General features: G+C 40.6%; 1 protein-coding gene across 2 annotated transcripts; it reads left to right on the top strand.

The window, feature by feature from the left end:
- Positions 1-20,986: 20,986 nt before the first annotated feature.
- LOC119799203 (myocyte-specific enhancer factor 2C-like) lies at positions 20,987-66,418 on the top strand. 2 transcript variants are annotated; one of them, XM_038309003.1, is made up of 11 exons: positions 20,987-21,205; positions 24,528-24,671; positions 36,178-36,354; positions 38,906-39,109; positions 58,013-58,156; positions 58,231-58,408; positions 60,098-60,142; positions 60,240-60,403; positions 61,709-61,811; positions 61,901-62,024; positions 62,314-66,418. In XM_038309003.1, exons 3-11 carry the CDS (start codon positions 36,301-36,303, stop codon positions 62,663-62,665), a joined length of 1,368 nt encoding a protein of 455 aa, XP_038164931.1. In that variant the 5' UTR covers positions 20,987-21,205; positions 24,528-24,671; positions 36,178-36,300; the 3' UTR covers positions 62,666-66,418. The 2 variants fall into 2 exon arrangements, with proteins under 2 accessions (XP_038164931.1, XP_038164933.1); XM_038309005.1 differs by having other exon boundaries at positions 20,988-21,205; positions 58,234-58,408.
- Positions 66,419-72,089: the final 5,671 nt, after the last annotated feature.

The following is a 72,089-nucleotide window of genomic DNA, read 5'->3' as shown; positions in this document are numbered from 1 at the left end:
TGACTGAGACACCCGGACAGGATGCGTGTTACTGCCAGCTTTAGTTTGATCTCTACAGGAAACTATTTTGAAATTCACAGAAAACATTAAGAAAAGAAAATTAAAAGGGTTCAGACCAAAAGTTTGGCCACATTGTTACATAAATTAACAACTCTTCAAGAGAATTAGAGCAGTTAAACAAACTCTGTCTTTTCACTTTGAATTAATCATAAAAGTACAAAATTGAAAGTGAATTAAATCTGAATCACAAAATTACTTCAATATACTATTCTTCTCATAAATATACCGGAAAAAGTATACAATATAAAATAATAATTCAAGTTATACACTTTAAGGTCCAAATTGCAAACATATATAGAAACCCAAAACAAAACCTTATATCTTATTTTCTTGCTTAGTGTTGTGATAGTGAGTCACAAACAAGTCAAAAACCACAACTGAAGTTCAACCCGAATTATTATTACTCCTGGCAGATTCAGATGTAAAAGTAGTAATCACTTCAATTTAATTTAATGAGGTTTGTTTCAAAGCAGTTTATTTATATAGCACCAATTCATGTCATCTCCAGTTACATTACAGAGACAACTAGTCAGATTGGTTCAACATTTTTTGTCTAAAGAAAACTAGCTGAGTGCAGAGATTGAAATTTTGTCAAAATATTTCTTCTAACCAGTCTTTTGTCTTATCACAGACCAGACTAGCTAGACTCCTTTCTTGAGGCCAAGAAATCCATAGCAGGAGCTAAAAAATTAGGGTGATGGCATGGAAGTCTTCTGACTCACCTCTGTAGATTAATCATCCAAACAGTTCAGAGGCATAGACCCTCCAGCCTTCCACGAGGCCTCCTCCCAATAGGACAAGCCTGGAAAACCTCCTGAGGGAAAAGATCCGCAGCAGATGCCCGAGTCACCTCAGCTGGCTCTGTTTTACGTGGAGATCCTGAGATACTGGAAATCCTCCATATGAGACAAGGACTCTCCACCGACCTGAAGAGGGGAGTCCCCCTTTCTCAGATTTGTATTGTTTGTGTTTTTGTCTTTTCACCTATTTTTAATAATCTGGTTTGTCTTATTTACATCACTATAACCAATGAAATATAAAGAAATTATGCATCAAACAGTAGAGAAGGCACCATAAACGCAGAGTTAGAAAACAATATCTAAGCCTTTGCTATTAAGAAAACAGAACAAGGTTATAAAAATGTATGACCTTTTTACTGTTTTATTATTATATTCACACAGAGACAAGCCTCTATAGTCTTACAGACTTTAAACCGTTTGTTTGTGAATCAGTCTTCAGGAATTTCAGTCACCTCATTATATTGCTGATCAGTTACAAACCACGTTACTTTGTCAGAGTGTTTTTGTCAGGTGTCAGCTGGATGTGTGTGTGACACCAGTGTGCAGGTAAGTGCTCTGACCTATGACCACTCCTGTTGGAATGACCTCACACTGCATGACCTACGTGAGTTAAATCCCTCTGTGACATGACTGGCATTCCAAGCAGTTCAGCACAGTTGTCTCCTGTCAGTGAATATCTGAAGTACTGGTCTCGCTCTGTTTTGTCCCATGTTTCTCTGTTGTTCCCTTTGGCTGAAACTACACAGTAGCATATAGAAGTTAAATGATAACTGCTCTCACTCCAACAGAAAAGATGAAAACCTTGGGATGGAGAATGCAAACTGCTGGCTGGACATTCTTCAAGAAACTCATGTATGAGAGCCAAATTCATGGTTCTAATAATTACTGTAAGAAAAGTCCTCCAGGCACTAAAACAAAAAATGAGCCCTATATTACTGCAGTACTGCCTTCTTTAAAAAAAGAAAATACTGCCCCTTTTTCTACCAAAAGTCATGAACTGGCCACCTTTCAAACATCACTCTATTATAGTCATGATACAGAACATTTTCTGAAAGCTATCTGTGGATCATCATCGTATTTTTGGTGAATGTGTAACAGCCTGTTGCATTATTATTGATCAGCAGTGATTTTTGTGATCCAACGCTGTCCTTGAGTATGATAAAGCTTACAATAGGAGTGGTTCAGGTTATTCTGAGCTATGTCTATTGTGATGCTGCTATAACTATAGCTTAGGCTGCTGGAGGACATAGGGACCAATTTTCATGATTCTGATTTATTCTACCTCTATTTTCCCATTTTGCACAATTTGTTAGTTCAACCCCTAACTTTAGGTTCTCTGCTTTTTTCTCATCATAGTAGCCTAGTCTTATGCTCTGATTTTGTTTGGCTATAACACTATCCTCAATTAAGCATACGCTGGAGTGCTACCAAATTTAATTATAGATGATGGAGCTGGGTCTTTTTCTCCTCAAGATATAGCTCTGGGGTCAGCTATACTATGACTATGCTGGTAAAGATTTTAAGTCATCCAGGTCATATTGATTCCAAAACACGCAAAAAAAAACAAGCCACTGGATTTTTTTTCCAAGTTTGTAGACATTTCGCTTCCCATCCTGAAAACTTTCTCAATTCAAAATGTCTGGAGTAGTGTTGAGTTCCAGGCTTAAGTAGTAGCCCAAACAAAAGCCTTCTTATGGAATATTCACATTCAGGACAAAGAAGACAGCTATTTATGTTAAGAGATAAAAATCAACCTTCAACAGAGGGGGTGGAGTCATGTTTCAGGCCTCGAAAACCTATAATGCAGGGTTAGAGTTGATTCCTTCCCGTTATCATCTCAATTTTCATTGCCATGCAAGGGATCAAAACATCTTGTCTGTTTAGCCAGGCCAACAACGAGCGGTGGACCTGTTTTTTGGTTCCAAGCCATAAGAGGGCTTCTGTCTGGGCTACTATATAAGCCTGGAACTCAGAACTACACCAGACATGTTGAATTGAGAAAGCTTTCTGGATGGGAAGTGAAATATCTTCAAACTTGGAAAACAAGTCCAGTGTTTTGTTCTTTTTACTTTTTGGGATATACTAAGACTAACTGTATGTGCTCTCTTTTATCACATTTGGCATAAAACTGGCTCAGAGCTCATCTGCTTGACTGTTTTTTTTTTCTGTGTTTTTGACTGTTTTTTTTTTTATATACAAAGCCACCTATGGAGCAAGTGTTTTGTCACCTTTCCCAGCATAGAAAGTATTTATGGATCAGTGCTTCTATGTTCGTTTGTCTGCTTAAGCCTCCTTGAATCCCCACTTGACCTCATATCGAGCCTGGTTCTGCTGGAGGTTTCTTCCTGTTAATACAGCGTTATTCCTCTCCACTGTTGCTGCATCAGTACTCAGTGTGGGGGATTGTTGTAGAGTCGATGACAAAATGCAAGTCAATTTCTACTGTCTCTGCATGCCAACCATAGGGACCGAGTCCTGCAAAGTCAACGGATGGATGCAGTTAGCTGTTTCTTAGATAAAACAATTTTAACTGTATGACTCAATTGAATAGTGTCATAATTTGTTTAAGCGATCTGACCCGCATGCAGAGAACCACTCAGAGACCAAGAAAAAAAGTTTACCAGGTTTATTGAATAATGATGAAACACAGAAGTAGGAGCTGGAACACAGGGGACTGGTGAACCAGAAAGTGTTTGAGGGGGCTCTTGTTAATCCTTGAATCCAGTTTGTGGAGAATTAATCCAGTGGAGAGGGAAGTCGTTGGAGAGCGGACAGGTAGACATACGTTGGACCCAGAGGTGTAAAGGAGAGGACTCTCACTTGGTTTTTCGATGAGGACTTGAACGGATCATGTGGAGGTTTACCCCTGCTTAGTGTGTACTCAGAATCCTTCCAGGGGTAGAAGGTCCAGGTTATCCAGTGTTGTGCAAAAATAATGTCCTGCAGATAATGAATAGATGGTTAACTAGAACTGGAGTTATAGTTATTTATTATCCTATTCAACATCGAAGGCCAAAATCAATTTAGTGTTCTTAGGTGGATAATTATAGCCCTGAGTTATCTACTTACCGGTTGTTGATCCACAACTGGAGGGTTCCGGGACCGGCTGTTAAAATCCAGGTATCCACCAGTCTAGTGGCCCCGGTTAAGTTATCAGCAAAGCTATTAAATTATCAATAAAGAACCTTCTATCTCTGTTTATTCGCACTATTACCAAAGGAATCGAGTTACTCTGAGTGATTAACCCTCCGTTATATGAACGACCAAAACCACTACAGATTAACCAATGATGTCTTTATTCTAATAATTCAGGATTACAGAAATCTAACATCTATGCAAACACTGCACACTACTAGAAAAATAAACACGAGGTAGATTAAATGACTAGTTCAAAAGAAAAATAAAAGAAAAATCGAAGATAAGGAATTAAACGAGATACAACGAAATAACTATTACTGGCGTCTGAAATTGTCCAAAATATGCCAGATATTAATACATTCATTAATGTCCGCTAGCAGCAGGTATCGTGCAATTGATCAGTGTAAACTAATACATCCAACTTAAAATCAGCAAATGACTAAATGCATTAACAAGCAGCAGGTGTAATGATAACAGTGCAATCGATCATGAACATTAATACATCCAGCTTCGTATTGGTAAATTATTGAACATGTATTAACAATAGCAACGTTCAGCAAAAACCCCCTTTTGCCTGGCAATGTAGTGATGTGTGTGAATGGTTGTGGCTAAATGGGGACCACCCCCCTTTGCTCTCCACGCGGTGAGGGGAACAAAGAGAAATGGGGGGGGGGGCGACCTGTGATCAAGATGGCGGCGACCACGGGACCCCACGTGGCTGAATGTGATAACTTTATCTCTATCTCAAAGCAGAAACAACAGAGACGACAGGAAAGCCAAGAAAGAAAGAAAAAGCACACACTTATTTTAACCAAATAAACAAACCCTTAATCAGCACAGATAAAAAAAAGAACATCAGCATTAATTAAAAACCCTAAACTGCCTTTCTCTCGCCTGAGCACAGCAATTCTGATGCATCAAAGAAAAGTAAATTGATTTTACTGTGAGATGCGTCGTCCGAGGGAGGTTGGCGTTTCCACGGCAACCGCAGCTTGGTTTCTGTCGGGCAGAGGTTCTCTGCCCCCGGTCCGCCCCTCGGGAAAGTTCAGTCAGCTCGGGCCGCAGCAGAGGGGTTGATCTGCTCACGAGTTGGAAAGGAGGGATTTCAGGAGGTGATCTTAGGAGGTGATCTTAGGAGGTGATCTTAGGAGGTGATCGGCAAGAAAGCGTCCTCTCAGCCAATTCGTCCAAGGAAGGGGAGAACGAAACTCCGCGGTCAGCTTCAAAGGCTTTCTATCTCCCAGTCAGCGCGGTTGCTATGCACGATGGAACACTGCGATCCGTGACTTTCGATGCAGGAAAATGAAAGCTACTTCCAGTCAGCTTTCTTCTGATATTTCACGTGAAATAGGCCTCTCCTGACGGGCTGCAAACCCATGGAAAAAGAGAAAGAGAAAATGTCTGCTTCTGGCTTTTAAACCATGTGTGACACGGGAGCACTTCCTGTGAAAGTATCGGCTGATTGGTCTGTGCCATGAGTGACATGGGGGAACTTCCTGTTGGAGTATTCGGTTGATTGGTCCATTTGAGGTGGCCGCCTCCCACAGTGGGCCAGGTCTTCTTTGTTCTTGTTTTGGAGGGAATCCTTTGTTCTCCCTTGTGGAAAAGAGAAGGGGGATGGGTTCCAGGTGGCTAACAAAGGGGGATGGCTTCAGATGGATCACCCAACTGATTTAGCTCCATTTTGGCAATATATCCCAACATATTCCCCCCTTTTAGCTTTGAAGATTGGGTATCCGTCTCAGTCTTTAAAGCTAACCAGGTTCATTAATCCATATTGCCAACAAGGTTGCGTTTAGGTGTCCAATGTGCAGTTGGCAGTTCGTTAGAGGTGGGTGCTGGCTCAGGGAGAGGAGGCAGGCGCTCGGCGAGTTTATTTCTAGCTAGCTAACTAACCTCATTGCAATGTTACCAAACATTGAGACACAGACATCTGTTGTACATTTTTCACACTTCTAGCATTCTGGGTTCAGCGTTTATGCTTAAACAAGAGAAGAAAGGAAAGAAGCATGCAAAGAGGACAGAGATAGGTGAAAAATGCTAACTATGATTCATAGCTCTTTCTTTCAGGGGTTCTGAATCTGTGGCGCTATGAATCCAGGGGAAAAGGGTGAAGGTGTCTAGTTTCTAGTTCTTATTCCCTAGCACGCTGTGTGTGCCATCGCCGTTGTGATGATCCTGGTAATAAGAACCATGGAATGGACATTGCATAGCATCTGTGCGGTCATTTCTATGCATTAGATTGAGCTTGTGATCGATGTCAATATAGGCTAATATTGAGGAGGTTCAGGTGGACATGGGTTTATCTTTCAAAACTCATGTTTAACGTGGAATAAGCCTATACGCATTAGCTCTCTGAATGATAGGGAGATTTAGCATGAATCCAATTTCTAAGCTATCAGAGTTTACAAAAACTGGAACGACTAAGTCATAAGCCAGGTGAATTTGCAGGTGTTGCAGACATTAGAGACCATTCAACTTTAAATCTTTACCAAAACTAGAAAGGGAATCAGATGCGTGTGATCACTCCTTTTAGCAAGCTGGTTCCAGATGAGTCGTCTAACCTGCATACATTTCTGACAACTTCAGAGGATATCATGTCAAATTTTACCACTTCCGTTGGATCTATCCAGTGCATTATGCTCAAAAAATGGTTTATGGATATTATGACCTTGTAGTCCTTCCTTTAAGAAGGAGGCTAGTTCAAAAGCTGTGAAATTTTGAAATGTGGAAATGAAACCTTATGAGATCAGTGCATGTTTTCCTGTGTGTTAACATACACTCAATCTGACTGGTACTATGCACATGTGTTCTTAAGAATGGAGGTGCACTCCATTCCACGGGCGGAAGTGGATTCTGGGTTGCATTTCATTCTGTCTACCTGCTCTATGGAGAAGAATGCTACAAATGCAAGATGTTGAGTACGTTCTATTGGGATGAGAACTGGTCCGATCCAGTTGATCTGTAAATTGGGCCAAATGGATGTAACCCCCCTTTGCTTAGGAGGAGTTAGTTCCAAAAGGGCTGATGATTGGAGCTGACAACAGGTGGAATGTTCTGAGGAACACCCCTGTTTGTTGTCAAATGATGGAGACGATTGATGGGTCACCTGCTGGGGAGTGTGTCGGGTTGCTTTGCAGCCTCCCTGGACCTCTGCAGGTGAGCCATGGGCAGCAGCTGACCTGAACAGGCCAGAACCGGTTCTACAGTCTAAGTAAGATCCATTTCCTGATCTTACATCCTGACAAATGTTACTGACTTCCTGGTAGGGATGTTTTTCTGAGTGGGGATTGGTCTTCTCTGAAAAGAGGTGGACCAAAATAAAGGTTCTTCCTGAGGAGATCTGAGGGGATTCTGGGGGCTCACCACCTGGACCTTCCTTTTCCACTAAGTGTAATAAGGAAGCTGTGGAAGGTAAGTCCCCGCCTTGTCATGCTGATGGAGGCTTCGGGTCGGTTTTCCTGGAGGATTTTCATGTCCAACTGGGTCTTGAGAGGTGTTGTTGATCTGACGAACCATTTCTGTTAACAACCTACGGAGGTTAGCTTCCATCTCCTTCATGGCTGACTGCTCTAGCTTCTCATCCTGATCTCTTCCTTCATACTCCTTCTTAAGCTTCCTCTGGTCAGGCTGTCTGTCATATCGGCTCATCTCTGATCTGTACCTCGTTTGGAACCCACTGTCCTCTCTATTCTGTGAACTCCTCCAATCCTGGAAAGCTCTCCTTTCTTGTGGGCCGGGATCACGGTTGCGTGATCCCTTCTTAAGTCTGGCTTTGGAAGGAGGAACCTCTTGTCCCTCCAACTCTAACTTTCTCCCTGATTCTGCCTGAACCTGTAGGACCCTGTGTTCGCTATCTGTACCCTTGCTGGTGCGGACGCGCGTTTCCCATGCAATCTGTGCATATTTCCTTATTTCTTGCATGGTGAGGGTTTTGGTTCGGCAGTACATGGTGACATCATATCTTATGCTGTCATGAAGATTGTGGAGGAAAAGATATTTCAGCGAGTGGTCTTCCTCCAGCCCAGGGGCGCTGCGCCCCTGAAAATATGCGGCTCGCAACCGACGGTAATAATCTCTCGGCGATTCATTTCTTTTCTGTTGGATGCCGAGGGCACTGAACATCGCAGAGCCCGGATCAGTGTGCACTGAATATTCCTCTCTCAGTGCTTGACAAAGAGAGGAATAGCGGTCTCGAACAGAGGGCTGGGGGCTCTCTATGAACACATGCACGCTTCTCGAAGTAGTTTTCCAGATTAATTTTAACTTCTCCCGGGCGGAGGGATGGGGTAAGTCTAAAAGACAACGTTCTACCTCTCTAAGGTAGTCTTCGATGGTGGATTCCGTGTTGCTGGGGTCAAAACGTTCTATGTCGTGGGCGAGGGATTCGAGTTGTCGCATCCGTAATCCCTGTTCTGGGACTGGGGCTGGACCATCTGAATCCTCATCTGAGAGCTCTAGCCAGCTACGGTCGCGGTAGGGTGGAAAGCTCTGCTCTGACCTCCTTGGAGGCGGGTGAGACCGCTCATGGTACACTGGTGGGCCTGTTGCTCCATAGCCGCTAGGCCATGGCCGCGGCTCAGTGCGGGGTCGCTCATCAGTGTCCCATGGTTGGTCGTACAGCTGCCTTTGTGGCAAGGGTGTGTCATAGCAGATCGTGCTTCGCGTTTGGTCTGACCTGCTTGTCGCTCTATAACTAGGACCTGGCATGCCGCTCAGGTCCGGCATCCTCTGCGGTCTAAAGCTGTTCTTCTCTGTGGAACTACGCACTACACAACCGAACCTTCCCTGTTCTCTCATGCTAGCTCTCTGCTCTGTGGAACTACGCACTACACTACCGAACCTTCCCTGCTCCCTCATGCTAGCTCTCTGCTCTGTGGCTGCCAGAGGAGGATCTCCCCTGGTACCCCATTTATCCAACGTATCTAAAGCAGGGATGGGTTAACTTTCTTCTCTCTTACGAGAACCTTCTGTTCTTTCTTCTGATCTTTCGTCTGACTCTTCGTCTGACCCCTCGTCTGACCCTTCATCCTGTGGGCAGGGAGCAACCCCCCTTTGCCGTTCTTCCAGGAAGTTAGAGGTCACCATCCTATCCTCTTCTGCTCTTCTTGCCCTTCCTTCAGCTTCCACACGCATTTCTTAAGCTTCTGCACGCATTTCTTCAGCTTCTGCACGCAGTTTTTCGGCCTTCACGCGCAGTTCTGTTTCTAACTGGGACTTCCTCTGATACAGCAACGCAAGTTGACCAAGCACGTTTGAAATAAGCATCTCTTTCCCTGGCTTCTTAGTTGACTCCATTAGCTTCTCAATCTCGCTTTCACAAGCCTCTAGATCCAAACTACCAAGGGCTCTGTGTTCGTCTTCTGACAACGAAATCAATGAGCTTATTAAGTTCTGGGCGTCCATTTCGATGGAGCCGCAGAAGCTCCCACTGCTTGCTGATCCTGATCCCTATCCATTTGATTCGCTAGGGGGGGGGACACAAGCAGGAAACGCAGCGCACTGGCTACAAATCGCTAACCGTGTTAGCACTACACGCACTAAACAAACACGCTCCGTTTACTATAGGTTCGTTTCCTATACGGCAGGTGTAGAACGTGCGGATAAAACAATACGCAGGTTGCTTTCAACGTGCGACCTCCTCTTTAATTTGACAGGTTGCCGATTTGCTTTTAAATCTGTGGGTTTCTAATGGTTTGATTCACTCACCTTTCAGTAAGTAAGATTTTCAAACTGTTGTTGCAATAACACGCTTACGCCACCAGATGGCGCCAAAGACAGCACTACACGATTTGGGTCTCAAACACTGGAACCAGCTGAGTAATTGTAATTACATAAGCTACCACTAGGGGGAGATGACAATCTCTGCCAACGTGGCCTACACTGACCCAGTCGCTGTGACTTTAAAAACCCTTTTGTGCTGCACCAATCCACAATTTGATCTCACGGCTTCAGAATAGCAGCAACCAACAAACAACGCAGCTGAAGTCCCAAATCACCAATTCTCTATTGGATTATAAGTCTGAGATTCAATTAACTGGCCGTTAAATCTACTCAAACCCGCTGGACTCTGTCACTGCAACACCACAAATACACCCGGTCTATTTTAGCAGTAGTAGCGCTTTTAGCTGTTTTTAATTTCTGGATGATTTATCTGTTATTCATATAACGGAAGTTTCAATCTCAAGCCCACCCAGGGACGCCAATATGTTGTGCAAAAATAATGTCCTGCAGATAATGAATAGATGGTTAACTAGAACTGGAGTTATAGTTAATTATTATCCTATTCAACATCGAAGGCCAAAATCAATTTAGTGTTCTTAGGTGGATAATTATAGCCCTGAGTTATCTACTTACCGGTTGTTGATCCACAACTGGAGGGTTCCGGGACCGGCTGTTAAAATCCAGGTATCCACCAGTCTAGTGGCCCCGGTTAAGTTATCAGCAAAGCTATTAAATTATCAATAAAGAACCTTCTATCTCTGTTTATTCGCACTATTACCAAAGGAATCGAGTTACTCTGAGTGATTAACCCTCCGTTATATGAACGACCAAAACCACTACAGATTAACCAATGATGTCTTTATTCTAATAATTCAGGATTACAGAAATCTAACATCTATGCAAACACTACACACTACTAGAAAAATAAACACGAGGTAGATTAAATGACTAGTTCAAAAGAAAAATAAAAGAAAAATCGAAGATAAGGAATTAAACGAGATACAACGAAATAACTATTACTGGCGTCTGAAATTGTCCAAAATATGCCAGATATTAATACATTCATTAATGTCCGCTAGCAGCAGGTATCGTGCAATTGATCAGTGTAAACTAATACATCCAACTTAAAATCAGCAAATGATTAAATGCATTAACAAGCAGCAGGTGTAATGATAACAGTGCAATCGATCATGAACATTAATGCATCCAGCTTCTTATTGGTAAATTATTGAACATGTATTAACAATAGCAACGTTCAGCAAAAACCCCCTTTTGCCTGGCAATGTAGTGATTTGTGTGAATGGTTGTGGCTAAATGGGGACCACCCCCCTTTGCTCTCCACGCGGTGAGGGGAACAAAGAGAAATGGGGGGGGGGCGACCTGTGATCAAGATGGCGGCGACCACGGGACCCCACGTGGCTGAATGTGATAACTTTATCTCTATCTCAAAGCAGAAACAACGGAGACGACAGGAAAGCCAAGAAAGAAAGAAAAAGCACACACTTATTTTAACCAAATAAACAAACCCTTAATCAGCACAGATAAAAAAAAGAACATCAGCATTAATTAAAAACCCTAAACTGCCTTTCTCTCGCCTGAGCACAGCAATTCTGATGCATCAAAGAAAAGTAAATCGATTTTACTGTGAGATGCGTCGTCCGAGGGAGGTTGGCGTTTCCACGGCAACCGCAGCTTGGTTTCTGTCGGGCAGAGGTTCTCTGCCCCCGGTCCGCCCCTCGGGAAAGTTCAGTCAGCTCGGGCCGCAGCAGAGGGGTTGATCTGCTCACGAGTTGGAAAGGAGGGATTTCAGGAGGTGATCTTAGGAGGTGATCTTAGGAGGTGATCTTAGGAGGTGATCGGCAAGAGAGCGTCCTCTCAGCCAATTCGTCCAAGGAAGGGGAGAACGAAACTCCGCGGTCAGCTTCAAAGGCTTTCTATCTCCCAGTCAGCGCGGTTGCTATGCACGATGGAACACTGCGATCCGTGACTTTCGATGCAGGAAAATGAAAGCTACTTCCAGTCAGCTTTCTTCTGATATTTCACGTGAAATGGGCCTCTCCTGACGGGCTGCAAACCCATGGAAAAGAGAAAGAGAAAATGTCTGCTTCTGGCTTTTAAACCATGTGTGACACGGGAGCACTTCCTGTGAAAGTATCGGCTGATTGGTCTGTGCCATGAGTGACATGGGGGAACTTCCTGTTGGAGTATTCGGTTGATTGGTCCATTTGAGGTGGCCGCCTCCCACAGTGGGCCAGGTCTTCTTTGTTCTTGTTTTGGAGGGAATCCTTTGTTCTCCCTTGTGGAAAAGAGAAGGGGGATGGGTTCCAGGTGGCTAACAAAGGGGGATGGCTTCAGATGGATCACCCAACTGATTTAGCTCCATTTTGGCAATATATCCCAACACCAGTTACACAGGAAAGGCTTCCTGCCGAAGAGCAAAGAAAAAAACAAGATTAGACTCAGAGAAACAAAGCTTCGGTTAGACTCTGCTAATCTCAGCTTGGCTAGAGTACCCAAAACCTGCAAACACTCTGGCGTCGAGGTAGTGACAGCCCGCTGCTCAAATACTCCTCTGGTAATGATGAGTGCAGGGAGGCCCCACGAGGAACAGGGCACCACCTGGTGGTGGAGAGAGAAAAACACAAAAACAACCCACACAAACTGGATTCCTAACAAATAGTCTCTGTAAAGTGCCTAAAATGTAAACCTCTTGTGAATTTGTGCTATACGAATAAACTGAAGTGAATTAAACAGAATTTTTACCCTGCCTGCATCTGATTTTTTGAATCCTAAACATTAACTTATGCAAATAAACCTGAAGTGCTTTGCATGTTGTTCTGGTTTCTCTTGTGACTTCCTTGAAGAGTCATTCATGTGCTGTTAATCAAATAGGATGGTCACACCGGGGAAGATTCATCATGGTTTTAGTGCTAACACAAAACATAAAATAAACTAATGTTCATACTCAATTTAAAAACTGTGGTTTTTAAATTGAGCAGAGAGCACTGATTATCCATGCATGTAACATGAAATTGTCCCAACTGTGTTTGGACCAAGACATCCTTGCAGATTATTGTGACTACATGGCTTCTGTATAAAGTTATATCAAGGCATACTACGGTTACATGTGAGGCCATTTGTTCGACAGCTGAAGCATGGTCAAAATAACATCCCGCTAGACAAGACAATGAAGCCAAATTTAGCAGCAAATCTGCCAGAGAAAAATAAGAAAGATTAGAAGGTATTTGCAGTGACTCAGCACAATCAAAAAGCCAGCTATCATGAGGCGTAGCATACCCAGAAATGTTACCTTTTGGGATTGTGGTTAAACCTCCATAAAAATCAATGAAATACATACATTTTATTTTATTTTTTTAAACTATTTACCTGAATCTAATGAACATCTAACGTTTATGGAGAGCACGCCCAGACGGTCTGTAAGGCGAGCAGATGGACATGGAGAGGAAATGCCTTGAGACATGCGCTGGATTGTTGAATATCCCAGGCAGTTGGGTGAGGCAGGATTAGTTTACACTCGCTCATGGCTTTCACAGTAACTCTATCTCTTGGATATGCAGGCTTCAACCAGCCTGCACTATAAAGTACTGGACCCTCTTAGTGAATACAAAAACTTTCCTTTACAAACTTTGGTCCTTCTATTATGATATTGTAATAAATCACGTTATTTAAAATAAACTGTCAATATTTTCATTTACAGTGCAGAGAAAAAAAACAGACAAATCTGTCGCAAACCGTGTTTTTTTCTGTTTTGCTTGTTTTCGGTCACCGACCCATTCTAAATGTCAGACAAAACAGTTATCAGATAGTAATTTCATTAAATAAGGGAACAAGCTTTTCAGAACTTATAGAGTAACTGCCCTCAAACCTTGTTTATAAATTAACTGTGAACAGCTTCTTTTACATCGCTAACAGGGGCGGATAACCAGGCCCAGGGTAGAGGGGGACCCTGAATCAGCCCCCTACGTCTTTTGCTGCAAATATTATTGTTTTTAAAAGATGTTTGCAAGTAAATTGGAGCTTTATTTTACACGTTACATAAAACCTTTTGCTATTATTACTTCATTTCGATTATCCACTACAGTATTGGGAAGTACTAGTACTCGGGTTAAGGGGGGGGATGAGGGGGGATGGCATCCCCCTTCTTAAAAAAAACTTTAAAATCATCCCCCCTTCTTAAATGATCATGCCCCCATACCATCCCCATTTTATTACTCAGTGTGTACAATTTCTACTATATATTAACAGTAATGGCACTAATATTGCCTTTTCAACATTTGGCTGGCTGTGGGCTTATGAGTAGCCTGAGCAAAATAAATAAAATCAAAGAAGTGGCCCACCATGACTATGAAGCTGATCCCAGTGGAAAATGAGTCCTTTACTATGTAGGGACAGTGATCGCCATGCTAACTACGTAGGCGCAGTGATAGCTATGCTAACTATGTAGGGGCAGTGATAGCCATGCTAACTCTGTAGGGGCAGTGATAGCCATGCTAACTCTGTAGGGACAGTGATCGCCATGCTAACTATGTAGGGACAGTGATAGCCATGCTAATTTTATAGGAACAGTGATCGCCAAGCTAACTCTGTAGGGGCAGTGATAGCCATGCTAACTCTGTAGGGGCAGTGATAGCCATGCTAACTCTGTAGGGACAGTGATCGCCATGCTAACTATGTAGGGGCAGTGATAGCCTTGCTAACTCTGTAGGGGCAGTGATAGCCATGCTAACTCTGTAGGAGCAGTGATAGCCATGCTAACTCTGTAGGGGAAGTGATAGCCATGCTAACTCTGTAGGGACAGTGATCGCCATGCTAACTATGTAGGGACAGTGATAGCCATGCTAACTATGTAGGGACAGTGATAGCCATGCTAACTATATAGGGACAGTAGAGACTGACACGGGAGTGGATTTTCACTCCTCTCCCGTCCCACTCCCACAGAAAAAAATTGTGTCCCATCCCGATCCCGGGCCAGAGTAGAAATCTAAATCCTGTCCCGTCCCACTCCTGGTAAAATTACTCCCATTCCCATCCCGCTCCCATTCAGAATGACTTCCACTCCTGCACCACTCCCATTCTTGTTTTTGAGCGCGGGTGAAAACACTGTTAGTTTTTGGGTGGTGTAGTTTTTTTGACTGGCGTTATAGTGTAGACTTCAAGGAAAAAAACTACAAAATGGCGGCACCAGTACTGGATTTTTTTCTTTCTATTTTATCTTATTTTTTGGCATCAATCCTAGTTTTTTTTAGTTACTATTGGTTTGCTCCCGCTCCTGTCTGCTCCCGTTAATGTTTAATCCTGTTCTGTCCCAATCACGTAATCGTTACTAATACTAATTCCCATCCCACGGGAATCCCACGGGAATCCCGTGACCCGTGGGATTCCCGAAAAAATGTCAGTCTCTAAGGGACAGTGATCGCCATGCTAACTATGTAGGGGCAGTGATAGCCATGCTAACTATGTAGGGGCAGTGATAGCCATGCTAACTCTGTAGGGGCAGTGATAGCCATGCTAACTATGTAGGGGCAGTGATAGCCATGCAAGTCCAGGAACTGATTGCAGTTCTACTGTAAGGCGCGCGCCTTGGTCAAGGTCAATGACTGGCATACCTAACATGTATCAGCAATACCATGCATATTGCTTTAGGTTAATAGACTATATTCATTAGGCTATGTATGCTTCCAAAAAAAAATTCCACCACCCCCCTTTTTATTTTTTTTTACAAATAGACTACTGGGAAGTATCCCCACCAGCCATTCCTTCTAACTGGTTATGCCCCTGACACCATTTCTCCGAAGTTGGTCAAGCTCCTATCCATAAGGCTGGCTGCGCTGCAGGTGGAGACAGGAAAATACAGAACCTAAAACTTCCCCTCCGTACCCGGTCAGGCAGCGGCTCCATCACTTTAACGTGAAGAGTAGAGCCGCTCTCACCTGAAGAAGCCGCCCCTCAACTGGAGGAACAGCTTTAGATCGAACATAACTTTACATCGCCCTCTCCTGCAAAAGGCGATCATGGCTAAAAGCGCTTTGATGGAGCAAATAACAGCAGTTTCTGTCAAGGGTTTTTTCTCTATCTTTGCTAGATGAAGTTATGGTTAACACTGGACCAGTGGGTATAGTTAACAGGTTAAGAAGTTTTAAATTTCACTGACAAGACTGCATCGTTGCAACAGTGCTGTGGTGGAAGTGAATAAATAGAAGATCCTACTGAACAGCCTTAAAGGAGAATTCCGGTTTTTAACACTTTTAGCCCATTTTCTGTAGTGTCCAGGATGAAATCAAATGATCAACACCAAAATTTTGACAATTGGTCCTGTCTCTGCTTTTTGGCTCATGCAGAATCCCCCCCTGGCTGCTTCAGAATGGCTTCCATTGTGCATGTCCGATAATGTCCTTAAAACAACCTTAAACGTTCTTTTTTTTTAAATATGCTACTCACCGGGTCGTCAGCGCTGTTCAATGACGTTCCAAAAAAAGATTCGTAAAGAAAAAACGTTCCTGTAGTGTTTTATTTAGCATTTTGTAAATCCCATTGAGTTCTGTTGGAATAGTCAATTTCCCTCCGCCACCGTAAACGGAAATGGGGCCTGTTTACACTTAGTTGTAGTCTTTTCGCAAGGCCCAAGTGTTTTTGCTTCACTCTGTGTACTCCGACGTCGAGGTGCTAACGTCTCTGTTAAACACTTTAAAAAACTCTGAAAATGGAATACAAAAGGTGGATTCTTGAGGAGGACATATTGGACTTTGAGTTTGACGGTAGAGGATACCGTCGCCAACTAGTGGTCTGGAGTGTGCAACGCTTCAGATTCGAACGGGAAGCGGAAGTTTATAAGCGGTTGTGATGTATCGGAAAAAATAGTTCTGGGATTTACAAAATGCTAAATAAAACAAGACAGGAACGGTTTTTCTTCACGAAACTTTTTTTGGAACGTCATTGAACAGCGCTGACGACCCGGTGAGTAGCATATTTTAAAAAAAGAAAGTTTAAGGTTGTTTTAAGGACATTATCGGACATGCACAATGGAAGCCATTCTGAAGCAGCCAGGGGGGGATTCTGCATGAGCCAAAAAGCAGAGACAGGATCAATTGTCAAAATTTTGGTGTCGATCATTCGATTTCATCCTGGACACTACAGAAAATGGGCTAAAAGTGTTAAAAACCGGAATTCTCCTTTAACTGCTTAAGCAAGATTTCGACCAGAACATCTTGTGGTCAAAATCTTGTAGAAATCACACAAGTGAAAATCTTTAAATGGGATCAAATGTGACTGGAACAGGAATGGATAGCCAAATGTGCCGCATATTTCATGAAATAAAAACTGAAAAGATCTCTATTTGTAAATATAAACTTTTAAATGTTATCTGAGATGCTTGCATAAATTTTTTTTTATCCTCAATAAATACATATTAATTTAGTTTAACTAAATTAAATCAATATAATATATTAATTTATATATCATTTTTATACATAAATTTTACATACATGTTCAACCTATTATAAGATCCCTATTAAAAAATTAATCAATCAAGACTTTATTTCTCTCTCTCGCTCTCATTCTATACACATGCCTATTCTATACACACCTGGTTAAAAGAAAAGCTCGACAATAAAAAAAAAAGCAAACAATTAAATAGAACCTGTTTAACAATATAAGGTCGGCTGACAGAACACTTTATTTAAATAAGTGCAGATCAGAAGCACAGCTACCCATCAGACTAGAAAAGTCATTTATATAAGTAATTTATACCTCTTTGGAACTCCAGTGAACCATAGCGGGAAACATGATCCATAAATTAAGAAAACATACACCTGGAGAATTTAATTCAAATCAGTTTATCTAAAGAGCGCCAATTCACAGCACTTTATCTCAATACATTCTATAGACATTGTTGCAGGATGAGGACACACAAAGGGTGGTATGCGATGTCCCTTTTTGGTGGTAGCTTAACATTTGCATCACCAGTCTAGTCTGTGGTGAGTATCCAGCTATTTATGCTCCTCCAACATATTTACTTCTTCTTCCATGATGGTAAAGGTGTTGGATCTATACCTGTTTCCTTACAAATCTACCATCATCTCACTGGTTTTAAAAGGGGATGATTGTTTACACATCATGCCACAAAGACTTCCACCAGCTCTCGGTACTCAGCTCCTTCTCAATCTCTGATGCACCCAAGGACTGCTGCCAGGAAGTCATCCAATATTTTTGCAAATGACAGAATTGGAAGTGCACATTCGCTGTGCTGCTGACTACCGCCTTTAGTCACTAAAGTCATCAGTTACAAAAACTTTGGTCTTTTTGTCACGTTGTTTTTTTAACCCTGGTGACTGATGTTGCCGACAGATCAGTACTTTGAATAAGCAAACTACAGAGGGTCCTGAGAGCCTCCTGTTTGCTGGCTCAGTTGGACAAACAAGAGACTCCAGAGGACCTTCATGATGTTTGATGTCAGGGCAACAGTTCTATAGTCAATTAGGACTGATGGCTGAGCTATCTGCAATACAAGATCAATTCAATTCAGTTTATTTACATAGTGCTTATTTACAACACATGCCATTTCAAGGCTCTTTAAAGAGACAATTCGACCAGATCATACAGCCAAATTGAATCAAAGTTTTCCGTTTGAGGAAAACCACATTATTGCATCGACTCATTGACTCGAATGCAGTCCTCACACGAAGCATGCTTGTAGCGACAGTGGAGAGGAAAGACTCCCTTTTAACAGGAACAAATCTCCAGCAGAACCAGGCTCAGTGTGAGCGGCCATCTGCTGAGGCCGACTGGAGACAGAAGCAGACATACAGACAGAAGCAGAGATACAAAGGAACTTATCAGCCAGCTTCACAGGCAGGCTGATCCAGGAAACACACAGCCAGGCAGACGAGCTAAGAGCCAGCTCCAAAGTCAGAGGATGAATAGAGCACATCCAGCCAATCACAGTCAGAGAAACAGGACTACACTTAAAAATAGGCTGAGCTCAAACATCTATACACAAAGGTGATGATGGCAGCAACACAGCTGATATTTCTCTCCAGGATGGTGTAACAGCCAAACAGGAACAGACCAGATGAATCTACTAACTACTCTTCAACAACATTGGAACCGTCCTCTGGGTCAAAATAATAAAAAGATGCCATAGAATCTACACAGGCCTTCAGAACACCGTCTAAACCTGCAGCCTCGTGGAATGCATGAACTGAATTGGAATCAGTTCGATCCACCCAGCTGCCTCTTCACCTAACTTCTAGAAGCAAACCTAACTTCTAGAAGCAAACAGGTGAAAGGAGGAGGCAAAAGGAGCAGGATCGTTTTCTGGTTGAGTTAGAGCAAACATACAGAAGCAGGAGGGTCCATGGACAAGTTCGTGATGAATATTTATGGTTTATGGAAACTTTGAAAGCTTTGAATACAGTAAGTAATTTACAGTAAGCTTTGAAGAATGTTCTTTATGCTTTCTGTTCCTGCCCACATTTCATCTAGATAAACAGGGTCCTTGTCCAGATAGAAGCCATTTGGGGACAAATTAGCAGTGGTGGCTGCTGGTCTCTGAAACGGGAGGCTCAATGGTGCTGATTTAACCCACATGTCACGTATTGCATTAACAAATGTTGAAACACATAAATCAAATTACTACAAAGGGTGAAAATAGCTCTTGTGAAGTGCTCTGAAATAATAAGGTCCTGAAACCACAGCAGGAGTTCAGCACAAGATTTTTGGTCTTTTCACATTCAGTCTTCTGGTGAAGATCCGGCAGTGACGTCACAGTGCGGTAAGCCTAGCGCCATTCTCCCCGCTTTACAAGCAAAATCAATGGGAACTACTAGACACATCTGCAATCAACAACAATTATTGAAGATTTCCAGAGGACTTCACCATTGAAATTCACCAGAGCTATAGTGAAACTGACAATGCCACAGTGTTTGACAGTTGGAGGTTGGAATACATCTGGTAAAAGTGAAAAATAATAGTTATTTCACCTTTCTGACTCCTGATCCTCCACGGACGGGTTCGTTGTTGGATTGCCAACTTGAAGAGGGAGGATTTGCCATCAAACTTCTAGCCAGAAAAAAAAAAAAACATAATATGTAATATGTAGCCAACATTTGGAAGAAGAATGTTTTCAAGATGACTTGGATAATAGCGCGTTGTGACAAACACCAGATACAGCACTGGGACTTGATCAACAACCGATACCGCACCGTGACGTCACTAACCAGTAGGTGGCAGTACGGTTCTTTGACAAACATGGATGCCTCCGGTAAAGCACATTCAAATGAAAATTACTCTTAATTAAAAAAACACGTATCGTTTATTGAAAAGTAAGAAATAATTTCATACTTAAAGTAATTCAGGAATTTTGAGTGCTGAATATGACTGGACTTCTCCTTTAACACAAATAAAACAGCATTTAGTCTATATTTGCTCCAGGGGGAATCAATTAAATACATTTTACTCATCTTTAGCAGGATTAGATTAATTTGTACACTACAAAAAAATTATATTTAAATAAAATTTTTTTTTTTGCTTAAAATAGGTTAATATTTCTTGAACTGAGGAGGTAAGTGAAACACTTTGTCAATGGAGCAAGGGAATGTATTTAAAATTAATTTGCATTTTCTGATTTCAAGTGCATATTATCTAATTATCTTATTTTAAAAAATACTTATTTCATTGGCAGATAATGGTATTTACCTACTCATATTAAGGATAAATACACCTAATTTAAGAAATCTCCTGGAATCAGATCATCAGAGTAAACCAATTCCACTGACTGCCTTTTTCTTTCCGTCTGCCTCGGCCTGACAGGAGCGGACAGCTGAGCATAATCCTCCGCCAAGCAGATGCTCGGAGTGCGGATATCTCAGACATGCAGGCAGGTTTGATCTGTGTGTGTGTTTGTGTGTAACCTGTAGAAGCGTCGGCCATTGGGGCAGTAATTCTGGGCTCTCGCACCAAGACCACAGAGGGCCTCTGAGTGTCAGCAACACATTTTTCTATCCTGCATACACACATGCATCCCACCACCACCACCTACACACACACACTGCATCAGTGACACCTCACAGCTAAATATACTGCAAGTGACAGCAACAGGTGACCGTGCTCTTCCACAGACATGCACTTAGCTTGGACGCAGGAGGTCACAGGGTGTGTGAATGTGTGTGTGTGTGGAAAGGACAGAAAGGGGACATGCACGCGTGTGTGTGTGTTGGGGGCGTTGGATTGTGGACTACCTCAGCTGCTCACTTTGCAAAAAACCCAGATCTAAACGCTGCCCAGCTCGGGCTGCCTCGCTTTAGAAAGCCAGCTGGTCTGGCTTAAATGTTACTTTTATTCAAGTTTTGTTTTTGTTTTTTTTATTAATCTTGGTTCATCTTGTTTGATACAAGGAACTGACTGAACAAACCCACAGCTGGAGCTGCTGGGAATCCTTCCAGGTGAAGACAGAACAGAAAGCACTGGTAAGTGAGCTGATGTCTGAGAAAAGAGTTTGATGAAGAACAGGGGTGCAAACTTTAGAGGAATCAGAGATTAGATGGAGAGAACATTTTGGAGACTGATAAAAACATTCGTCCCTGAACTGGACTGATGTTGAAAAGTTAATGGTTTTATTTTAATTGTTTAAATAAAGTGTGAGCAAAACTCTGGTCTTTATCTAAAACAGGAAGTAGAAATGGAGTCAAGTTTATAATTTGATTACTTTTCTGTACTTTGAAAAGAGTTTTTGAATATTTTTATCGACCAGAACCTCTTCCACTGCTACCTGCCCTACTAGCCACCTAAAGTTCTGCTGAAATACCTGAAGTTTTCCAACATCTGAACAACAAACAAGCAAGGTTTACATCCCTTTTGCTTGGTTGTGTTCTTAAGATTTCTTAAAAATAGCTTGGATTTGTATTCCCAATATTTTGAAACAGACTTTGAACAGATTAGAAAGAGACCAGTGGAGAATACATAAATAAATGTCAGAAATATGACTAAAAGAACCGTAATAGAGTAAAAAAAAAGAATCTGTAGGTACGGATGTAAGAAGAATATGGTCAATGACTCAGGAGCTGTTGTATCCTCTGCTAAACTGTCAGTTTGCTTTCATTGCTCTTTAGATGTTTCAGATTAATATGGTTTTCCATGTTGAAGAGGCTTAATTATTTGTCTTAGCAGCTAAAAAAGCAAAATGGATTAATAAAAAAGAATTACATAGTAATAATAATAATGAAAAAAAATTCAAACAAGGAAAAAAATTTTACTAGAGAAAAAAACCCAAAAAACTGAGATAAAGAAAATAATCATTAATACATATGAAAACAAGCAAATATATATAAACCAAAAAAAAAGATTTTTAACTTGATAAATCTGAAAAAAACAAGTTTTCTCATTTATGAATGTAAATTAGGTCTTTCTCAAAATGTAACCGCAGACAATCAGGGCTTAAACAAGCTTCTAATTTAAGACAAGCAGAGAAGACAGAGTTGAAGTCAGAGCATTGAATTTGTGGAGGAGCTGATCTTCAATGTTTTCCCACTTGAGCTCATCCTGGCTTTTGGTCGTCTATGATTTGTTTATGACAAATCTGATAATAAGTCTGAATTTTTAATGTGATAAAAATTACCAATAAAGTGAGCAGTGTTTTATAATGCAGCTATCAGAACAAGCTTCTGGGTGCTCTCTGCTGGTCACACTGCGTTATCATACTGTACATGCTTTGGAACAGATAATTCAATTCAATTCAGTTTATTTCTATAGCGCCAATTCACAACACATGTCATCTCAAGGCAGTTTACAGTTCATCAGATCATACAGTCAGACTGATTCAAAGTTTTCTATCCAAGGAAAACCAGTTGATTGCATCGACTCATTGACTGGAAGGCAGTCGCTTTACACTAACCATGCTTGTAGCGACAGTGGAGAGGAAATACCTCCAGCAGAAAAAGGCGCAGTGTGAGCGGCCATCTGCTGAGGCCGACTGGGGTTCAAGGAGACAGAAGCAGAGATACAAAAGGCAACTGTAAAAGGCGGCCCCATCCAGGAAACACACAGCCAGGCAGACGAGCTCCGAGCCAGCTCCCATCTCCCATATGATCTGGTGAACTGTAAAGTGCCATGAGATGACATGTGTTGTGAATAGGCGCTACATAAATAAACTGAATTGAATTGAATGTCAGAGGATGAAGAGAGCACAACCAGCCAGTCACAGTCAGAGAAACAGGACTACATTAAAAAATAGGCCGATCTCCAATATCTATAAACAAAGGTGTTGATGGCAGCAGCACAGATGATATTTCTCTCCAGGATGGTGTCACAGCCAAACAAGAACAGACCAGATTAAGCTAATATGAGCAGAGAGAGAGAGAGAATGGGAGAAAAGAGATATAATGAAGCAGAATGATAAAAAAAAATGGGTCCTTTTGTTCTCCAGCAGTTTAAGCCTATAGCAGCATATTCATAGAGATAGCTCATGATAACTTGAGCCACTCTAACTAAAAGCTCTATAAGGTACTGTGAATAAAGATGACATCTTTATTGTTTTGTGGAAAACATGAATGACTAAATTGGCCTGAAAACAGCAAAAGTGGAAACTGCGTGAAAATAGAATGAGAAAGAACAAAACTTAAAGTCTCCTCCGCAGTGAAATGAGCTTCAGATGCTTGGTACATCTATGCCCTGATAAGTGATCTATCTCATGGTTTTTGATTGATTCACGTGTTAACAGCCTGCTGTTGTTGGAGCATTTCTGTTTTCTGATGTTGTGGTTTGTGGCAACTTTGAGTATGAAGTGAGTTTTTTATTTCAAGAGATTCAATTTTTTACTTATTACTAAATTAAACCGTTGTTGCTTGGTTGTTATTAATCTTAAACCCTCTGCTCCTTATGTACAAGGCAAACTAGTCATTAAAAAAATAAAAATTAAATATTGTTTTATTTTTTCCTTAACAAATTAAAATCTCACATTAAAATAAATCTTTATTATTTTTGTTTTAAAAATGATTAGGAGCATGTCCCTTTTTGTTCGATTTTCATAATTAATAATTAAAAAAACATAAAATCAGGCAGAGAATTAAAAAAAAGATCAGATTCTTACAACTTTAACAACTATTTGACACTAGCAACGTTAATTCTCTACTTTATGGTAAGAACTTTTTTTTTTCAAATCAATTAAAGTTCCACTAAATAGCCAACGAATAAATAATAATCTGTGTATATCATGTCCGCTTGCTTATTTTTAACAAGACATTCGAAGTGTACAGTAGGGTGGAAACAGCGCCTCCTACAGTCACAGTGTGTAATGTCTGTAGAATTAGTGTCCGGTCTGGGAATAGAGGAATCCAACATTTAACCTAAGCTCTGATTTAAAAAGCTTTTAACTCATTTTGAGCATTCCTATTTTTTGTTCAACATTGAGGGATAGAAAATCAAACAAAATTCAATTGTAGTTTAATCCCATCAAAGCATACAGACACTTTTTTTTTAAGTTGCACTATCATTTATGTCCACAAGGGGTCAGTATTGTGCCTGTCCTGTTCTGTCTTCAACTTTATCTTGTCTTGTTTATTATTTTCTTATTTATTGCTTATTTAATTGCTATTTAATTTATTGTTAAAATATCTTTAGGAAATTTAATTTGAGGAAAATAGATTACTTTTTTGGTGTTTAATTTATTATTTCCATTGAAAAATGCGGTTTTCTACAGTTTTCTTGAGACGTTTTCCTTAATGTGTGTCATTGCGCGCGTGCCTCTGCGTGTGGGCGCGATGCTGCCTGACGTCCGTCCCTCCCTCCGTCCAGGTGCTTACTCACTGACAGCCCGGGAGGCGCGTGCTCTGCTCCGGGAGGAGAGGAGGCGCTGGACGGACTGAAGTGAACCGCTGGACGGAGACAGACGCTGCTGCGGGATTTGCCGAGATCGAATCATGCGGGACTGAGCGGGAGGTAAGCAGCTGTGTGAGGACTTTGATGCGGGTTTGACAGGTTCGGTTGGAATAAAAGTAAAGTGAAGGGTTCACTCTCTGCGCTGTTTATTTATTTATTTTATTCAAAGCATCTCGTGAAAGTGTGAGAGGCAGGTTTCCTGTCAGCGGCGCTTCAGGCTGATCAGGAGACACTTTATGTCCACAGCCGCGGAATAAACGGCGACTTTTTGGACTTTTGGGAATATTTTCATTCTGACTCAGATTCTCAGCACTGCGTAAGAAACAGATCTTTACTTTTTTCTTCAGACCACAACAACTGGAATATAAGTAAGTGTTAGAAAATAGCCTTAAAGCCATTTAATTTTTTTTTTTTTTTTTTTTTTTTTTTTTGTCTCTCCAAAACAGTGGCGGATCTAGACCAAATGTACCAGGGGGCCAGGAAGGGGGCAGCGTATGTTCATGGGGCACAGAAAAAGAGTAAAATAAAAAAACACAGCAAGGTCAATTAACATTCATAATTTATTTTATTTTTTACAAATTTCAGTTAAAAATACTGTTTTATATTAAATTAGAATTAGAACTCAAGAAAAAAAGAGTTTTTTTTTATTTGTTTTGAAAAAAAATTAGCAGATGAAACCTGGGATCCAATACCACTGAAGCTATCACCTTATTGTTATTAAATAATTAGTAAAACCGAATTTGTAAAGAAAAGAAATAGATCCAAAGGACCTATCAGTAACCATGTCTGTTCCAGCAAAGATCTTCATTAGAAATTCTTTGAGTATGATGTCTTCGGTACAGGGGCCGTAACAGGGGCCAGGACATGATCTACAGGGGCACTGACCCCTGTTGGCCCTGTCTAGAACCGCCCATGCTTCAAAAACCACACTCATCAGAATGTTTTTAGGACTTTTATGTGACAGATTGAGAAGAACACTAGTGCGGACGATTTAGGATTATTATTTTTGGAGTTCAGTGTCAGACTAGATGGAGAGAGTCTGCAAACTGCACACAGATTATTAAATAACATTCAGAATGCATAACAATGGACTTTGACTAAGCCATTCTAAGGCATGGATGTGATTTTAATTGAAATCCACTGATTTCTGGCCTCCTGCTAAAGAAAAACATCCCCACAGCATGACTACCACATGTTTCCCTGTGCAAGGTGGGGTTTATCTGATGTGACATCACTGTTTCCTTTTTTTCTCATGATAACAGGTGCATTACCATATTTATCAGATTTTTTTTATACATTGTGGCTGTTGCTGTAATTTGAGAAATGATGGAAAAGTTCCCAGGGCTCTGGATGTTTTTGCAGTGCCTCCTAGAAACAAAGTTTATCCTTATCAAAAATTAAAGCCCATTTTTTTAAATCTAATAATACTTTAACTCTTAACTTTTAAGCAAATTTGTTTTTGGTCTGGATGGCCTTCTTCAGGTTCCTTGGAAACATTTAGTCCAAACATTTGCTGTCAGCTCTGCCCCTGCTGTAGACTCTACAGTATAGACATGAGGGCAAAGTCCAAGTATTGTTCAAAGCAGGAGCGGAGCTAGATGGGGGGCCAGGGGTGGCCATGGCCACCCTTAGCCAATCATTGGCCACCCCTACCATTTTTCTCTCTAATGCTACATTCACACCGAGAGGCAGCAGGAGCAGCTAGTTTACATGCAAAGTCAATGGTTGACGCGCGTCAAGGCGCAGCAAAATGTCCTGCAGCGCATCTGAGCAGCTGAAGCAGCGCGTCAGGAAACGCAAAGGCAGCTGCTGCTTGAGTTGGAAAAACTGAACTTTTTTCTGCTCAACGCGCCGCATCAACCAATCAGAGAAGCTGCTCTGGGAGCTGGCAGGCAGACAGGCACATCGCTGATGATACAGAGCGCTGTGATCACTCCTCTGAAACAGTTTATTAACGCCTAAATTTACTTAAAATGCTGAAATCTGCAGGCAGAACATTTTCGCTTTAATTATCCTGCCTGTCGTTTGGATAACGTACATGGAAAAACGCCTTCCAGCCGCCGCTGCAAAACGAGAAGAGGCGACCGGGCCAGAGGCTGCTGTTGAATGGGATTCCTAGTGACAGAGCACCGCTGGTATGTGGGGGTCTGAGTGGTTCCAACAGAAATAATATTTGAAGGAAGGATGGTAATCTGGATGAACTGACTGCACACATTAAGCTTTCAGGGAGGTTTTCCACTTAAAAACATATTAAAACTACTTTATTCCCACTGATCACAGAAGGATAGAGTAGCTCCGCCCAACATGCATCAGACCCACTTTTTCCACCGCGCAGCTGAACGTAGCATAATACAGACAGTGGCAGCAGTAATACTCTCAAATGGAATATTCTAACTTATTTAAAATTAATTTTTTTTCATATATTAACAGTGACTTGACTACAAAAACACTGTTAATTATGCACATCAATAAACTGACATAAAAAGGTACAGAATTGATGCATTTTCCAGAACTAGATTATGTCTTATGGGGTAAAGAGAAAATTATGTCTTTGCAAGTCATCAAGGATTCTACAGTGAAATCGGAGCTAAATAACTACTTTAATAATAAGTAATCAATTTAATGTAGATATTAGTAGATATAATATTAATTTTAAGAATGATTATTGATAAACGTCTGAAAGTAGTGGCAATGATTAAGATGTTCGCCCTAGATCTCAAACTTGAATGATTTTTGTCCTCTATACCTTTAATTTAGACAGCATGGATGTTTAAATATATGCGTCTATTTGTTAGCAAAGACTGTAGGAAAGTATAGTTTGTCTTTATTTAGAAAACATGGATGTTGTGCTTGTTCATTTTCCTGTTGGACCAGTGTAGATTGACCCTAAGGTTCTGGCATCTATCCACATTTAGCCACCCCTCAGTGTACGTTGGTTATTGCCTGGCCACCATTATTAACATTTTCTGGCTACGCCTCTGCTCTACAGCCCAAAGTTAAAGGGTTTGTTTAGGATGTCATAGGACATGTTGATACATTTTTATGTGGAAAAGTTGCTGCCTGACATATTTGAGTTTTATTTATGGACTCATTTTATTTTCCACTGGGATTGTTGTAATACCTGTCTTACCTCCGGTCTTCAGTTTAATTTTTCTTTTTAGATTATTTATGTTGTGACGCTTAAGCTTGGTTTTGTGTTTTTTACCAATTAAAAGGTAAGAGATATACAGATAATTGCTGCAGGTACATATAAATCACTGACTGATTGGTTCAGATTTACAATAGTCTAACTAAGATTTACAGCATCAAAGAAAAAAATCTGCTATCGTAAAATATCTTTTAAATTGAACTACAATATTCTCTCATTTATTGTATATTCAAACTGTCGATTTTGCAGTCCTAGTGCTTCCACCATCTTTTAGGCAGACCTCCTTCCTAAGCTTCCGTTTCTAACTCATCATGTGGAATCCAAGGCTTTTCACCTCCCATGTGACTTAATCTGTTGAGCCACAACACCTCCCTAAGAAGGCACCGAGAGGCTGTCCTGAGGCCCCAACCAGCTGCATTGGCATTTCCCAGGGAGAAGCAGAGACTCTGATCAAGACCTCTTCACTGTCTGTCTCCAGCAGGGTTGGATGTAGGAAATGTATTGCCCTAGGCAAAGACAGGCAGGGGGCCCTCTGAATTGAGAAGACGACGCATAAAACAGACCCGTTACACAGATACACACATTTTAATAGAATAGACATACAATATTAGATTTTATAAGAGCTCACTTAGCTGATTGCTCCATTCCTGTGTTTCCAAAAAGGCGACAGCAAAAGTAAATAACCCAGTACTTCTTTTCACTGTAGACAAGCCATGATCTGCTTCTCTGTTCTCCATTTTTTATTTGGATGAAATCACAGCTGCATGAATCATGACAGCAGACAAGATAGAGGAGAGCAGGAGGCGGGGCAATCAATCTACTTGCTCTGGAGAGCAGAGTTTGCTGCTTTTAGATGTTGTCTCCAAAGTCTCCAGTAGCAGAAAAAAGTCAAAAAAGTCGCTAGATTTGGCGCTAGGCTGCATGAATCATGACAGCAGACAAGATAGAGGAGAGCAGGAGGCGGGGCTATCAATCTACTTGCTCTGGAGAGCAGAGTTTGCTGCTTTTAGATGTTGTCTCCAAAGTCTCCAGTAGCAGAAAAAAGTCAAAAAAGTCGCTAGATTTGGCGCTAGGCTGCATGAATCATGACAGCAGACAAGATAGAGGAGAGCAGGAGGTGGGGCTATCAATCTACTTGCTCTGGAGAGCCGAGTTTGCTGCTTTTAGATGTTGTCGCCAAAGTCTCTAGTAGCAGAAATAACATTGTGAGCTGTGAACTTTGAAACCCTGCGGTTTCGTCGTACATTGAACTGTAGCTGCGTGCAACGATTGAAGAAAATATACAGTGTATGCCCGGCTGAACATGGAGGGAGGGACAAGCTGAGCACATGGTTCAGTGTCTGTCCCACTAAGGAACTCAGGAGTTGTTTGTTATAGGGAGTACCCCAGCATACCACACATGCAAGGTCAGGTTACGTCTGAAGTGCATATTTCACATCTTAAAGGGGAGCTGGTCAGATATTTAGTCTACATCTGTTTGTTAAACTCGTCTGCCTTTTATCGCACATAAATATATTTATCTTGGTTTTTATTAATTAAAGGTCTATTTCTCTTAAATGTATGAAGTCAAAATTCTATCAAAAGGGCACACATGGAATAAATACCCAGAGGAGCAGTTTTATTTCAAACATGGTTTCTTTCTTTATGTAACAATATTCTAGTCTTGTTTTGGCTTCAGTTTTAGGGGGGTTGGGGAGTCATTTGGTGAACTTGGTTTTAACTTCAGGCTGTAAGCAATGACTTCTCTAAAGAGAGGGCTTGTTGGAAATAAGCAGATGGTTAAATGCTTCAAAGACGGCCCAACTGTTCTGGCAGTGAGCGCTTTAAGGAGAGCGCTGTAGGCTGCTCTGAAAGTGACTCAGACAGAGGAGTGTTTGTGGAGAAGTCACACAACATCTTCACTGGAATTATCACATGGTTACACAACTATGAGCATCCGACAACCGCTTCATCTTTTATATTAGCTGTGAAACTCATTCCTAATAACATTTTTTTAATGACCAGTGTTAATCTTTCAGAGTTCTATGACCTAATATTATAGAAACTTATCAAAAATATTAAACACTGCGACTGCATCTGAAACTAAGAAAGAAATCTATTGATAAGATAATATTGAATCAAATAGGTAATCGCAGGAGCTGTTTTTCTCATGTTCCGCATACCGCCCCATGCCATGTTGTTCTTCATTTAAATTAACCTTTATTTGATGATTGCCTACCTTAAGAGGACGATGAGAGACCATCTTGAATCCGGGGTAACCAGTTAAAAATCAGTCAAAAAACCTTGGCAAAATCAGAAAATCATCAACCAGTAAAGGTCTGGAGACATTTTTAATTATAATCCTTTACTTTAAACAGGATTTAACACTGAAATAAATTGAAGTTTTAAATGCATCCATGTTAAACATTGAATTTTTAAATAAAAAATTAGAAAATATTTCCATTTTAAGATCTAAATTGTTTTTGAAGTAGAGAACAACAATCGTTCAGTTTGGTAAATGGACAATTTCCTGATTCACATATTTTCTAAAACACTTTTCTTTTTTCTGTCTTAATGTTGGTAGTGGGCTTTATGCTGCCCTGCAAGGCTTTAAACCTGGGTTTGAATGGAGACAAAGCCATTTTAAAGCACATATCAAGGTGATCATTTTGAGCCTGGGTCGATGTGATCAGGGTGGACAATCCTGCTTCACAGCAGTAGGTTGAGCCAAAAATACTCAAAATTTGCAAAATTGTTACTTGGTGACAGTGGAGAGAAAAAACTCCCTTTTAACAGGAGGAAACCTCCATCAGAACCAGGCTAGTCGGAACAGACATACAGAAAGAAGCAGAGATACAAAAAGCAACTTTAAAAGGCGGCCCCGTCCAGGAAACACAGCGCGCTATTATCCAAGTCATCTTGAAAACATTCTTCTTCCAAATGTTGGGTACATATTACGTGTTTTTCCAGAAGTTCGATGGCAAATCCTCCCTTTTTAAGTAGGTAACCCAAAGAAGAACCCGTCAATGGAGGATCAGGAATCGGAAAGGTGGAATGACTTTTTTTTTTTTTCTCACTTTTATCCGATGTATTCCAACATCCAGCTGCCATGCACATGGGCATTGTCAGTTTCACTATAGCTCTGGTGAATTCCAATGGTGAAGTCCTCTGGAAATCTTTAATAATTGTTGTTGATTGCAGATGTGTCTAGTATTTCCCATTTATTTAGCTTGTAAAGCGGGGAGAATGGCGCTAGGTTTACCGCACCGTGACGTCACTGCTGGAAGATGGCAGGAGTGACGTGTTACTATATTTGGGCAAAAATGGCCGCTCCCAGACTCAATTATCACATTGAAAATTATTGTTTTTAATTTTTTACAGATTAATGCTGAATTCATTAAATTACTGTGAACATATTGGTTTTAGGTGCAGATAATGATCCATTCCTTGCTGATCGGACTTTTCCTTCAACTTTTCTGGAATAACTTTGACCTGGATGATTCAGCATCAACAGGCTCCCAGTCCTGCACCGCCTCTGCTCAGCAGGATCACTGGATCCCCAAGAATCGTGCTCCCCCCACACCGCCCCACCTCTGGCTCCACCAGCCTCACCAATCATCCTGTGTCCTCAGACCATGTCAGCTCCCTCCGGATCAGAATTATCGGTAACATCCTGGCAGGGAATACGAGGGCTGGTCCACATGTCACCTATTAGCTGTTGCTCTGGGCTGTGGGCTTTTTTATACAAGAAAGAAACGCTCCGCCACAGACAGCCTTAGAAGTTGGCCTGATTGGGAAAGATTGTAGAGAGAGCGCTTGAAGTGAGATGTTGGACAGCTGATTTCCATTTCTCTGTGTGTTGAGCGTTTGCACGCCTTTCTGCCAAACAGAAACCAGCCGTATTATTATGATTTGGGGTAAAAAGTTCATCCTTTTATTTTTGGAGTCATCCTGTTTTACAGCGTCTATTAATAGTAAGGTGGGTTTTGAACACGCAGGAGGGGGAGCTGCATGGAGATTTGCCGTCATCCTGAAAATGATCAAACTCCTCACGAGACGACACCTTCATGCTGAGTTCTACCATTTAAAGCAACCTTCTCAGAAAAGCTAACATCTTTGCTCGACTTGAAATTCCCAGTTAAACTCCAACACGCCGAGGGTGCGTGTGCAGAGAGGAGCACTCTTTGAGTAATGCTCCAGATAATCACATGAAGCCCAATTGGCGTGTCAATACTTGCTGCAGATAGTATCACAACACCAGGGTTATACTTTTAGTTGTTTCATGACTCAGCACAGGGATTATGGTTTAATGTCACATTAAGTTGGTTAGAAAATTCCTCCAGTTGGAAGCAGGCAGTAAATTGTCTTCATAGCAGTCTGTTTTGGTGTTCTTATGTCTGTTTTTTTTACCAAGTATCCAGCGAAGATCAGGCGTGCTGCAATGCATATCAAAACACTTTAATCAGTGAACAACAAGCCGTTCATAAATGAGGAGAGGAGTGACAATCTGCTGGCAAAATGATCTTAAAGCTAACATTTTCACAGGGAATCTTAGTGGAAAGGTTCCTCTTTAGGGCTGCACCCTAGACACCTCAAGGTTTCCCCATGCTGTGGTTGCCATGTCAGCAGCCAAAGCTGTGAGCCTCTGCAGCTCCTCCAAGGTCACCATTGATTCTCTCCCTGACTGTTGGTTTTAGCAGATGGTGGTTTGCAATTGGTCTGAGAGATGTTCAAAGCTTGGGGTGTTGTTTTATAGCCTAAACTTGTTTAAAACCTCTCTACTACTTTCTCCCTGATCTGTCTGCCATTTTTCCTGGTCTTCATAGTCTAATATTCCCTAACAGACCTTAGAGGAACAGCCGGGCAGCGTTTTTCATGGAGCCGGTCTCTTAAGGCCATTTTTTGCAATGCGTTTTATTCAGTGGAATCAGACTGTTGGCCTTTATTTACTTGGATTATATGTCTGAAGAACTTTGACAACATCTAATGTACCTTCTACAAGTGCAATAATCCAAGTCAACTATTGTGTATTCTTTCCTGAGCTCTCTACAGATATTTGTATATCTAAAGGAAACATATTCCAGGACGTTAGAACTTTTTTATGCTCTTTTGTACCAGTGGCGGCTGGTGAAAAATATTTTTGGTGGGGCTGATATAGCCTAGTGTATGTCTCCAACTAATCCAGAATAAGAATTCGATTAAACAATTGGACAATACATACAATTTAACAGTAATGATTTAATTTACTATATAATAACAGTGATGATTTGGGTCACTGTGACGGGGTTCTTTGGCCTCCAAGAATCCAGGCTCAGTCGGGTTACCGGTGTTGCTGATTTATTGAGCTCAAAAAATCAAAACAGGGTGCAAAAGAAACTAAACATATACCAGATACTCTGGGCCTCAGCCTCCCTCCAGTTACCAGCAATGTAACAAAGAAACAGACAACAAAAATTGCCACTTTTCTTCCCACAGCCCTCATTAAATAGTTTAAGCCCCTCACCTCAGGCTCTCTTATTTCTGATTTCTTCTCATAAATCAGTTTTGTCCATATATTACCTCCACAAACAATTAATTTACAAAAACAAATAATTTTTACAACTTAATTCTTTTACACAGATTCGTAGACTTATTCAATTACACCAAACTGGATTTGAACCCAGCAAAGATGCAGCCAGACTGAAGATGACAAGTCCCCATAGCATAAACACGTACACACCCACACCCACCACACACACACACACACCCCCCCCCCCCACATACCACACACACACACGGCTAACCCCACTGAAATATTAAGTGTGCACCCTCAATATGCCAGCAGGTAACCAGGAACAGCTTGTGTGTTTTAAGTTCATGGAGCTACTGGTCTCAGCGCGAGTGTATTGGTCCTCACAAACACAGTATAACAGGAACGTGTGTGTGGCGCGCAAAGTTAGAGAGGTTGTTTTAAGCGAGGAGGTGGATTCGTCACAGTCACAATAACCATGACATGAAATGTTCATATCCTACAACAGGGATGTTCTTCCGGCAAACGGGTAGATAAATAAGGATCTCACCGAATTTGGTGGAAGCTGCATCTTCCTTGTTACGTTCGCCATCTTCCCTCTCATTGTCTGCACCTGCGCTTGGGTTCAGAAGCCTGTAAAAGCGCAGTATTTTCAGCGCCCCAAGACCATAAAGTTCCGAGACGCTGATTGGCCATTAAATTCACCTAGCAAAAGTACATGATTGACAGATTCTCTGCAAATGTGGGTCAGTCTGATCACAGCCCCCAGAACAGAGACGGTAGGAGTCTGTCTGTGGAAATCCACAAATTAATGACAGTAGATAGGGAAATGTAGTTTATATAATTTGTTTTGCTTATAGGTACACAGTCTAGAGAGTAAAACTGACATTTATGATTTAATTTCTAAAAATATATTTTACGTTTCTCTCTTCTTATCAGGGAGGGCGGTGCCCCAGCGCCCCCTATGGGCCGGCCGCCACTGTTTTGTACTGTAAACACTCTTTTTATATTGTCTGTTGTATTTTTATCTTTAAAGACATCTTGCTTTAAATCTGCCCTTTGTATTCTATATTCAATTCTGTTTATTTATATAGCGCAAATTCACAACACATGTCATCTCAGGCACTTTACAGTTCAACCAGATCATACAGTCAGATTGTTTCAAAGTTTTCTATCTAAGGAAAATCAGCCGATTGCATCGAATCATTGACTCAACAGCAATCCCTCACACTTAGCAAGCTTGTAGCGACTGTGGAGAGGAAAACTCCCTTTTAACAGAAAGAAACCTCCAGCAAAACCAGGCTCAGTGTGAGTGGCCATCTGCTGAGGTTCAAGGAGGCAGAAGCAGGGAAACAAAAGCTAACTGTAAAAGGCGGCTTCATCCAGAAGACACAGCCAGGCAGACGAGCTCCGAGCCAGCTCCCATGTCAGAGGATGAAGAGAGCACATCCAGCCAGTCACAGTCAGAGAAACAGGACTACACTGGAAAACAGGCCGATCTCCAACATCTATAAACAAAGATGTTGATGGCAGCAGCACAGCAGATATTTTTCTCCAGGATAGTGACGAGAGGATGCTAAAATGTGAAAAAGCAGAGAGAGCATAACATTAGAGATTGAACTATATACTACTATACAAGCTACTGGAACCAGAATGTCCCTGAAGTAATCCCAAGGGATAAATAAAGTTGAATCTTAAGTCTAAATCTAGGTCAAAATCAAGTACTTTGGGTTGGTCTGTTGAGTAGACAGCTAAAAGGGCTGGGCAATTAAATGCATTTGCAATTTAAGAAAATGTGAACAAATAACAGAGGTACTCAATTTTGGTCATTTTTTTCACAAAACTGCAAGACAAATCTTTTCTTACCCCAGCCCTTTAATTAGGGTAATATGTTTAAAGTGGGTTCGCTTTCACAAAAAAAGGAAATAAAGTTGCTGCCAGCTGCAGATCCATGCATGCATGTAGAAATGAGCACTTTTACATACAAAATTTAAACTAAAGTCCTGCAACAACGGACTCTGGATCAACCAGCCTCCAAAGGAATGAAAAAATTAAAAAATCTAACTATCTAGTGCAAAGAAAAACTCAGCATTGGTTAAAAATAATTGAAATTTTGAATTGTGTCAAAATCTTTCATCCCTAATTGATTGATTGACTGTATTTATCTCACAGTGGAGAAATGTTCTTGTTACATCAGCACAAATAGTCATAGGAAGAAATGTAATTACTATTATCATCCATAGAGGTTTGTGTTGCATGTGAAAATATCAAAAGGGTTTTAAACAATAATCAGCTCTTCCTTGAGAAAAAAATACTGTTTAGTTACAGTGGTTCCCATTATTCTTTTCCACATATTTGACTAATTATATTTGAGTATAAATTTGTTCCATTGCAATCTTCATTCCAATCCACTGAGTAGTTTTTCCAGTTTCATCACAGCTTCTTTCTATTAATATGGTTTAATAAATGCCACCAAAGTTTAGTTTGGTCTGCTTTGGTAAAAGCTGTAGACGCCTCAGTTCAATTTTCAGCAGACCTGAACTCCACTGTCTGTATTATTTGCATTCATACATGGCCGCTTGTTTGACTTCCTCCTGAGAGCAGGATAACCCCTGAGGAAGCTGGTTTATGGGCGTGTCGGGGGAAACAGATACAGAGCCACAAAAACAGGCGGCCTGTCTTCGCCCAGTGGTTAACAAAACCATGTCCATAGATGTCTGTCTGATCTTTACACTCTAAATTAGTTTTTATCCCTCATGTCTGTTGTGTGTGTTTGAGGCATGGAAAAAAAAAAAACGTCTACATTTTTACTGCCTAAAGCTGTCACATATTCTTAAGCTTTCATAGGAAAAGCTCATTATGTGAATCTGAATGTGTTGGTCTATGTTAGGAGCTGAACTGACCGTGTGTTTGTTCCTGTTTCTCTGCAGGCACCAGCCAGCACTTTTGGACTGAGAGATTTGAGGATCTGGAAGTGAAATAAAGGAGCCATAAGGACTTTGAAAGAGGAGAAGAAATAGTCGACAAAGAGAAGAAGCAGGAAGATCTCAAAGATGGGGAGAAAAAAGATTCAGATTGCCCGAATAATGGATGAAAGGAACAGACATGTAAGCAGCAAACAGGAAACCCGATTTAATCTCATGCACAGAGCTGCATCTCAACATGAAGCCTAATTCTACGTTCAGACCGCCAGCAGCAGAAGCAGCTAGCTTACATGCTAAGTCAATGGTTTACTCGCATCAAGGTGCAGCAAAAGGTCCTGCAGCTCATTTTGAGCAGCTGAAGCAGCGCCTCATTAGCATTTGAGCATGATGCTCTTCAGAAGCAGCAGCAGCTGCTGGAGTTGGAAAAATGTAACATTTGCTGCTGGACGCGCCAAATCAACCAATCAGAGAAAGTGATCTGAGAGCTGGCAGGGAGACAGACACAGCACTGCTGATGCAGAGCGCTACGATCACTCCTCTGAAACTTTTTTTGTATTTATTTATTTTTTTAGTTTTTACAGCACTAGGGGGTTTGAGAGAGGGGGAGAGACATGCGGCAAAAGACCACAGGTCGGATTCTAACCCTGGGTCGGCCGCGTCGAGGACTTAAGCCTCCGCACATTGGTCATGCGCACTAACCTCTGCGCCACCTGCACGCCCTGAAACCGTTTATTAACGCCCTAATTAACTTAAGATCTTGAAACCTGCCGTCAAAAATTTAGCTTTTATTATTGTGGTGCCTGCAGTATGAGTTACATACATAAAAACAACTTCCAGGCGCTTTGAACATTAGCAGAAAACCGGGAAGAGGCCAGAGGCTGCTGTTGAAGGTGATTCCCAGTGACAAAGCACCGGTGGTGTAAAGGGGTCTGAGCAGCTCAGAACTAAACTTGTACAAGCATGAAAAATGAAGCAACACGCGTGTTTTTGCTGCTTCTGCTGTGTGCGGTCTGAACGTAGCATCAGATATTCCTCCAGTTTTTCTAAAAGGTGTCGTTCAGGACAGACTTTAAACATTTAACTCATAATCTTGTGTTTATACTGTCTTTGACGGCAGATGATTTGAAGTATTTGTAGTATCTGCTTACAGTCCTCTATAAGAACACACGATAATGCCAATAAACAACTGTTTATTCACACCTGTTTTAGTTTGATGAAGGTTCACAATATATCATATTCAACAACAGTGATCTGGGCCAAATAAGATGATTCTTTTGGAAGTTATTTAAATGAAATTATATTTGAGATTTTTAGGCTTTTGTGGATTATTATTTTTAACAAACTTTTCTGACAACAAAATGTTTAGTTTGAAATGGATTAGGATTAAGCTGCACCTATCAGTTATTTTAGAATCTATTAATCCACCGATCATTTTTGGGGTTAATCTAAAAAGAGATACTTTTAGTAAATTAACATTAGCAAATAAATAAATCTTCAGAATTCAGAAAAATATTAGATTTTGCCTTTTACATGAATTGTAAACAGCAGAACATGAACATATAAATTTATATAGATAGAAGATTTTTTTATCTTGGAAAATGTTTATATTGTTTGTAGTTTATTCTTTTTTACTGCTTTAGGGAGGGCATTCTATCAGCAAATGGCATTTTTTAGAGTTTATGTAGCATTAGTGTAACTAATGATTCAGTTCCGCTACCAAACTAGTTTCATTTTATATAAATAAAAAAATAATCACAACTAATCTGCTCCTTTTATCCTCCCTAGAATGAATTTGTTAAGATTTGACTCACCAACAGGTGAACAGAGGAATTGACTCATGGTCCCTCGTTCATCTGATGAAATTGGTCGAGCATTGATTCAGCTGAGGGTTAAAATCTGTTTAATCTGAATTCAGTTCTTGTTTTTATCTAAAATTTAATTTAACTCACTAGTATCACATATTGAGAAAACCAATGGTTTTAAGTAGAAACTATTTAACAACCTGGTTTCCCCGCTAGATGCATTCAGACTCACTGGCATGTGATGTTTACAAACACCTACTGCTTATGAGTCCATGTCTGGATGCAGCAGCTGGCTCAGTGCAACATGACTTCTGAGTAATGAGGCCTTGCTGTCAAGGTCTTATGCACAGGAGCTTCGTTCCAGATTAGTGCACATACATTAACATGCACAGGTCCTGTTTGAAGGAACGCTTCTTCTCTTCCTGTTTTGACAGGAAGTAGAGGCACATGTGCTTCATGACCCCCATCAGGCAGGTGCTGCCTCACGATTCTTCCCTGTGTGGCGGTCCATGTATGGGTTTTAACTTTAGAATGTTTTCAGAACAGCACCAAGCAAGATTATAAAAACATGAAAAGTCACGAACTCAACGCTATTTCTGACATTTTGGATTGAAAAAGCTTCCTGGATGGGAAGAGAAACGTCTTCACACTTGAAAACAAAGTTCAGTGGGTTGTTTTTTTTAACCTTTTTTGGATCTACAGCCAATACGGTCACAGTCCTGAAGGGAAACCAAGGAGCATTTTTTGATCATTTTGTGAAGAAGGCTTTAATTTATCAATTATAATGTACAAATAGAGGGACAAAACTAAATTTTTTATGACTTGTGTTCAGAGCTATAGTATCAGATTCACGTTGCTGCAGGAAAACAAAATTGGTTTCTCTCTTTCCGTGGTTTCTGACAAAAAAAATCTCTTCCTCACTTTCCTCTCAGGTGACGTTCACAAAGCGAAAGTTTGGCCTGATGAAAAAAGCCTATGAGTTGAGCGTGCTGTGCGATTGTGAGATTGCACTCATCATCTTCAACAGCACCAACAAGCTGTTTCAGTACGCCAGCACCGACATGGACAAGGTTCTGCTCAAATACACCGAGTACAACGAGCCACACGAGAGTCGGACCAACTCCGACATCGTGGATGTAAGTAAACCATGCATACAAAACACGTCCTGGTCACTTAGCGAGGCTAGTCACCATGGTAACATACTCTGAATGTCAAACCCGCGCCAGGCCAGGCTAGCTTTCAAGATTGAGCTGAATCCTGGAAAACGCCCCCAGCCTGCAGCCAATCAGATGTTTGGAAACAATTATGAGTCCTGGATCAAAGACCTACTTTAATTTAGAGGGAAGAAGAAGTTAAACAAAACAACATCACAATAAAACAATCTGAAAACCAAAATACAGTTAAAACAAAAGATGCTTTTAACAAATTGAATATCTTTTAATTAATTTTTTGATTTTTCCTATTTTGACATACTATCCTTTTACTATTTGTTTGTTTTCTCCTTTATAATGTCTGCATACACCCCTGGCATTCACTTGTTTCATGTATAAATTATATATGAAGCTAAATAAGAAAATTATATACAGTAAAATAAAGGTTGCTTTAATTATTTTTTAATCATATTCAGGAAAAATTAAATTCAGTTCATTCGAATCGCACCGATTCACAACCCATCTCATCTCAAAAAGCTTTGCTCAGACTGATTGGTTAAAGGTTTTCTCTGTAAGGAAACCCGCTGATCCATCGAGTCACTGACTTGCTAAGCATAGAAAAAGGACTCTTCAGACTCTTTCCTCCTGGATGAGCATGCAGTGACAGTTGAGAGGAAAAACTCAATTTTAACAGTAAACTAAAAACTTCCAGTGGAGCCTCAGGTACCACATCGGCTATTGCAGCTTAAAGCTGCATTCAGACATGTTTTCGGAATAAAAAAAAAAAAAAAACCTTAAACGCAGAAATTTAGAATTAGGTCTGGCACTGGATCAAACTGTGGTCAAGTTATCACGATGCTTCGATGCTCTGGATGTGCAGTGCTTTAGTTGTCTATCTGCTCTGTTCTGTAGCGCCAAGCTAGAGAGCAGCTTGGCAATATTTATGTTGATGAGTTGGAAAAATTGTTTGAACATATTTTTGAATGAGAAAGTCCCCCTAAAATCATCATCTGTGCAGTCAGTTCATCAGGAAATTGATCCCATTAAAATATGCAGTTCTTGTTCGGAGCGCCAGACCTCCAGCATACCGCCGGTGTAGGTACCATATCTGCTCGGGCGGATCTGACGTTATGCTGCATGATTGGCTGAATGTTGCCACATGATGTAAAACACATGATGGTTTCCCAGACGATGATAACAACATCATGCAGCATCAGTGTGCAGAGTCGGGAGCATCTGTAGCATTAGCTTGTCTCAAAGATGGTGGATCTGGAGTCAACAAGTCCTCCTTGATGACCCCAGATCCCCCATCTCTGGCGTGTCTAATGATCGAGGAAGTTTTACCTGATAACAAAACTGAAAAAAATGTTTATGGTGAACAAAGTAACTACAAGACGATAAGAAGATATAAAGGGAGAGAGCTGGGTAGTGCTGTGGCCAGCTGTGCTCAGTAGCTAACAGGTTAGCCTGTTTTAGCTCGGTCAATTAGCCATATTAAGCTACACTACATAACTGTTTATTTATCTAAAATCTACACGAGTCATTTTTTAAGCTGCCTAAATTGTCCTTCCTGCCCTCAGATCTTAATAAAAAGAAAGAAAATAAGCTGAGACTTTTTTGTCACCGTGTTAAATGGCAGAGCTCAGTCTTAGAAAGCAGCACTTTCCTTCAAGACTGACAATAATTGTTTTCTACTTTAGATCACCAATGAAATATATATAAATAGGCTAATTGCAAATATAGGTAATAATATGTTGAGAATGCAAAAGAGATTTGATCCTTAAGAAACGGGTTGGGATACATCTTGTCCGAGTGGAGTTGCGATATGGTGACGTCATAAAAGGGGCGTGGCCCCGAGCAGATCTGGTACCTACACCAGGACGGCGCTAGCCTCGTGAGACCATCCTGATCTCGCGAGCTTTCAAGGTTTCACTCGCAGATCAGTCTGGAGACTCTCCGTTAAAGAAAATTTGGAGCCGTAGACCAAACGAACGTCCAATCAGAGTTGGCTTTGAGGCGGGTTGAGGTGTGACGCAACGAGAAGCGCGACAGTTCAGTCTAAAGAACATGGCGGCTTCAGCCGATGAAACTAGCATTAGCGTGGCTATCGAGCAAGTTTTATCGGAATTACACTGTATTTCTTCACTGAAAGAAGAGCAAAACACTGCTCTGGAGGCTTTTCTCAGAGGAAAAGATGTTTTTGCTCTTCTCCCGACTGGTTTCGGCTAGAGCACCCTGGCTTGTGGTTGTGTTTTTGTTGTTGCTCTGTTAGTACGTCATATGCTTCGTTGATCTGATTGGTTTATTTGGCCCGTCTATCACCAACATAGGCCAATCAGCTAACCAGTATTTTCGCCCCTTCCCAAAATTACTTCAACGGAAGGTTTCCAGATGGATATGCGGAGCAAATCCATCTGGCGGAGTCAAGTTAGGACAGCGCTGGAAATCCCCACTGAAAGCTCTCTGCTGCAGGCAGCTTATGGGGGATATCCCGCTGCCCAGGGCAGCTGTGGCTACAATGTAACTCACCACCATCAGTGTTTAAGTGAATTGGTGAATGTAAAGGACTTTGATCAAACCGTTATGTAAGTACAGACCATTTACCAATATTTTTTAGTGGACAGGTTTTAACATTTTTAGGTATTTATAAACTATTTCGCCACAGTTTATAAAACCCATTGTTTAGTGCAGCAGTAATGATCAGAGCTCATTCTCTCTTCCTTCTACACAACAATCCACTCTTCCAGCTTTTTTTTTTTTAAAGCCTTTGGAGTTTAACTCCCTTGATATTTATTTTTCCTATGCAGAATGTCTGCAGAAGCGATGCCAGCTTGCATGTAGTGTCTGTCTCCCCCAAAAAACTCCTGGTTCAAATTTTCTGATTGGTTGATGCTCCGGTGTCCAGCCACAAAAGTTCAATTTCCAGCGTTTAAACGGTTGGACACCAGAAAGCTTGGATGCGCCTTTCACTACCCGATCTGACCCAGAAGCACAATCTGTCCTGCACATTCCCGGACAGAATAACTTCCGGGAAGGCAATACTTCTTCTTTCTTACTTTTTTTATCCTTTTGGCTTTTACATGCAGGGGGTTCCTTTGAATATTTTTGTATTTGCGTAAATATTGCATATTCTAAAAATGGAAAAAAGCAGTACATAAAAAAAAAAACTTAATAGCCTTTCAAACTTTATAGTGACTGCTCCGGGCATGTCTGATGATGACGTCACATAATACAATGGAGAGAATGTAAAACGTATCAATTTTTTCCAGAAAAGTCTTTTAACAATATTTAATGTTTTAAATATATAAATTAGTATTTTGAGTATCGTTATTACATAGTTTTGGATCGTATTATTCTATTCACGCATTCAAAGGATGGATCATGCTTCCAGGATAGATTGGGTAGCGACAGCGCCGCTGGACCTCTGTGCGCTGTCCCCCATAGACTTGGCATGTAAATTAGACACTTTGATGCTGAAAATGCTTCCCCTGTAAATGCAGCATAAAAATCACACACTAGCACTGACATCCTTGTAGCTTTTCTCTATTTCCAAGTCAGCCCACGAGGAGTTGAAACAAAATGTATATGTAGATATTACATTTTTAGGGCTGAGACCTCAGAATTTTGATGAAGTAATGAACAACATCTTGAACTCTCAGTGTGGTTTCCTTAATTTGTGGTGCCATTTTTAGCATTTTAAAGCTTTTACTACAACCTGATTATTGTTCATTAGCATGGTGTGTGAATTCTTCTAACTCCACTGAACTTAAGATTTTGTTGAGGAGTTTTTAAAGAAAATAAATCAGGGTTTTACTTCTTAGGCGAAGAAAAAGAGTAGCCTTGCTCAGCCACTTCCACAATAAGCTCTTTGTAACTGTGGGTTTGAAAGCTGCCGCTATGATGTTTCATTTTCTTTTTCCATTTACTTTTAAAAAAATGACACAACGATACCCGAGTCTCAGTTTAAACAAAAAGAAACATTTATTAATGACTAAACACAGAGCTAATAGTGGAAATAAAGTGTGAACTTGATGTGATATCAAGGCTTGGCTGCTGGATGCATCAATGAATCTGTTAATGCATGCATACATCACTTGATACCAATACAGGATAAGAAAGATGCTGAAGTAGCCAAACTTATCAACTGCTGGTTGTATCGGTAAACCACTACATGTTAATGTGTAAGAGATAAGTATGTTTTGTCTTCTCTGTGACATTTTCCTTTCTGCTGTGTTGTTGGATTATCTGTGGCATTTCAGACTTTTGCCTAATCCAGACTGTTTGAATAGAGACTTTAAAAACATCCATCTTAGCTCAGAACCTTCATTTAAACACCTCCCTGCCATCTTGGAGGATCCACAATTATATAAATTGCGAAATAATCTCTTATCCATCAAGATGTAGTCGATGGGTTCATTCTCAATTCACAAGAACGTGAGTATGGACTCTTGTCCTCATCAAGTACGTTCTTGACAAGAACACAGGACAGTGTGGACTCGGGTAGAACAGGAACACAGAATAAACCTGGGTCCATGGGGACAGAATCATAGTCGTGACGTCACCACATTCAAAGCTAGTCTGGAGCTACATTTCACCTCCTGTTATTAATCGTCTCTAGATAATGAACAAAACAAAAAAGGGCATCAGAGCCAGAAGTATTTCACACACGGCTATGCCGAGAGAGGGCTGCTGCAGATGGGCTACACTAAGTTCAGACTGTGGTTTGGCTCGGAGCACCGCTGGTTGCCGCAATCCTCTAAACATCAGAATGTTTTTAAGTAAATAGGCCATATGATGATACTTAGAAGCATAATAACATAAAAAATATATTAAACTAAGTGTATTTCCCCTTAATTTAAGTAGGCAAATAAGATGATTTGTCAATGGAATGAGTAGTTTTACTCTTAAAATAATATATTTAGATAAAATGCACTTGAAATAAGACACTGCAACTGTGTTGTCTGATTTTAAATGTCAATTGTCTTGTTCCATTGGCAAAATGTCTCTTTTACCTCCTCAGTTCAAGAAGAAATGCATGCTTGATTTTGATTTTTTTCCAGTGTGGCATTTGGCTGGTTCTTGGCTGGCCTTAGGTGGTCCTTGGCTGTTCCTTGGCTGTTCCTTCAGTGGTCCTTGGCTTGCCCTTAGGTGGTCCTTGGCTGGACCTTAGGTGGTCCTTGGCTGGCCCTTAGGTGGTCCTTGGCTGTTCCTTGGCTGGTCCTTGGCTGGTCCTTCAGTGGTCCTTGGCTGGTACTTCAGTGGTTCTTGGCTTGCCCTTAGGTGGTCCTTGGCTGGCCCTTAGGTGGTCCTTGGCTGGTCCTTAGGTGGTCCTTGGCTGGTCTAAAGAGAAGCATCATCTCCTGGTCAGACCCTGTAATTCAGTGATAGGGTGGAGTCGGAGTAAAAAACTTTTCCCACCCAGAAGAAGGCCAGTGGCTGGAAGTTGGATGGGATTTCATTGGGAGCTGCAGGGAAGTGCCATTTGAATGGCTGCTACTGTAGGTGGTTCCATGAGTTGACACTGAAAGGTGTTTCTTAGCCAAAGTAGCTGTTATTGTGTTGGTGAAGAGAGAGGCACAGGTTTAAAGGTTTTCCATTTTAACAGTTTTTTTGTTTTGTTAGCTGTATAGTTGTTGTTTTTTTTTTGTAGTCGTATCAGGAAAGTGTTACAGGTTTGATCTTGGTGTTGTAAAGCCTTTGTTTGTGACTGTCCCACAGCAGGGCCCAGTGATACAGTATGTACCAGCCTAAGGGCTTTCCTAGCATGACTTACGTAACAGTGTTAAGAGAGCTCAGTCTCCAGCATATGCCTTAACAGACACATGAAAACAACCCGTGGTGACACACAGGTGACATCTAAGTCCAGACGGGATTCTGTTAAATTAACACAACCAGAAAACCAACCACTTCATGTCATTTCTGGAAGAGCAGCAGTCAGAAAGTTATTGGTTCAACTTCCTCCTGCCAGATCTCGACATGCCCTTGCGCATTGAATGCGAAACTAAAGATGATATCAGTAAGAATTTATGCTGCTAATCTGTTTCATGTATTTTAAGACAGGAAAGTATCCTCCAAATAAACAAATTTTTTAATACAAAAACATAGACAGACCAGATCTTGGGGAAAAAAAATCTGAATATAACATATAGTTTTTATTACGAGCTATTTGTTATCACACAAGTTTCTGAAACCACAGATGGTCTTCCCTAATTATCCGACAGGCAGTGAAAGATCTTTGGTAAAAGCAGAGTAATACCTTCTTAAATAGCTCTACTGTGAGATCAATAAAATCAAACAATCAATTTGCAAAACAAGGCAGCTCCTTTCCTAAGTCTCCTGCTGCAGCCCCACTGCAGGTACAGTATTTACCTGAGCTTCTCTATCCACACGGCCCACCACATGGTCGCCCTGTCAGAGGCCGGCTTACACGTGCCGAAATCCTCAGTAATCCTCAGCAATCCTGTTTAGCTCATTACGGTAATCTGAGGAGTTAGCCTTCATCTCTGCAGCATCCACAGAGGCTGGATTATTTCGCCCTCACCGTACCTGTATGACCTTTAACCTTTGTGCATTTTTTTTTTCAAGTCAGGGAAACGGTTCAGAACAGGACCGTTCTGAGATCCAGGGGTCTGCAACCTGGCCAGGGGTTCCGATCAGAGCATGAACAGACAGATCCATGGTTCCAGGAATTTACAAAGCATTCAGGGAGGTTAAGGGTTCCATGAGTCCAACAGCATTCTGATGCAGACAGGCAAGCTCAGTAGTTGAGAGGCAGGACAAGAACACGACATCAGGAAAACCACAGAACTTTAAACTATCTCCCTCCACTGAGCCAAAACAGGAACAGGGCACGCTCAGTGGATAAGAGTAGGACATGATCAGGAAACACTAAGGTAAGAAGAAAAAAAACTATTTCTAACCACTGGCCTCCGAGAACGGGAACATGAACTCTGGAAATCTCTCATGATCTCCAACCAAACACAAAAAGTCAAGACAAACAAACAAAAATCAATGGCCCCGAAAGCTGGGCTGAGCCGTATATAAAGCAGGAGCAGGTGGATAAGATGAATGATGATTAGTAACCGGGCAGAGTTAGGCAGGTGTCAGTGCCGCCATAAGGATGCTTTTTTGTGTTTTCATTAATTACCTTTCTTTTTACTCTTCATTTTAGCTGTTTCTGATGTGTATCTGTATTTTGTTTGCATGGAGAAAATAACACCGAGTCATAATTGTATTTTAAACTGAAACAATTACTCAGATTAATCGTGATGAATCGATTTTTAAAGTATATTTCAACTGATGCATTAACTCGAGGATAGAGAATCTGAGCAGAATTGTAGCCGAAACTCTAAAAAAGATTTATGAACTTTGAAATTAAGATAAAAATAAAATCTATTTATATGGGAATAATTCTATCCAGAGCTCCTTTTTGACATAGATTTAGGTGCAACAGGTTCAAATTCTGTGTAAAAATTAATTTATAAAACATCTTTTGATGTCTGATTATTAATCAGTTCATCTACAAGTAAATAAAAAATTAAACAATGGTAAATAATTAATATTTGCACCCTTAATCCTAACGCTTAAAACTGCAGTTTTAATCCTGTGCATTTTTGGACTAATCAAACAATTCTGCCTCATGAGCGCCACCGACATGTGCACATGTATACAACATCCTACCGTAAAATGGATCTAAATATCCAACAGTGACCTAATAATGATACTCATTTACATCAACATGCTGGATGCTTAAAAATCAAATGTGTACTCATTTTTTTTGTTCTTTAGGATCATGGCTTAAGTAAAATAACTGTACTGACGAAACATTGTGATCTCATCACTCTTGATACACATGTTATTCAGAACAGCAGACATAAAAATAATTATAAGATTAAAATGAACTTAGTTCGACAAGCTCCTTCTCCTTTCCTCATGTCTCAGTGGGACATTAAATAATTAAAATCTACTTAATATATTAAAATCTACTTTTTTTTACTTTTTCCTTACAACTATTTCTGCTCATTTTTGTTTGCCATACAATTTTAAGGCACCTGGAGCTTTATTTTTATTTCTCTGCCATAATTAAAAAGGACCAGTTAAAAAGGATGGTGCTTTTAATATAACCTGCTTTATTGGGGCCTCATCTCACCTTAGATGGTTACCTATACTGGCCAGCATGAACCATCCCTGTTACATTCCTCTAACTAAATGGAGCTTCGACACATTGGGCACAGCAGGAGGAGCCTTGGCTAACCTAGTCTACCCCCATGTTGTGCCGTGTAATTTTGCCTCAACCTGCAAGGTTAGACGTGCCTCTCAGTGACCTCTATCCCTCCCATCATCCAATCAGAGATTGACAATCGTAAGCGGCGTGAGCTGGCCCAGCATCAAAAGCTCCCAGCAAATAAGAAACACACGGAGACCAAGAGTGCATTCTCCCTATTTCTTGTCTTTAGAGCAATTATGAATTATCCAACACCTAAACAGTTGTTTTGTGTTTTTATGAAAATTGAAACTTTACTATAAGACTTCCCCTATTGATGGCCAATAAATATTAGATATGTTATAAATTGATCTGTAAACACTTTAGAATTTATTTATACGTATTTACGTGATACTAAAACTTTGTGTTCACAAACATTTACAACTTAGCATCTTAGTCTGAAACGTTAAATATGAACATGATTAAAGAAAATATAAATAAGAAACAAGATGAAATAAAGAGTTGAAAAGTTTTTTTTCTCCATTTGGCAGGAAACTAGTCGGCTTTGTTGCTTTCTCATCCCTAGTTGATGCATAATAAATGCTTATAAATTAGTTATAAAGGGTGTACAGTAGGGATGGGACGATTTATGAAAACCGTCCGAACCGTTCGGTTCGACTGTCTTGGTTCAATTCGCGTGTGTTTCGTTCGGTTCATGCGCTGCTCCTTTTTCTCACAGGCGAAACGTTTACACTCCAGAGCAGAAGGTGGCGGTACTGCGACCAAAGCCAACCACCAGTAGTAAAGAAGAAGAAGAAGAAGCGAAGCAGCTTAGCCCGGTGTAGCAGGGAAAAAAATCAGTTGTTGTGAAGAATTGTGTCGGACTGGCGAGTGGGAAAGAACAGGAGTTGGAAGACGCGCCAGCAGCACTTTATAGGTCTGCTGTATGGGACCGCTTTGCATTTAGAGTGACCTACGATGACGGCGGAAAGAAAGTTGTGGATAAAAGTGCAACAGTGTGCAAGCTTTGTGCAACACGTTTTGTTTATGCTAACAGCAACATGTCATGCTAACCCTGAAATCCCTCATACTCCGCCAGCAACCCCCGCTGCGCTCCAGACAGGCTGCTCAAAGCAAAGCTACAGCCTCCGTTGTGGCTTCGTCCGCTCCCCTCTGAGTCCCTTGGAGATGGTAGAGAGCATGCGCCAGATGATTAAATTCAAAGCAGCAAAACGGAAATGATCCAAGGTTTCTGCGGATCATTTAAAATAATTACAATCCATTATTTTTTGGGGGATTTTTTTCATTAATTTCATAAAATTTTATATACCGAATCCAACCAAACCGAAAACCGAAAACCGTGACCACTAAACCGTGAATCGAACTGAACCATGGATTTTGTGAACCGTTCCACCCCTAGTGTACAGATTAGCTAATAACATATCTATAAATTCATTTCAGTTTATTTATATAGCGCCAATTCACAGCACGTCATCTCAAGGCACAAGATCATCCAGTCAAATTGATTCAAAGTTCATTGACTCTAATGCAATCCCTCAATCTCCAACGTTATGCTCTCTCTGCTTTTTCTTAAAGTCTTAAAGTGAGAGAATTCAATATGAATGCTTACAAGAAATATCAGATATTAGAAAATACAGATATAGTTCACCACAGTGTGTAAACTGGGAACAGTATTTTTAATATAAAGAACTGGGTGGTAGGGATTGATAATGCAGCTGAAATAAAACAATGTTATTATTAGATTTTGGGCATCGGCCTGTTTTTCAGTGTAGTCCTGTTTCTCTGACTGTGAGTAACTGGATGTGCTCTCTTCATCCTCTGACATGGGAGCTGGCTCAGATCTCGTCTGCCTGGCTGTGTGTTTCCTGGACAGGGCCGCCTTTTACAGCTGCTTTTTGTGTCTTTTCTTCTGTCTCCTTGAAACCCAGTCGGCCTCAGCAGATGGCCGCTCACACTGAGCCTGGTTCATGCTATAGGTTTCTTCCTGTTAAAAGTAGTGTAGCACCAATACCAGCATCGGGCGGGGCCACAATCCAGCGCTAAAATGGTGGTATCTGTATCAGCGAGTCACAACAGATAGGGCAAAGATACCGTTTTGGGAGCAAAAAGTTTCTTCAACTTTTGTCACCCATTCCAGGTAGGCAATAAAAAGTTCTACTTGATTCACTTTGTATTAGCCTATCTTCTGCTTCACTAAGGTAGGCCACAGCTTGATAAAGCCATGATGGCAATTATTTTACATCCAAGTAGAATCCAGTTCTTCATATATATACACACACACATCAATTTCAAACAGATGGTATCATAGGACAGTACTGCACAGTAGGGCTGGGTAAAAAAATCGATTTAATCATTTTTAAATCGATTCCTTTACATTTTTGCAAAATCGATGTCTAGGAAATTAGATTGATTCATTTTTATAGTGACACGCGTGACGTTCACATTCAAATGAGCAGGAAAGATGCACTCAACATGACTTCAAGCCAGACAGCTGCAAATATAGCAAATAGTTTGACTGAAGACATTAACTACAGATGTTGGTCATAAAATTAGAATATCATGAAAAAGTAGATTGATTTCAGTAATTCCATTTAAAAAGTGAAACTTGTATATTATATTCATACATTACATACAAACTCATATATTTCAGATGTTTATTTTGTTTAATTTTGATGATTACAAATGACAACAAATGAAAATCTCAAATTCATCATATCAGAAAATTAGAATATTACTGAAGACTAATAAAAACAAAGGATTTATAGAAATGTTGGCCAACTGAAAAGTATGAACATGAAAAGTATGAGCATGTACAGCACTCAGTATTTAGTTGGGCCTCCTTTGGCCTGTATTACTGCAGCAATGCGGCGTGGCATGGAGTCGATCAGTCTGTGGCACTGCTCAGGTGTTATGATAGCCCAGGTTGCTCTAATAGTGGCTTTTAGCTCTTCTGAATTGTTGGGTCTGGTGTATTGCATCTTCTTCTTCACAATACCCCATAGATTTTCTATGGGGTTAAGGTCAGGAGAGTTTGCTGGCCAATTAAGAACAGGGATACCATGGTCCTTCAACCAGGTACTGGTAGCTTTGGCACTGTGTGCAGGTGCCAAGTCCTGTTGGAAAATGAAATCTGCATCTCCAAAAAGTTGGTCAGCTGCAGGAAGCATGAAGTGCTCTAAAACTTCCTGGTATGTGGCTGCGTTTACCCTGGACCTCAGAAAACACAATGGACCAACACCAGCAGATGACATGGCACCCCAAACCATCACTGACTGTGGAAACTTTACACTGGACTTCAAGCAACGTGGATGAAGTGCCTCTCTTCTTTTCCTCCAGACTCTGGGACCTTGATTTCCAAAGGAAATGCAAAATTTACTTTCATCAGAGAACATGACTTTGGACCACTCACCAGCAGTCCAGTCCTGTTTCTCTTTAGCCCAGGCAAGACGCTTCTGACGCTGTCTGTGGTTCAAGAGTGGCTTGACACAAGGAATGCGACAGCAGAAACCCATGTCTTTCATACGTCTGTGTGTGGTGGTTCTTGAAGCACTCACTCCAGCTGCAGTCCACTCTTTGTGAATCTCCCCCACATTTTTGAAGGGGTTTTGTTTCACAATCCTCTCCAGGGTGCGGTTATCTCTCTTGCTTGTACACTTTTTTCGACCACATCTTTTCCTTCCCTTCGCCTCTCTATTAATGTGCTTGGACACTGAGCTCTGTGAACAGCCAGCCTCTTTAGCGATGACCTTTTGTGTCTTGCCCTCCTTGTGCAAGGTGTCGATGGTCGTCTTTTGGACAACTGTCAAGTCAGCAGTCTTCCCCATGATTGTGTAGCCTATAGAACTAGACTGAAAGACCATTTAAAGGCTTTTGCAGGTGGTTTGAGTTAATTAGCTGATTAGAGTGTGGCACCAGGGGCCATCAATTTTGAACCTTTTCACAATATTCTAATTTTCTGATATGATGAATTTGAGATTTTCATTTGTTGTCATTTGTAATCATCAAAATTAAACAAAATAAACATCTGAAATATATGAGTTTGTATGTAATGTATGAATATAATATACAAGTTTCACTTTTTAAATGGAATTACTGAAATCAATCTACTTTTTCATGATATTCTAATTTTATGACCAGCACCTGTAATGGGGGCTGACCAGCAAACACCCTTTAGTTGTTACAGACAACGCTGCACATATGGTTTGTGCAGTGGAGATAATGCAGCTCATGCATGTCTGCTGTGTCCCCGCTGTGTCACGTCTGCTTGCTCGAGTGAGGCTTCACTTTTTCACTTTTCACAAACAAGTTGGCACTTTTGAAACATTTTTGTTCACATCTCATTTTTAAACTGTCTGATTTACAAGTTTGGATTTTGTATTTAATATGGATTTTGCATATAATATGACAGGAAAAAAATAAAATACATGAGTATTTTGATTCACAGTGGAACCACTTTCATTATTGTAAAAACAGATCGAATCGAAATTAATTGATTTAAAACTGTATGAATTAAAATTGAATCAATTCAGGACTTTGGCGAAAATACCCAGCCCTACTGCACAGCCAAGTATCAGTATTGGGGCCGACAAATGGCATTGGCACAACACTAGTTAAAAGGGAGTTTTTCCTCTCCACAGTTGCTACAAGCATGCTTAGTGTTAGGGATTGCCTTCGAGTCAATGAGTCAATGCTGGTTTTCCTTAGACTGAAAACTTTTAATCACTGACTGGATGAGCTGGTTGATGATGTGTGTTGATATGTGTTGTAAATTGGCGCTGTAGAAATAAACTGAATTGAATTGAATCATCCCTCTTTAACACAAAGACTAAGACTCATCCTCCGATCAAAATCAATTAGAAACATAATAAAATGTTCATGGTTGTTTTGTCTCAGTCTCTGCCTGGTTGTAGTTTTTGTCACAATTTATATTCACACACAATCAAAGTTTTCACTGAAGACTATTGTAAGGATTTTGTCATTAGAAAAAGACTCGAAATATAATTTAAAAGTAATTTTTAATAATCCCTTTAAAGTTTTTTTGAGATGGTTTGAAGTCTTGGTTCTGGATGGTACTACGGCGGGTCCTGCACACCAATCCAAACCCAGCTGTGCAGGAATTCAGTCAAAGAGAAGCTCCTTTGTTTTGGTCATCTTTTCCTGCCCTCATGTGGCTTTGTGGCGTGCGTCTGTGTGTGTGTGTATATGAACAGGCTGCAGGCCAGATAAGCATCAGCTGTTTGTTTTGTGTTCGTTTTGTCTGGGAACCTTGTTGCTATTTTTAAATCAGAGGAGTTCTGCATTCCTCGCTGTAACTCTGTTAACCTTCTTTTTAGGCGAGCTCTGCCTCATCAGTGTGTGTTGGTGTGGGTGTGTGTGTGTGTTGAGCTTCATGCTGTTTTCAGATTAGAAACAGATGAAACTGACGCTCACAGGACCTTCCAGTTCCTTTGTGTTGGCTGAGATCCCTCCCTGCTAAATGACTGGAAACCAGCAGGGGTCTAAAAATAGCCTAGAACATGGCTAAGAATAGCCATGACGGGCTGCCAGTGTGGGTGACTGTGGTTTGCTGTGAATGACTGAGTGTTTTTTCTCTGTGTGTGTATTACTAACTTGTGAGCTATGGTTAACAAAAAAAAGAGAAGAAATAGAAGTAACTTCAGACTTGTTTTATTTCGCCACAACTTCCTCCTCTTCCGTTCCTCCTTTTTCCTCACAGTTTTTATAGCAGCAACAGCTCCTCATAAAACTTTACGATGGGCTAATTAATGGTAATATCAATATGTTTAATTTAATATTTAAGAAAATCTCAGCATTAAAAAGTCAGAATTTGTTCAGCTTTTAATATCTGACCAAATTCCAGAGACTCTCTAATAAAATCTCACATAAACATTTTAAATCTCAGCTTTTCTTTTCTTTTTTTTTTCCGCCTTTGTTTTCACAAGTGTTCCAAGTCAAACTGAGGAACTGATGGTTCCTTACAACACCTGCGGATTGTTATGTTTCCTTGCTAATAGATGGCGACTAAAATTAGAACTTATTTTAGAAAATGGGGTGGTTAGGAAAGAGTGAACCCTTTAAAAGTAGAAATTATATTTTTATTTGGCTTGAACTAATTTAAGCGTGTGTGTGTGTGTGTGTTGGGGCTGTCAAAGTTGAACGGTCCTGAGAACAACGTCTCTATCAGAGCCTCTACAGAAATACACAGAGTGGTGGACATGTGCATCCGGACTGTCATCTGGTGTGGAAGTGGTAGAGTGGGAGACCACCCACGAAAAAAGCTGAGCAGTGGGACGTGAGTGAGTCTAAAAAAGAGGAAGCAGAATCAATGGAAAAGCAAAGGGAATGCGGAGGTTGAATGGATGTAGGAGGTGATGGCGGCTGCTACGGTTTTACTGTACGTCCTCTACAGTTTTCTTTTTTTTTTTTAGCTGTATCACTTCTGGGTTTTATGCACATTTGCTCACACAGCCATCATAAAGTTGCTCAGAAATTGCTGCTAATAGAGTCAATCATTTTAGGTTATGTCCCTGAGATTTACTTAGCTGAATGATAACATGTCAGAGAGGAAATTAGAAGGTGACGTTTCCCATATTTCTCCTGAGTTTACATGATCAGGGTTGGACGCGCTGAGCAGATGCTCTTAGGATATGGATGCTTTACATCGGAGGTCTTCAACAGGGGACCGTCACCCCTAAAGTTTTGGTTCATTATGCTTTTTTTTATATATTCCCCCCTGGCAGTTTTTCCACTAATTGAAATGTCTATAAATCCACATAAACATGAATTCAACACGCTGTAGTAAACAGATAAATGGAGGCAGAAGATGTCTTTCAGTCATCAATGCAAACATTCAGCGACACACAGGAGCTCTTTCAAGCTAGACACCGTTTCATTCACAACACCTGTCCCATCAACCAGGAATCATAATCAGAAATACTTTAATAATCCCTGGGAGAAATTACTTTAGTTACATTACTCCATATGTAATAGAGTAACTATAGGACCAGTGTGATATTACACTATTTCATACCATATATATAATTAGGGGGTCCCCGCTCCATCTCACCATCAGTTTGGGGGTCCTTGGCCTGGAAAACGTTGAAGACCCCTGGTTTACATGATTTTGGATAAATCTTAGTAAACCATCAGGTTTTGTTGCAAAGGAAACTGAAAGTTTCACTCACTGCATTTGATTACACTCACCGGTCACTTTATTAGGTACCCCATGCTAGTAACGGGTTGGACCCCCTTTTGCCTTCAGAACTGCCTCAATTCTTCGTGGCATAGATTCAACAAGGTGCTGGAAGCATTCCTCAGGGAGTTTGGTCCATATTGACATGATGGCATCACACAGTTGCCGCAGATTTGTCGGCTGCACATTCATGATGTGAATCTCCCGTTCCACCACATCCCAAAGATGCTCTATTGGATTGGGATCTGGTGACTGTGGAGGCCATATGAGTACAGTGAACTCATTGTCATGTTCAAGAAACCAGTCTGAGATGATTCCAGCTTTATGACATGACGCATTATCCTGCTGAAAGTAGCCATCAGAAGTTGGGAACATTGTGGTCATAAAGGGATGGACATGGTCAGCAACAACACTCAGGTAGGCTGTGGTGTTGCAACGATGCTCAATTGGTACCAAGGGGCCCAAAGAGTGCCAAGAAAATATTCCCCACACCATGACACCACCACCACCAGCCTGAACCATTGATACAAGGCAGGATGGATCCATGCTTTCATGTTGTAGACGCCAAATTCTGACCCTACCATCCGAATGTCGCAGCAGAAACCGAGACTCATCAGACCAGGCAACGTTTTTCCAATCTTTTATCGTCCAATTTCGATGAGCTTGTGCAAATTGTAGCCTCAGTTTCCTGTTCTTAGCTGAAAGGAGTGGCACCCGGTGTGGTCTTCTGCTGCTGTAGCCCATCTGCCTCAAAGTTCGATGTACTGTGCTTTCAGAGATGCTCTTCTGCCCACCTTGGTTGTAAGGGGTGGTTATTTGAGTCACTGTTGCCCTCCTATCAGCTCGAACCAGTCTGGCCATTCTCCTCTGACCTCTGGCATCAGCAAGACATTTCCGCCCACAGAACTGCCGCTCACTGGATGTTTTTTCTTTTTCGGACCATTCTCTGTAAACCCTAGAGATGGTTGTGCGTGAAAATCCCAGTAGATCAGCAGTTTCTGAAATACTCAGACCAGCCCTTCTGGCACCAACAATCATGCCACGTTCAAAGTCACTCAAATCACCTTTCTTCCCCGTACTGATGCTCGGTTTGAACTGCAGGAGATTGTCTGACCATGTCTACATGCCTAAATGCACTGAGTTGCCGCCATGTGATTGGCTGCTTAGAAATTAAGTGTTAACGAGCAGTTGGACAGGTGTACCTAATAAAGTGGCCGGTGAGTGTATGTTTGCAAAATAATAATTAAGTCATCAGATGTGTGGGAGGCTAACAGCTAATCAGTTGAAGGCTGCTGTTTTAGCTGATTTTAACAACTCATATTATTTTAAATGTATGCATCAGAATCAAGGCTGTATAGTGGATTTATTATGATTTGTTTTAGCTAGTGGGCTTTAGTTTGACAGTGAGTTGACAGGAAATGGGGTTAATAGAGGGGAAAATGAAAGCAACAAAGGTCAACAGGTCGGGACTCGAACCATTGACAGCTGCGCTCAGGACTAACAGCCTTTTCAGAAGAGACTCAGCGGGTTCACAACTGCTTCTGACACTCATTAATAACGTTGGCAAAGCTTTATTGCTGCATCAAGTAAAGCATATATGGAGTGAATTTTATTGTTGCATGTACAGAATACATTTTGTAAATAGAAATTTTAGGAAAAATGCATTCCAGAACCAAAGTTGTGTAAATCGAAAACAGGTTTTGAGAGAAAATGTGTTGTTTTCTCGAATTTATTTTTCAAATCTGTATTTTCAGGATTTCATTTAATAGAATTCACATTTTCACTCTTTTTTAAGAAATTTTTTTCAGTTTGAATTTTATGAATAATAAGTTTTTCTTTTCAAATTGTGTTTTACAGATCAAATTCACTTTACTTCAAGAGCACAGTAACCAATACAATGTTTTTGCTAGTGTCCATGGAGACCGATAGAATACATCCCACTGCAGAGAAAATTCTGCCTACAGAAGTGAAATGAAAGTGATCCATGAAATGCAATTAAAAAATAATATTATATATATATAAAGAATACATTTGAAATAAATAAAAAATAAATAAATCTGAGAAAACAGGAAGTAAGTCTCAAAACAATTGTTTTTTCAAAACTTTATTTTTGTATGTCTTTTTATTTTAATTTACAGTTATTTCTTTTTAGAAATAACTGATCAAAATTCCCTCCATAAGTGCAGTGCACCACCTGGCCCTTGACCGCGGGCTGATAAATGTACACAGAACCAATAGAAACCGACCATCCGGCCATAAACCTGGGGGACCAGGAAGCAAAATAAATGAACAGTTAATATTGTGTGTCTGAATTCTTCAAACTTCATGATCCAAGCAATTGTGGTGGCTTTGGAAATGCCGTTCTTTTACGCTGCCTTCTGGACCTCAGGGTTTCGTGCACCTAGGCCTTACGGGTCACAAGCTTTACCTCTAAACCGCCACTGGTCTACGCTTCAGTAAACCTTTTGGTGTCTTTTTCTGAACCAACCAATGCTGTCCACATCCATGGGGATAATTTCTTCACCAAAAATAAGCTCTAAAGAAGCTCTACCATGTCACTGTTATCTAGTGTTATGGAGTTAAAATAAACCTAAAACACTAGATCTGAAAACTTTTCACAGTTCGAGTTACATCTGAATCCCAAGTTCAGTCCTTAGCTGAGGAGGTTTTATTGTTTTACTTTGTCTGAGTGTGTGTCTGTGTGTGTATGTGTGTGTGTTTGTTTGGGAGGAGTGACGCGAGTAACAAGAAGCTCTGACAGTCTTTGGAGCAAAAAATAGCCTTCTACGGCCATCCCTCTCGTAGCCACGCTTGTATTGGTGGGAGCTGCCTGCCCAAACTCCGCCCTCTTTCTCTGTAAAGGAGAACAGGTGGAAACGGATGGGATGAGTCGGATACTATTGCTGGTCCAGCAGCTGGGGGACCCTGCTTGTCCCTCCGTTGACAGGCTGGACTAATGGACTGCGAAGTGCTGAAGCAGGTCGCCAGGAGCCAAACCGCATACTGTCCACACACACACACATTTATCATCACCTGATACTTATGTGAACAGATGTCTCACAACACCGACATGTAGTCCAGACAGTGGGCTCATTCTCACAGCATCCGTACATGTGTGTGAGTTCAACATGTAGGACTCAGAACACGCGTGTCCCATGTTGGTAACAGCTGATCAGATCCTCTGCTTCTTACCCTGGTTGATTCCAGTGCTGTTTGCTACTATACCTTTCTGGTGTCCGTCTCTGATCAGACAGCGCCCTCAGGTGGTCAGCACTGCTCAATTTAAGGAGAAATTGTTTATGGAGGCCTTAACATTTTAAGACAAGCTTTATTTTAATTTGTTCTGCTATTTTTTAAGAAACTAGGGTTAAACCAAAACAATTAAGTATATTTTCCTGAGCTGCAAGCCTTCACCTTGGCTTCTTTTTAAAGGCATATTCACTTATGCATGTTTTTCATGTTTTTCCCCCAGACTCTACGTAAGAAGGGTTTAAACGGCTGCGAAAGCCCTGACATTGAAGCCGATGACTCTGCTGGCCAGAGCCCAGAGTTAGATGACAAGTACTGCAAACTGACTGAGGACATCGATCTGATGATCAACAGACAGAGACTCTGCGTAAGTTTAGGCCTGGTTTCTGTTTAAAGTCTTTGTTTTATGGAGTTTCTATAAAAATTCTCCACTTGGTCCAGCAGGGTCTGCCTCCCTCCAGCTATGACATGGGGGTGAGCATCCCAGGCAGCAACCCCGGCGGGCTGCTGTACACCCACCAGGGCTTAGGGGGTAATCACAACCTTCTGCCTGTCACTCACTCGTCCTTGCAGAGAAACACCATGTCCCCTCAAAGGCCTTCCAGCACAGAAAATGCAGGTATGTCTACGTTCAGTTGCACTTTAGTTCAGGGGTTAATCAGGATTTTCTGACGATGAATTCGGTAAAAAGTTTTTAAAAGTTACAAGATAACTTGATTAGTGTCTGTTTGCTGGTGAAGATTCTCAGTCTTCCAGGTTATAGTGATTTTAAAAAAAAAGTAAAAAAAAAAAGTAAAAAAAAAAAAAAAAAAAAGAATCCACTGGACTTTGTTTCCAAGTTTGAAAAGGTTTTTACTTCCCATCCAGGAAGTTTTTTTTTCAATTCAAAATGTCAGAAAAATTGTTGATTTGTCCAGAATGTTCATATTTTGGACAAAGAAGGCAGGTGGTTTGAGAGGGGCGTGAAGGAAGCCATCTGCGTTAAAAAAAAAAAACAACATCAAACAGAGAGGGTGGAATCAGATTTCAGCTTTCAAAAACTTACAATGCAGCAATTGATTTGATTCCTTCCCGCTATCATTGCAACTCTAAACCCATTACAGGGGAACAGAAGACCTCGCCTGTCCAGCCAGGCCAACAATTCCCCTTTACCTCTCAAAATCCACCCGGGTGTTTACAACTAGCAACTCAGAAATGCTGGTGACACCAAAAGTTTAAAGCCCCACAGCTCTGGAACTGCAGGGATTAAAGTATTCCAGCCTGAGGCTGGATTACCAGCTGGTAGCGTTTCCCCAAGGGCAAAAATAATCACTCGAAAATAAATTGACAGTAAATAAATTTTAAAAAGGCAATCGAAATCCCCTTGTTTTTGACAGCCAATAGAGAGAAACTAACAGTATTAGCCAATCAGAAGAAGAAGGGGGCGGGTCTTAGGAAAGCGTGTATCTCCTCCTCTCGTTTCTTGCACCAGATAAATTGTGATACAGTGCTACATGTAAGTTCTACACGGAAAGTCACCTTGCGCCGTTTACGGCTCCATTCAACGGAGAGTTAAAAGTCATAATAATTTAAACTGAAAATGGAAAGAAGATTGAATTGAATGGAGAGGGCAAAATGAAACATGACTTAGCCCATGGTCATCAAGCTGCTGTTCGTGCGGCCACACAAACTACACGTTTGCCGGGGGAGCTACGGCAACAGCTGATGTACAAGCGTCAATAACTGACTGTGTATGCGAGTTAAAAATTAGGGTGTGTGCTTTCCTTGCTATATACGACCTCTCATTCACACTAGATATAGATACACTTTCGCCATCTTTTGGCCGTTTTTCATATTGGATTTTCAAAAGTCAAATTTAGTCTTCAATCATTCATGCAATCTCTGATCCCATATCCCAACACCCCCCTGACATGGGCTTCCATGGGACTGTTATACTTAGGGGTCTGAGATTTTCTTTATTGGGCTACTGGGTAAAGCCTGGAACTTGAAATGTAAAAGCTTCCTGGATGGGAAGGGAAACGTCTTCAAACTTGGAAATAAAGTCCAGTGGATTTTTTTTTTTACTTTTTTATTGGATATGTGTCCGTTATTCAGTGGAAATCCAGTTCAATGACTCTTTGGACAGCAAAGCTACCTGCTAATCCAAGAGGGGCTAACACCCAGCAGGACCTTTAACACTTGTCATGTTTATGTTGGGATTTTATATTTACACAGACTCAATAAATGTTTTTCATGGATATAAGACCCAGAGAGCAGCACTGGTCTTTCTTTGTGTAACAGTGTGAAATATTTTTCCGTCTCCCTGCAGGGCTGCTGGGTTCCGAGCTTCCAAACACTATTGTCTCCAGTGTAGGTAAGGCCGTCTGCACTCTTCTCTTCCACAACTAACTCTAAACCGTCATCATGGTCAGAATGAGCTTCAGGTAACACTGGATTATGTTTTCTCACAGGAAACGGCAGCTTTGGCTCTCATTGCGCCTCCCCTGGACTCATGTCTTCAGCCAGTATCTCCAAGAACATGCAGGACAAGAGTCCTCCTCAAATGAGCATGAGCCACAAGCCTGACCTGCGGACACTGATGCCACCCAACAAGTGCTCCATCATGCCAACCGTTGTGAGTGATTCTCATCATTTCCCATTTTTTAAAGTTAGTTGTACCTTTGTATAGTTTTTACCTGTGGTGTCACGACATGTTTTCAGTTCCCATGGGGTCACCATCCTTTTTAAGGCATAGGGCCACTTCAAGAGTACTGGGTCATAGGAAGATCTACGGATACTGACCCTTGAAGTGCAGGGGTCAGCGTTCACCTAAACTTTGTAGATTATAAACATATTTTTAGTTTTTATTTTCATTTCTAATATTATTTTAGACATTATCACTTTTAAATGCTCTATATAGAATTAAAAAAGAGGAGCAACAGAATAAAATAGCATTTAGAACTCAGTCCACCGGCAGGTTATTCTAGACTCTGAGTGTCATGGTTTTGGTTCTGTTCAAGTTGTATCTCTAAGTTTTCATTGGTCTTATTTCCATTTTTGTGTTCAACTTATTTTTTATTTTATATGAGTTCTTAGTTTCTTGTTCGCCCTCTTGTGTCAGTCTCCTTTGCCCCAGCTCCCTTCTTGCCTCCTCTTTTCACCCCTGCTCCCAATTTGCTGGGTCCATATCTGGCTGGTTTGTACTGCCACAGTGGGGTGGAGGTTTGAAGGTGGACCCAATGCAGAAACAAAAGCTGAAGGTGGTTACTTGCAAATTTTAATAACAAAAAGGGTAACAAAAGCAAAAATCCAAAACTACTGAAAACAAGGAATATTCAAAACAAGGGGGCAAAGAAATGATGACAAAGAGTGACGGGAGGGAAACAGAGACCAGGCTAATTAGCAGACTGGGAGCAGGTGTGAACAGAGGCAGGAAGGGAGTTAGGGAAAAGGAGACTGACACAAGAGGGCAAACAAGAAATATCTAAGAACTCATATACAATAAAATGAAAACTTAGAGATAAAAGTTGAACAGATGTTGTTTTTATGTTGTGTTATGTTACAAGCATGTATTTCATTTTTATGAGCAAGAAGAGAGCATTTATATTGGGCGTAAAGTGAAGAGAATGTGATCTATAAAACACAATTTGAAAATAATGCAATTCCTAAAACTCAACCTGAAAAAGAGAAATCAAAAAAGTGAAAATATAAAACACTAAAAAAATAAAAATAAATAAAAACCTAAGAAAACACTAAAGTTACTCTCAAAATCTCTTTTGATGAATAATTTTTTCAATTTTTAAGTTTTATTTCTTGTTGCATTTGTATTACATTTTTAAATCTGTTTACAAATGTGTTCTTTGCATGTTGCAACAATAATGGAGCAAAATCTTAAACTAACTATATAACATTCAGAATTATTTTTTTCTCGAATGTCCAGAACCAGAGAATAAATCACTCCCAGGCGGCTCAGACACCTGCAGTGTCCATCGCTGCGTCTGGCATTGGTGGTTATCCATCCGCCATTTCCTCTTACAGCACAGGTGAGTGCAGACGCACTGATGAAAGCTGCTGAAGGCTGCAGGCCTCATTTTGAAGAGATGTTTAAGGACATATTTTTTCCCTCCCTCAGAGTTCTCCCTCGGCGGTGACCTGTCCTCTCTTTCTGGGTTTGGAGGTTCTGGTCTGGGATCAGTGACGAGCTGGCAGCAGCAGCAGCTCCACAGTCTGCAGCACTCTGCACTGGGACACATGGGGTGGGTCTTTAACACTCTGAGTTTGTCTGCTGTTATTATCGGATCTATTTAGTTTTAAATAATGTGCTGAAATTAAAGGTTAGGTTTTTTCAATATTTGGTTTTATGGTGCAGTAATGTACCAGTAAAAACAATTGATTTGATCATTGTTCCCCAGTTATTTTGAAATGTTTTAAAAATGTCAAACATACTGTTACCTTAACCCAGAATAAATCCATTTAGATTGTTTCTAAGTAATGTGTGAGGTTTATGAGGGCTGTTTGATGGGAAATCTAATCCTCTGTCCACAGAAACTTGTGCCAGAACTCTAACCTGGACCTCCCCTCAGTTCATCACAACCTTCACATAAAGTGTGAGCCCGCGTCTCCTCCCAGGGACCGCAGCGTCGGCGCGGTCGGGGCCGGACTAAGAGCAGGCATGAACCCAGCCGGGTACTCCATGGGCGGCGGCCGCGGGCCGCACGAATCTGGCAGCTCCCCTGGCGACAGTGCGTCCAGCTGCGGCAGCTCATACGAAGGCAGCGAGGAGCGCGAGGATCACCATGGCAACGGGGGTTTCCTAATGCAGCCGCTGCCCAATCAGGAGGAACGTCACAGCCCATCAGTAAAACGAATGAGGCTATCAGAAGGCTGGGCCTCATAATGGGAGCCGCCCTCAGGCACAGGGTGGGGGTGCAGAGAAAGTTACCATATAGTGTTATTATTATTATTATTATTATTAATAATATCATATTCTTCTCGTACGGAATGCATGTGCTTTATGTTTAATGGTGGCGTGTCGTTGAGGCGGCTGGTCTTGCGATACTGCAGGTCAGGATCAGTGCACAAAACCTGAAAAAAACTAAAATTTTGGAGTTTGATCTGTGTGTCAAAATATTTTCAAGATTATTTATAATCTGCGGGGGAAGAAGTTCATGCAGCAAAAGTTTACTGCATCTATAATCCATCCAAGTCACCAAATATATGATAAATATAGTCTGACCAACATCAACCATGAAATATATGAAATATACCATTTTAACAGGAAGAAACCTTCATAAGAACCAGGTTCAGTGTGAGCGGAGATTTGCTGTGACCGACTGGGGTTCAAGGAGACAGAAGCAGAGATATGTCAACTCATTAAATAATACACAGTTTAATCTTCTCGGCATCTTTCTCTCTGACCTGTCTGCTATTTAAACTCTGTGGTAAAGTTGAAAGGGTTTTACCAAAAACTCTTTAAATCTTTTTATAATAATTATTTTGAGTAAAAACTTTGTCTTCCCTTTGCTAAATCGGACCTCAGACTTTTTTACAAAAACTTTTTGACACACATTTGAAACTTGGGAAATGTTTCTTTTTTTTCTTAATGTGTACGCTGATAGATGCGTATTATGCTTGAGATGATAGAAAGCTGGGAGGTCGGACGGTGTATATTTACTGCTTGTTTTCAGTGTGTTTAGGACAGTGTGGGGATAATAAGTCTGCTGCAAACTAATGAAAAGGTCAAGAAGTCTGGTACTCTGTACAGCGAAGCTGCTGGTGAGGATCTGTGCTCGAGCACTCGGTCTGCAGTTCTTATGCAAGCTGCGTTGCAGGTTCAACACAAACAAATGCTTTAAATGTTTTGCACAAGAAAAGACGAAGGAATTGAGAGGGAAATAAGCTGAGGAAACAAGTAGGAAAAGAGTGAAGGAGAAGGTGCTGATAAGGGGGATTTTCGACTAACAGAGGAACAGTTTTATTGGAAGTTTAAAAGCCACATAGAAGCTGCTATTGGTTCTGTTATTCGAAAGGCTTGAGGACAGGCGAGGGTGTTGAGATGGTTGTAGAGAGGTCTGTGGGAGCGAGGGCAACAGGTTGCTTAGTAATTAAACATTGTATACATTTATTTGATACTGAGATACTCAGTTTTTCATTAGCTTTCTGAGTTGCGTGGCTAAAAACAATCCAGAGAGCCAAAACCAAGAAAAAAGGAGCAGAGGAGGCTGGATCTGAACCTGAGAAACAAACTGTGAAAATGAACCACTACAGAATAACCATTGTTCCATGTTTTCTTTTGTTTCCTAATGACTGCTGGGTATAAACTGGAATCACAGCTGCTGTGGCAGCAAATAAGTTTCAACTAAAACCTCAAAAAACAGCTACATTTAGAAAGTGGGATGTGGGACACCTAGAGGCAAACTTTTGAACTACAGCCAAATAACTCCAACCCATTTACCCCTGGAATATGATGGCCATAAACTAGTGTAAAAGTAGAATCATTAGGCTTGTTTATTATAGATTTTGTGGCGTTTATTTATTTTTTGAATTATTTATGTAAAAAAAATCAAAAAAGGGAAAAAGTTAGAAATGTGTGTCTAAGCAATGCTTCTTCAAAATGGTTAAATGGTTTCCATTAAAACACTAAATATGCTTTTTACTATGTTCTTTATCTTTAAAATTAATTAGACGTTAAATGACAGTTCTGCTTTTTATGCTCCTGTGGTTCTAATGAGTCTCTAGTCACTAAATCACTGCAATGTTCTGCATGTTTTTTGGCCATTTATTTATAACTAATACTTCTCAGCCCATTCCTTTGTTGATCCCTCTGTTGTGGTTCCCTTTCACTGTTTTCTTTCTAGTCCACACTAAGTTAGATTTTGGTTTTGGCCATTTTTCCCACTGTAACACAAGTTTTTACAAAATGATAACGGAGCAACGCTGTGATATTGGTCAGAGCTGTGGAGAGAGTTAGGTGCACAAACCTGTGATGTTCTGTTTTAGAAACGAAGGTTTCCTTTGTTATTTTGACTAAGGCATGTTTTATTGTGCTCTGCGGTCCACTCTTCTATCTGAGGTATAAACACAAAAGGAAGCTCAACATTTTAGAGGCTGGTGTCAGACCCTGTGACAGTTTACAGCAGCAAACACAACAGCTGCACACTTGTTCATTAACATTTGCAGGAAGCGCAAATTACTCAGGTCATTTATTTAAAGGAATATCCTATTAGAGCGATGCTGTGATGACTTAATGGAAGTAACCGGGTATTATTAGCAGGATGTATATTTATGCAAATTTTATTTAAAATGGTATCTCAAGGTACTAATATTTATCATATCCAGTTTTAAAGAAATAAAAAACCCATACCAACCAATGCAAACATGTAAAATCAGATCATAAAACACAGTCATTTACATAAAGTCCAAATAATTTGGCCTAATAGCTTAGAAAACGTATCCCACTAAAAAACAAATGAAACCTCTACTTCCAGATGTAGACCTTGTCTGAATATGAGATCTGAGAAATGTTCAGAGAGTTCAGAGACTGAGAGCTGGATGTTTTGATTAAATATATTCAGGCATCAATTATGGACGTTTTTTTGTTTGTTTATGACTTCCAAGCATTTTTGAAATTGTTGAATTTAAAGTTCTAGTAGAACAACAAACTTTTTTTTGTTTTTGTTTTTTTGCATTCTAAAATTAGGCTAAAAAAAATCATGCTCAGCAACTGAATCTGTTTGTCTCCTTTTATGAGATATAAAACACCAATAAATAGTTGAACTTTGCAGCTACCTCTGTTTATGAAGCCATTTTAGTTTAGAGGCTGAGGTTGGTTAAAAACCTGCTAGGCTATTCCAGCTTTTAAACATGAAGCTCAGTCATTTCCACCCCAAAATTCCTGCACCCTATTTCAGTCAGTCTGACACCAGCCACACATCCAGTTTTTTGTTTGTTTTATTTAATAAAGCAGGACTGCTATTAATATCCCCGCTAGTGTTTTACTTTTGCTTCCTTTGTTTTTTTTTTGTGTATTAAAGAGACAGGGGTGGCTGGGGGTTCTAATTTGAATATTTTTGCTTTAAACTGTATATTTGGAGCTCGACCCCTCAGCCACTCTTTAATTTTTCTGCTAGCACCACGATTTGTTTAGAAAATGGTGAAGCAACACATGTTGCTGTTCATTAGCTGCATATTCTCAGTGTCAGACTGAAAAGATGTGAGGAAAATGAGCCAGGAGCTCATCTCTAGGCTCCAGGTGGCGCCAGCTGACTGCAGGTGAAGGTAGGAGGCTGGCTTTAAGAGAGGATGTAAACTAAGCAGCTCCACTTATGTGCACATAAATCTGGATCTTTGTCTGGTACCTAAAAAGCTCTAATAAAAATTGTTGTACTTTTTTTTTCATCTGGTGACATTAATAAATGTATTCTGATCAAACAATGTAAGAGTTTGATCGCCCCCATCACATATGCTTCCAGCTATTGGGCTTAGATTTACCCAGAAATTGTTAGCGGCATGAGCGGGCCTTCTGTCGCCACCTGACTCAACAGTGAACCAGGTGCTCATCGTTTGTTGCAGAACTCCCTCACTCAGATCTGTGGTAGTGTTTGTATTTTGCAGAAAAAAATAAAATAAAAAATGCCCATGTTTTGTTTCAGCCATCTGTGTGTTTTTTGTGTTTGGGTTTCAGTCCCTGCAGGTGTTTAATTAATTGTTTAAATTTAGTTTATATGGCACCAATTCACAGAGAAATTTCAATAAGACATTAAAGTCAGATTGGTTAGATTTTTCTTCTAAGGAAAACTAGCTGATTACATTGAGTTATTGACTTGCAGGACACAGTCTTCCTGGATGAGCGTGCAGCAATGATATTCCCTTTTATTTTGTTTTTGACTCCTTAGCACCAATTTACAGCGCTCACTCACGCCAAACATGCATCCAGCAACAGTGGAGAGAAAAAACTCCCTTTTAACACGAAGAAATCTCCGGCAGAACCAGGCTCAGTGTGAGCGGCCATCTGCTGAGGCCGACTGACGTTCAAGGAGAGAGAAGCAGACATACAGAAAGAAGAAGAGATACAAAAGATAACCGTAAACTACCTCCACGGGTGGCTCTGTCTGAAAAAGAAACTGAGCCAGTTTTCATGTCAAAGGATGAAAGAGATCACATACTGTTACAATAAATTATATTAAAAAAAAAAGATGAGCCCATGGAGAAAATGAGAAACAAGACTAAACACACAAAAACTGTCTAATAATCCTACCAATTGGGAGCATTTATATAGGAAAGAGAATTGGCCTTATCACCTGAGGTAGTACTCCACAGGTAACCAAGGCGGGATTTATCATTAACATAAACAGAAATCTGTCAGACAAATAAGATTCAAACCAGCCTAGCGCTGTTCCCTCGATTCCTAAAAATAGACTTTCTAAAAGAATATTTTGATCAAGCACTGAGAATAACAGGTACAGGGACAAGTCCATTATCTGAGGCCATGAGAATATCATTAGTGATTTTCACCAGAGCTGAGCTCTTCAAAAAGTTCATTAACGTTTAGGTGGCTAAACGCTTGTTTAGGAACTATTTTCTCAAAAAAAGTTAGATGATAAAGGAAGATTAGATATAGGTGTATAATTGACCAAGTCACAGGGATAGATTAATCACATCTATAATGGAGGAGGAGATCAAAGGGACTACTTCCCTAAATAACCTGGCTGGAACTGGATCTAACATACAAGTTGAAGGCTTAGATGAAGACAATAATTTTTCTAACTCTGAAACTTCGATTGGATGAGTACAGCCTAAACCGCTGAAGATAGATGGTGGTGCCTATCTTCAGCTGTCTACAGATGAGAGCTGGGGTCCATCCTGAACAGGTCGCCAGTCCATCGCAGGGCAACACAAAGACAAACCGAAATAATAACCATTCACACTCACATCTAAGGAGAGTTTAGAGAAGCCAGTTAACCTAACAGCCATGTTGTTGGACTGTGGGAGGAAGCCAGGGTACCCAGAGAGAATCCATGCATGCTCAGGGAGAACATGCAAACTCCATGGATACAGACCCCGAGAATTGGACCCAGAACCTTCTTGCTTAAAGACAGCAATGCTACCTACTGTTCCACTAAGCAGCCAAATTATCTTATGCTTAATAGCATAAATCTCATTTATAAATATTAACATAAAATTTTTATTTCTAAGAGCAGGGGGGTGGACAGTTCAACAGATCTATAGCTTGGGGTGAGTTTGGCAACTGCATTAAAAATAAATCTAAGATTATTCTAATTCTTTATATCTAATGAAGATAAATATGGTGTTCTTGATTTACAAAGGGTTGTTTTATACAGCAGTAAACTGTTTTTTTGAAGACTAGGCAGGATTCCTTTCTAGTTGATATTATGCTTCAAAGTGTATTAAAACAAGGAGCCAGCCTCCTATTAAAAAAGTCCTTCTTTATTTAAGGGCTACGTTGTCTAAGCAGTGCAGAGATGAGAAGTAATCTCATCAACAAAATCATAGTTTTTTTGTAGGATGAATAATTTAAATTACGCCCTCTGCAGTATTGTTCAGAGATACAGAGGAGATAAACAGTGGAACAGATTCTTTATAATTTATAACAGCATTATGTGATAATGATCTACCAAGGTAAAAGTTTGAAATATTATTATTTCTTCTCGGTTAATGTTATATATAAGCACAAGGTCCAATGTATGACGATTAGAATGTGTGGGACTACGCATATTTTAAACAAAACCAATAAAGTCTAAATGAAGACTAACCTCTCAAAATCCACCGAGTCACCGGCGGCCCATTTTAAACCATTTAAAGTATTTAAAGGTATACTGAAGGATTTTCTTTTTCTGGGTGCATCATCAAAATAAGTGGTCCTCCTAATTGTCAGTCATTCTGGTGAAATATTTATGTAAGGCCGTCCTACATGCTCGTCCTCAGTTAACTGTCTTTTTCCCTTTTATGGGCTGAGCTACAGTTTCAGCCAGTCATTGAAACTCGCCTTTCTCACCGCGGTTGTTTGAAAATGGCTGAGGGTTGTAAGAGAAAAAGTGTCTATGAAGTGTATGAGAAGAAAAGAAAGGCCTCAGAGGAGAGAAACTACCAGGGTGTTTTTGGGAGATTCTTTCCCACACTGAAAGCACAGCTCGGGCTTCCCACTGATGCCTCAGTTGCAAAGTTTCTACTCGACAGGCACATCACTGCTAGTAAAGCTATCTCTACCTCTATATTGTAACTTTCCAGGGAGGATCAGTTTATTTATTTTTTACTTAGTTCTACAGTGGCCACAGATCTTTATTTACCCCACAAACATCTCCATATTTCAACTATAGCACACACACATACAAACATGTAATGTTATAATTAATGGACAAGTATTTGTGGGGAAACGTTTTATTTATAAATATGGGTGAGATGAGATCCATCCGAGCGACCGTCTTATCATTGAGAATCAGGAGAAATGGGCTCACACTCTCACACATGTTTGAAAGGCGTTCCCTCTCAGGAGCAGGTACAGGGTTGTGCATGTGTGGAGAGGGCAGGTTTTTCCAAAAAATCGCGAGTATCCTCCACCTTTAAAGTATCACCTTTAATGTCAGCATGAATTTTAAAATCCCCCACTATGATGACTAAATCAGTCATCGAAGTCTGAAAACTGATCTAATAATTCAGAGAGGTGGACCTGGTGGATGATTCAAAGTTGAAAACAGAAGTTTTGTTGCTTTACAAATTGGATAAAGGAAACTAAGGGGTACATTTTTAAATGGTGCACCTAACGTAAACATTAAGAAACCCTAAAGTGCACAGAGGGAAAACTATTTCAGTTGTTAATCTAATCTTTAACTTGCTTAACATTACGATGAAAAATTGTTATACAGAAATTAAGGGCAATGCAAAAGCATTTTAACCTTTCAAAACTTCAGCATGTCCTATCGTCTGACCACAAACCTCTACTTTACTGAGATTTAATGTGATGAAATCTCATTAAATTTTGTGTATACAAAATGACAACATTTCCAAGAAGTTCCCAGCTGAGAGGCTACATGTTGTGTTTAAGTTTTTCTAAGGAGACACAGCAGCAAACATGGAGAGAAGTGCTAAAACATCATAAAACCTGCTGCTGGCAGCATCAGGTGAAGGAATTTAACCATGAACAAAGGGCTTGTCAGTGTTGATCGGGGAATGGATAGAGCTAAATACAGGAAAATCCTGGAAGAAAATCTGTCATTTCAATTTGTATCCCGAGTGTGTTGTTGTCCAAAGATCTTATTTGGTATTTTTGGTCTATGCAAAACTTGCAATGAGGAGATTCTTATTCACGTACTTAAGAACCCCCAAAGCCTGAAGTTTTCCCAGAAAGTCCATTAAAAAAGCAACAACAAAAAAACTGCCTAAATGACTGATTTTTAATCCTCTGTATAAAAACCAAAAAAATTCAAAGCTGAATTCAAAATGACCCAGAAGTACTCCCATCTTTAAGTGGACAACAAAAGAAGCCTACCTTTCAATATTGGTACACACAGTACTGTATATGATCTCTAACATCCCTTTTGGCATGAAAACAGACTCCTAGCTCTTCGCTTGGTTATTTCTTTCCCAAACAGAACCACCTCTGGAGTTAGTTTAACGTTACAATTTCTAACACAGAAACTATCTGTGGATCAGTGTTTCTATGTTCCTTTTTCTATGTCAGCTTCTGTCTACCTGAACTGCCAGTTGGCATCTGCAGAAGGAAGCTCACAGTGAGTCTGTTCTGCTGGAGGTTTCTTCCTGTTCAAAGGAAGTTTTCCTCTCCACTGTTGCTAAAAGCATGCTCAGTGTGAGGGATTGCTGCAGAGTTAACAGGACAATGCAAGCAAATATCTTCTTGTATATTTGGTCATCCTGATGCAATCAGCTGGTGTCTCCTAGATAGAAAACTTTGAACTCTAAATCTGAAAGTGGTACAAATATTCCTAGGTTTGACCATGCTGCCGTTGCAGGTAGGAAAACCACCCTATTTAAGCAAACACATGATACTTATCAATCTAAGAAGCAAGGTTCACCTTTAGACAGGAACCAGTTATTAAACAACTGAAATAATCCAACCAAGATGAATGTTTCCTCTACATGTTTAATGGCTAATGACTCTGAAGTAAGTTAAAATAAATGAACACTAGATGGCATCATGGCTCTGAGAAAATTCATCGGCAGACTGATGTATTTGCACTGATCTCTATTCACTGGATTGCTGATTGCCCATTGGTAGTAAGGGGCACTGCATGAAAAGTGAGATTTTCGTCCCCGTAAACCCCCGTAAACTCCCGCAGATCTGCCTGATTTTCGTCAGTTTCCGACAATTTGCAACCCGTGCTTGTCCGCGTTTGTCGTGCCACAAATTGTCGGAAACGGACTCTGACGTATGTGGAGAGCGATCAGCTGTACTAATGGCCCTAATTAGCATATGAATGCAGCAAACCCGCGCGGCTGGCCAGGTCTGGCTTGAATAACCAACTCAGTATTGGCTGAAACCACTATTCTCAAACAAGTGAAATCGCTCGTGATTGGCAGCAAAACCACACGTGGCCACGCCAGGCTTTAATTTTCTTACTGAGTATTGGACGGAACCGCTTCCTTTTAAACAAGTAAAGTCGCTCGTGATTGGTTGGCATATATATATATATATTTACATATATATTTATTCATATATATATTTATTCATTCATATATATATATATATATTCATTCATTCATATATTTATTCATTCATATGCTGTGTATTTATGTTATCCTACACTACTACACAATTATTATGCTACCATCAAGGACATGAATGAATTTATACAGGAAATGAAGATTTGCCAGGAAGCTGTTTATGCAAAGAAAGAGCTTTATTAAAACACACACAACTATATACAACGCGTATCCAAACACATGCGTATCTAAAAATTACAACTCCGTGAACGGTCCGTTTGCTTCCTCGGGGTTGGAGGTAACAGGCAGCATTCCCTCCGAGGCAGGTCCGATGTGCAGACGCCTACTGTGCGTGGCCCTGTACTTCGGCATCGCTTCTAACCGGGACTGCAGCTTAACACAGAGTTCAGTGAGATCCGGCCTACGAAATGGCGGCGACCGTACAATCCATCCAGAGACACCGCCGACGACGCCATCTTCTTCGTCGGACATGAGGTCGACGGTGGCGGACTTACAGAGTTCCACTTCCTCATCTGATAGCACACTCTGCCTCGCCTTCAGCAGCTGAAAAAAAAACAATGAATCAGCGCACTGCATATGGACACAACACATCTATCAATGCACCTGAAAAATAGTCACCAAAT

The sequence above is a fragment of the Cyprinodon tularosa genome, unplaced genomic scaffold (assembly GCF_016077235.1).
Source record: "Cyprinodon tularosa strain WSP-4 unplaced genomic scaffold, ASM1607723v1 ctg653, whole genome shotgun sequence".
NCBI lineage: Eukaryota > Metazoa > Chordata > Actinopteri > Cyprinodontiformes > Cyprinodontidae > Cyprinodon > Cyprinodon tularosa.
This window is presented reverse-complemented; position numbering and strand designations above follow the sequence as displayed.

Coding starts and splice junctions, on each gene's coding strand:
- LOC119799203 (XM_038309003.1), top strand. CDS start 36,301: ATGGGGAGAAAAAAGATTCAGATTGCCCGAATAATGGATGAAAGGAAC. Junction 60,143..60,239: donor CACTATTGTCTCCAGTGTAG/GTAAGGCCGTCT, acceptor GTTTTCTCACAG/GAAACGGCAGCTTTGGCTCT. Junction 61,812..61,900: donor CATTTCCTCTTACAGCACAG/GTGAGTGCAGAC, acceptor TCCCTCCCTCAG/AGTTCTCCCTCGGCGGTGAC.